The sequence below is a fragment of the Scleropages formosus genome, chromosome 11 (assembly GCF_900964775.1).
Source record: "Scleropages formosus chromosome 11, fSclFor1.1, whole genome shotgun sequence".
NCBI lineage: Eukaryota > Metazoa > Chordata > Actinopteri > Osteoglossiformes > Osteoglossidae > Scleropages > Scleropages formosus.
Genome location: NC_041816.1, coordinates 14,258,117 through 14,330,205, shown reverse-complemented (window position 1 = coordinate 14,330,205; position 72,089 = coordinate 14,258,117). Strand labels below are relative to the sequence as shown.

At 40.4% G+C, this 72,089-nt stretch overlaps 1 protein-coding gene across 4 annotated transcripts; it reads right to left on the bottom strand.

Annotated features, from left to right (window-relative positions):
* Window positions 1–28,744: 28,744 nt before the first annotated feature.
* LOC108941285 (multiple C2 and transmembrane domain-containing protein 2-like) lies at window positions 28,745–71,846 on the bottom strand. Of its 4 annotated transcripts, none has more exons than XM_018764010.1 (23): window positions 71,771–71,846; window positions 67,631–67,730; window positions 63,431–63,937; window positions 62,488–62,547; window positions 61,223–61,328; window positions 56,231–56,373; window positions 55,142–55,218; window positions 54,818–54,932; window positions 51,756–51,920; window positions 51,134–51,264; window positions 50,635–50,821; window positions 50,450–50,543; window positions 50,248–50,350; window positions 49,951–50,053; window positions 49,270–49,371; window positions 48,737–48,811; window positions 48,300–48,419; window positions 38,113–38,232; window positions 37,653–37,694; window positions 33,180–33,289; window positions 32,844–32,953; window positions 31,723–31,820; window positions 28,745–29,496 (listed from the first exon to the last, which is right to left on the bottom strand). In XM_018764010.1, exons 3-23 carry the CDS (start codon window positions 63,872–63,874, stop codon window positions 29,428–29,430), a joined length of 2,574 nt encoding a protein of 857 aa, XP_018619526.1. In that variant the 5' UTR covers window positions 63,875–63,937; window positions 67,631–67,730; window positions 71,771–71,846; the 3' UTR covers window positions 28,745–29,427. The 4 variants fall into 4 exon arrangements, with proteins under 4 accessions (XP_018619526.1, XP_018619528.1, XP_018619527.1 ...); XM_018764012.1 differs by lacking the exon at window positions 71,771–71,846 and adding an exon at window positions 71,659–71,720; XM_018764011.1 differs by lacking the exon at window positions 71,771–71,846 and adding an exon at window positions 70,338–70,420.
* Window positions 71,847–72,089: the final 243 nt, after the last annotated feature.

The following is a 72,089-nucleotide window of genomic DNA, read 5'->3' as shown; positions in this document are numbered from 1 at the left end:
CCATGGTAGGTGTTTTGAGAGGTGTGCTATAGGTTTCTCTTACTTGCACTCTCCGGTACTGTTGCTGCTATTCTAGGTCTCAAGCAGTACAGGCAGAGCTGGGACATGTCAGAAAACCCTTTTAAAATGAGACCTGAGGGCCATATATGTTGTCATTCCAGACAGCTATTTATCCAAAATGACAGTTTGCAAATATCTCAATCTAGAAGAAGGCAGTCAGGGTGACACTGAGAAGTGCCATGAAATTGGAGGAGTCAGCAGTCAGCATTTATTCCATCAGGGCCCTTTCCAATGAGACGCGGTCGCCTGTCAGGCGGAGATTGTGGCCCGATGCTGCATGCCGTCCTTTCAGACACTAATCCATAAATGCATAAATCAGAATTAGGTGATCTAATGGAAATGTAAAAGTGTCAATGGGAGGAAAATAAGAACAGAGGAGCTCTGCATATGCAGAGGCAGTTTAGTTTGAGACAGTTTTTGCTTTTGTTTTTATGAAGGCTCCAAATAACTTCTGTGGTTTGTTAAATAGAGAATATTGTTTTGTTGCTTAGCCAACACCTTTATGCAGATAGACTTACAATTTTACCTATTTGTAAAGCTATCAGTTTTTTCTGGAGTTATTTATGTTAACTCATTCAACAATTCTGGGTTTTGACCCAGAAACCCTCATGCTATTAGACACTGTCTTTACACACACACACACACACACACACACACACACACACACACACACACACATATATTTTCTGAACCGCTTGTCCCATACGAGGTCGCGGGGAACCGGAGCCTACCCGGGCGTGGGGCCGGGGGGCGGATGACGACACCGCAAGGCACCTCAAGCGGGAGTTTCTATACTTGGTATACCCGTTTAACCATTCTTATTAATGCAATGCCACCGCGCCCCCCCTACTGTCTTTACAAACAATGTCATTAAGTTGCGGCATGTTCAGAAGTTTGCTGAATCAAATACTGACAGGGTTAGTGAAAGTTATACAAAAGCATTTCAGTCTGCAACAGTGAGCTATCTCCAGGTTGGTGGTTTGCAACACTGTTGTATTGATAAGGTAGGTTTAAAAAAGTACTTTATTAATCACAAAAGAATATGGCAAGTGGCTACAACAGCATACCTACAACAAGGAGTGTCTCAAGACCCTAGAATAACACAGGAATAAACAAACAAGTGCTGTAATGGCTGTTGGCAGGAATGACCTCAGGTAGCATTCTTTGGAACAGCACAACCAGACCAGTCTGTTGCTGAAGGTACTTCTCTGTTTAGCCAGGATGGTATGCTGAGGGTGAGAGTCGTTGTCTACACATGAGCCAGTAGCCACAAAAACTGTTCTGCCAATTGGGGAGTGTAAAATCCAGGGCACAGGCACAATGTATGCGTCCACCTGCAATAACCAAATGTTCTCCTCAAGCAACCCTGGCTGCATGGTGTTGAATGTACTGGCAAAGTCAAAAACATTGTATTGTATCCATATATAAAATTGCATTAATAAGAATGGTTAAACGGGTATACCAAGTATAGAAACTCCCGGTTTACAGACGTGTGGTGTAATGGCCCTCAAAAAGTTGTGCCCATGTTCGGTTCAACTACAGACACCCCTCGACTTACGCAAATAGACCGTTCTATAAACCCTTATGTAAGTCGAAATTTGTGTATGTTAGATTCCCCCTCCGTTACAGAGCCAAACCTTCTCATTTCCTTCACAGTTGTTGCAAACAAGGGTATAGAAAATTGCACAATCCATCCATCCATCCATCCATCTTCCTCCGCTTTTATCCGGGGCCGGGTCGCGGGGAAACCTCCCCAGTGCACGCTGCAAGTCTTGACTTGATGAAGCCAACAGGACCACATCGTCCGCAAAAAGCAGAGACGAGATCTCGCGGCCACCAAAACAGACACCCTCCGTTCCCTGACTGCGCCTAGAAATTCTGTCCATAAAGATAATGAACAGAATCGGTGACAAAGGGCAGCCCTGGCGGAGTCCAACATGCACCGGGAACAGGTCTGACTTACTGCCGGCAATGCGAACCAAGCTCCTGCTCCGGTCATACAGGGAACGAACAGCCCGTAGCAACGAGCCCCGAACCCCATAATCCCGAAGTACCCCCCACAGGATGCCACGAGGGACACGGTCGAATGCCTTCTCCAGGTCCACAAAACACATATGGACTGGTTAGGCAAACTCCCACGAACCCTCCAGCACCCTAGTGAGGGTATAGAGCTGGTCCAGTGTTCCACGGCCAGGGCGAAAACCGCATTGCTCCTCCTGAATCCGAGGTTCGACTATCGGTCGGATTCTCCTTTCCAGTACCCTGGCATAGACTTTCCCAGGGAGGCTAAGGAGTGTGATCCCCCGGTAGTTGGAACACAATCTCCGGTCCCCCTTCTTAAAAAGAGGGACCACCACCCCGATCTGCCAGTCCAGAGGCACCATTCCCGAGCTCCACGCAATGCTGCAGAGGCGTGTCAGCCAAGACAGCCCCACAACATCCAGAGACTTGAGAAACTCGGGGCGGATCTCATCCACCCCCGAGCCTTGCCACCGAGGAGTTTTTTGACTACCTCAGCAACTTCAGCCAGGGTAATGGACGAGTCCCCCTCCAAGTCCCCAGCCTCAGCTTCCTCTACGGAAGGCATGTCGGAGGGATTGAGGAGATCCTCAAAGTACTCCTTCCACCGCTCGAGGACATCCTCAGCTGAGGTCAGCAGCGCACCACTTCCACTGTAAACAGTGTTTGTGGAACACCGCTTCCCCCTTCTGAGTCGCCGGACGGTTTGCCAGAATCTCTTTGAGGCCGACCGAAAGTCTTCCTCCACGGCCTCACCGAACTGCTCCCAAGCCTGAGTTTTTGCCGCAGCGACTGCCAGAGCCGCGCTCCGTTTGGCCCGTCGGTACCCGTCAGCTGCTTCAGGAGTCCCATGAGCCAGCCAGGCCCAATAGAACTCCTTCTTCAGCTTGACGGCATCCCTTTCCTCCGGTGTCCACCACCGTGTTCGGGGATTGCCGCCGCGACAGGCGCCGGAGACTTTATGGCCGCAGCTCCGAACCGCCGCCCCGACAATGGAGGCGTGGAACATAGCCCATTCAGACTTAATGTCCCCCGCCTCCCTCGGGACCTGGTTGAAGCTCTGTCGGAGGTGGGAGTTGAAGACCTCTCTGACAGGGGCCTCCGCCAAACGTTCCCAACAGACCCTCACTATGCATTTGGGCCTGCCAGGTCTGTCCAGCTTTTTCCTCCGCCATCGAATCCAACTCACCACCAGGTGGTGATCAGTTGACAGCTCAGCCCCTCTCTTCACCCGAGTGTCCAAGACATATGGCCGAAGGTCAGAAGAAACGACTACAAAGTCGATCATTGACCTCCGACCTAGGGTGTCCTGGTGCCAAGTGCACTGATGGACACCCTTATGCATGAACATGGTGTTCGTTATGGATAAACCGCGACTAGCACAGAAATCCAATAACAACTCACTGCTCGGGTTCAGATCAGGGAGGCCGTTCCTCCCAATCACGCCCCTCCAGGTATCACTGTCGCTGCCCATGTGGGCGTTAAAGTCCCCCAGTAGAACGACAGAGTCCCCAGTGGGAGCGCTTTCCAGCACGCCCCCCAGGGACTCTAAAAAAGCCGGGTACTCTACACTGCCGCTAGGCGCATAAGCACAAACGACAGTGAGAGACCGTTCCCTGACCCGAAGGCATAGGGAGACAACCCTCTCATTCACCGGGGTAGACTCCAACACATGGCAGCTGAACTGGGGGGCTATTAATAAGCCCACACCAGCCCGCCGCCTCTCACCCTGGGCAACGCCAGAATAGTGGAGAGTCCACCCTCGATCGAGAAGAGTGGTTCCAGAACCCAAACTGTGAGTGGAAGTGAGCCCGACTATATCTAGACGGTATCTCTCAACTTCCCGCACCAGCTCAGGCTCCTTCCCCGCCAGTGAGGTGACATTCCAAGTCCCAAAAACCAGAGTTGGCGCCCGAGGTTTGGGTCGGCCGGGCACTCGGCCCCGACCACCGCCCAAATCACAATGCACCGGCCCCTTATGGTTTCTCCGGCAGGTGGTGAGCCCACCGAAGAGCGGCTCCACGTCATGGCTTCGGGCTGAGCCCGGCCAGGCCCCGTGGGCGTAGACCTGGCCACCAGGCGCTCGCATGCGAGCCCCCCCCCCCAGGCCTGGCTCCAGGGTGAGGCCCCGGTGACCCCATACCGGGCGGGGTAAACGAAAGCCTTGATTTTTCCTTCATAAGGGGTTTTTGAACCGCGTTTTGTCTCGTCTGTCATCCAGGACTTGTCTGCCATGGGAGACCCTACCAGGGGCATATAGCCCCAGACAACATAGCTCCTGGACTCATTCAGGCACTCAAACCCCTCCACCACGGTAAGGTGGCGGTTCACGGAGGAGAAAATTGCACAATATCATTGTCTAATAAATTTCAGACATTAAATACTGTTATAAGACATAGGCCTAATCAATTAAATAAATTTTTACATTTCTATAAAGTACACATTTAATTTAAAAAAAAGAGTACTGCATACGGTACGGGTATGGCATTGTACTGTGCGTGCTTACTTGAATCTAGTAGTATGCTGGCACACAAGAGGGTGCTGCTGTTGGGTAATTTATCTTTGTTATTGCACCTTGGCATTTCTTCGTTATTGTTATTTTCAGGCTAGCTGTTCTTTTCACGTGCTGCTTTATACATGCTGCATCCTTTACTACCATATTCACAGTCAATACGGCTAAACTTTGTTCCCGTGCTATAGACGATAATCTTTTCAGCAGTGTATGATAACCTCTTCTTAATTTTACATTGTTTTTCAGTTTGTTTTATTACAGTTTTGAGAAATGTTTTCCTTTTATTTTTGGATTTTTTCTTCACATACCTCTCTACATTTAAGAGGGGTCTCAAAACTCACCTCTTTTTGACTTTCTTCTCCCGTGATCTCGTAAGTGCTTGATTTTAACAATTTGTTTAATGATGGTAAAGCCTATATGCAGGTACTCATGTACATTTACATTTACATTTATTCATTTAGCAGACGCTTTTGTCCAAAGCGACATACATCTCCGCAAAAGTACAGTTTATGCATTACATTAAGAGAAAGAAACCTGGCTGCAGGCATGTGACTCTCAAGTAAGCCTAGTTTGTTACCTTCCACTTGCAGCACCGACGTTCATCGTTCAGGTAGGTGCATAAAACATGATAGACAAATGATAGACATGATAGACAAATCGTGATACCCTCCTACCAATTTTTTTTTTTTTTGTAGTGTTATAACACAAACAATCACATACAATGCCAGAGTAGCAGCTGAATAAAGGCTTATCTGGGGATGCTCATGAACTTACAGTGCATGAGCTGGAGGCATCTTGGGCAAAATGGGTCCGGAAAAAGTGAGTTTTCAGAGCCTTCTTGAATGTAGACAGAGTTTCCGCAGTTCTGAGTAGGAGGGGAAAGTCATTTCACCACAACGGAGCCAGAACTGAGAACCTCCGTGCTTTACCTTTTGTGTGCGGGACCACCAAGCGAGCAGAAGTAGACGAGCGAAGGGGTCTGGCTGGGGTGTAGCGGTTGATCAAGTCCTGTAAATAGCTGGGAGCAGTTCTATTGATGCATTTGTAGACAATAACCAGGGTCTTGAATTTGATTCGGGCAGCTATAGGAAGCCAGTGCAGAGAAATGAAGTGGGAACACTTTGGCAAATCAAACACAACTCATGCAGCAGCATTCTGTAATAGCTTCAGAGGTTTGACGGCAGTAGTGGAAGGCCACACAGGAGAGAGTTGCAGTAGTCCAGACAGGAAGTCACCATGGCCTGGACAAGTAGTTGGGCAGAGTCAATTGTGAGATAGGGACGGATCCTATGAATATTATGCAGGATGTATCTGCAGGACCGAGTTGTGGCTTCGATGTGCTGAGAGAAAGACAGACTTGAGTCAAGTTGTTACTCCCAGACTCTTAGCCAAGGAGGTAGGTGAGATGAGTGAGTTGTCCAGTTTGATCGACAGATCGTGACATTAATGTGACTACATGTGGGCAACCTGTGTAATACTTGTATGGGACAAACTTCAGAGACTGAACGCAAAGCATCCCACAAGTGTCCTACCTGTCTTGGAAATGCTACAGAAGAGCTGGGAAGAAATATCAATGCATTTTGTGACCAGACGGTTAATCTAATGTTTCATGAATAAACTAGCTTCCAACAAGGGTACTCAAACTTTTGCCTAGTACTGTATCATAACATAAAGGAAAGATATGTTTATATAAAATTTTGTGAATTTCCCTACAGGGATTAGTGACATACCATGCTACTATCCTATGCTGTGTATGCGGTTTATTGAATAAGACTAGCTTTATTGTTAGATGATGAAAATGTGACTTGGTCTTCATCTAAGACCCATTCATGCTGAAATCCTAATAATTCTGAAAGGTTCACAAACTTTTTGTCACAACTCTGAGTGGTATTATAACAGATATTTATACTAGTAGAGAATATATACCTCTGGATGTAAAGGAGTTGTTTTGAATTAACTTGTAATCGATATGGTAATTGTTATTCAGTTATTATTCGATTTGGACGTCCTTTAGGGCTCTTTAAGTGAAGCCATAGATATGGGATACAGAACTGTCATGATGACAGTTTTTACGAGTTTTTCCAGGAATTCTTTTTTAAGATTAACCCCTGTAGTTTCATTTTCCTGCATTTTGTCAGATACCTTATTACTGAATCCATTGCCAAGGGAAAGGTTCATGAAAGGGTACAGCGCATAGTGTTTGTTGCAACTGTGGGGTAAAAATTCTATGAAAAGAAGCTTGGAAATGTAATTACGATGCATCATGATATTGCAGTGTGGAGATAACGAAGTTATTTTGAGCCCTTATTATGAAAGGCACTGTAATTGTAAGAGTGTAATGAGAGGAGCTGAGGGAGAGTACTGCTATAAAGCCCATGTTAGACTACTGAACCCATATGGCTGAAATCGCCTGAAAAGATATTTTCTTGCTATGCAAAGAGTAGAAAAAGTACTTACAATGATAAATACATAATGATAACTTTATTATACTTTTCCACAATTTCATGGTTATATTTATTTCCCATTTATATATAAAGAACAATCATTAATTCAGCTATACAGGTATGTCAAGTTATACATTTACTTAGGAAAAGTAATTTTTTATTGTTTTAAACATGCAAATATTTTAATATTACACTTTGGTAGCTAGGGTGTTACACCAATTTAAAAAACTGTATGTTTCTAGTGGGGTGGTTAGGTTAAGTATCATAATCAAGAGTACTACATTAACACTCCCCTGGGATTCCTGTACACTGTACAGAACACTACGTTGGTGATGGGGCAGACTTTAAAGTTATTCAGGTAATGCTCCATTCCTTGGTACCTTGGGTCAAAGATGGTGCACAAAAATGACTTATCAGTGACCAGAGTGAGCCAAGTAAATTTCACTTGAGTGAGGACTTTGAGTTTGAGTTCCTGTTTTCTCAAAATGTAAGAAGTGACAAGTTTAGGTAACATCTTTTTAATACAATAAGAAGCAGGTCACATGTAGTTAAATCCAGCTCTGACTAAAGGTGTGTAACATACAGGGACATGTTTAGTGGCTGACCAAGCATGAAAAAGCCAGTTGGTGGATTGGTGGGGAGTTTTATTTCTTTTTCTCACCATAATTGCAAAATACACAAACAAAAGCTCTCAAAGCCAAATAAACCAAGATGGGAAAGGAATCACTTTCAGTTTTTAGAAAGGCAAATTAACAGAAAATGTATCATATATCCACCAAACTCAAGGTCTAACCCAGAAGTGCTATTAAATTCATGATTTTCACATCTATACATCACAAAACCTCTTCACAACTATGCACACATCAAGTCTCTACTTTTCACAAAATGTGCCTCTGGCTTCAGTCTTCAAATTGTCTGTTGATTTCTTTGAGTTGGCTGCACCTGGTACTCATTTTCCTCCTAATGAGCCCACACCAGCTCTGGCTGACTGAGTTCAGATGGGTAGTGGGTATGCTCAGGCTCCTGTCCCTGTCCCTGTCTGCTAAAGGTGAGATGAGTAGCAAGAGCACAAGAAGTTATGTAAAAGAAAGTGAAGGAAGTGTTTGAGGGTGAATACTACTGATCAATGAACAAGTGTGTATTTTGTATTTAATTTTGTCATTTGAACCTTTTGGCATTTATGGGTTTATGTTACAATAAAATGTACTGCCAATGTGTAAAGCTAATAACCAGACGCTGTAGCAGTCAGCCATATAGCTTCAAGTACATCTGCTCTTATTACAGCATAATGTTTATGATCAGATGTCATAGTTTTTTTGGTGTTTTTTTTCTACTAGAGTTTAACAGTTTTTCAGTATTTTTAATTGCCCAATACTCATTTATTTTCAGATGAGCATCAAATTTAGACTGTTTAAATGTATCTCAGCAGATGATCACGTAGAAGGCATATCCTCAGGGAGCCATGCAGAGTGGTGGTAATGAGTGGAGGTAATGAAAGCCTTCACACTGACAGATGTAACCATTTAAAACAGTAATACCCACAGTTAAGATAGCAAGGAGCAAATTACACAGAACTTTCATTAAAGCACATGTTTATCTGCGGCCTTTCTGGGCTTGTCATTTTCCTGTTCCCAGGAAGATAAGGGGCTAACAGTGAGTATTATTGCCCTTGAAAAAAAGGTCAAAATTCACAAAGAAAATGGCACCAGAACTGTTATATTTTCTTAAAGACCTATTACTGTATGAATAGCGTTTTCAGTAAGTTCCTACAATCACCAATCATGGCCCATCAGTTCGAAGAATAATGTAGGTCTACTGCAGTTTTTTTTTTTTTTATTTTAAATATATTGCATAAAATCAGATTGAATCCAGAAACTAAACATGAGCCAACATTCATGCATGTTGTCAGCTTCGTTATGAGAAACTACTAGACCTTCATAATTGTGCTTTATGAGCAATTTCCTAGACATACTTTTATTGTATTATAGACAGTCTATTATGCTATGAAAAATTACCCTTGAGTATACAGAGAGTTGATTGAAAAATGCTGTTTATGCAAATTATTACTAAACTCTGGACCCAAGTGAACTATCTTTGAATGCTATGACAATTAAATCCTGAACATTACTTGTCTTTTAAACATGCTGTGAACACTTTTCAACACTCTATTTCCTAAAAAGCATGTGCAGTAAAAATTAACCAGCTTTAAACACAAAGTTATCTTGAATGCTACTATTTAAAAATAAACATTGTACTGTGTATAACAGTTTTCAAGACTGTTCCAGTTCCTTCAGCTTGGACTGTTCTCACAGAATGAGGAGTAATGAAGTGGTCGTAGTTAGAATATTTTCTATAATTTTCTTTCTTTGGGTTTGACCTTATAAAAGATATTTATAAAAACGGTTAGTGCAAATGTGTTTTATCTTCCGTGCACCACATTCCAGGTATTATTGCTTTTAATAAAGAAAAAATTCTCCCTAAGCTTCCTCAGTATTCTTAAAGTCAGAAATGCTGTCACAGTTGAGATTCATTCAACTGAATAGGAATATTTTAATTATTACATTTGTTAGCCATAGTGACCTATGAATTTATCAGAAGAGATTTACAGAAAGTTATCTAAAACATTTTCCCAAAAAGTTTGTGTGATCTCTTGAATCACTGAAGCAACTAATTGTGAATGGAAGTGTGTTGTTCTTCCAAGTTCATGTCCTCATGGGTAAGCCTTCTGCAAGACTCATCCACTGAATCAATAAAGGTCAATGCACTGCAAATGATCGACACACACACACAGAGCTAACATGTTTCATCCTACTCATACGCTCAAAATAGGTATCATGAAATGATGCTAAAATCAGGTTGGCACAATGGAAAGAGATGAGATAAAATGGTTCGTGTCCTTGCTGTAACAAAGGGAAGAATGAAGGGTTTAGATAATGAAGTGAAGATGTGTGGAAGAGCTCCATTGTGCTAAAGATGCTCTCAGCACACAGTAGTGCCCTTTAGCAAAGCGCTCTGCTCACACACCAAGCAACTCACCACTGAAGCGAGTGCCTGGCTCGTACCGGCTACGCACAGGATGTGTTAATTGAAAGTTAGGATCACTTTGTGACCATTACAGGAAACCCAAGATGTGTTACCGTGGCAGCGCCAGGCAGCATCTGCTGTCACTAGGTAATTGTGTTGGATTTGGCATGTCTGTCTCCTACAGGCGTACATCATGATCTGCCTCTAGTTACATCTGTAATATTACCACAGATGACATTACCACACAAGCCACATGGGATGCAGGCTATTCGTGCACTGGCTCCCACTTCTGAGATGATAACTTCAAAAACATGTTTGAAAATCATAGGAATTAGAAATAAATTCTAATCAGCTGTATTAGTGTGGCAAATTTTAAGACATTGCTTAGAAATTTATCTTAATATAATAATATGGTATTTTATTATGACAACATATTGAGGAAACACACATTGATCCCATTCACTAGGCCATGAGCAAGATACGGGTGACTGGTAATGAAGACCAGACGGTGCTTTTGAAGGCCATCTGAGGGCAGCTATGTACAGTATGATCTGATTTAGACTCAAGTCACCCTCCTTTTTATTTTAAATTGTCCCACTGCAGCCTTTTAGACCTATTGATCCTCCAGAAAAGCACTAGGAAAAAGAACCTCTATTACCCTTAATGTGTGCTGCTTGGAGAAGGCATATCAAAGGACATTTTAATGTCACAGGCTTTCTCAGGGAATTTGTGTCTTAGATTTCCACAAGCCAGCCTATGGGCGGAAAGGACATGCAATAGGCAAACTTAGAAATAAATCTTAACACACTTTTCTGCTAATTAAATTGTATCTGGGCATTGATTTTTCTTTTTTAGAAAGTTTTTCGTGTACGTGTGAATTGCGGAAAGCAATGGCATTTAAAAGTTAAATGTGGCTTTCCCACAATTAACTCTTGAAAAATGTAGAAATCTGTAGAGTGATCCATTATTATTCGTGACCTACAGATGTCACACGGTTGAAAAAAGCAACATTAGGCATCATGGAAAAGGCCACAGCCTTGGAGAGCTGGGGACTGAGTGTTACCTCTGGTCAAAATGTCACATGTCACACGAGCGCAACTCAATTTTAGACAGAAAGTGTATCTGTCCATGTGACAGACGTTATCACTGTCACTTTTTCCATTTGTACCAGGAGCATACATCTATGATCTTCATAGAGTTACAGCTCCCTGTAAAAAGGCAGCATAACCAAACTGTCAATATTAATCTACCTTTTACATTATTTATTTTTAGCTTTTCCTTTTTACATTCCGTAAGCATGGAGTACACTTTTCAGCACAAAAAAAAAACACAAAAAGTATCCACTTTTTCTGAGAAAGTTTGTGTAAACATGTGATTTCTGGGGCTCTGCAACTGTCCTTGAGCCCAAGCCTTCCTCTCCCCATGGTGCGGTCTTCAGAGTCACCAGCAGAGTTGTTAACATTTACTTTTTTCTTATCAGCTTCTACTGTCTCAAGAGTGGTTCTGCTGGTCACAAACATCTCTTCATGTCAGTGAGATTTTAAGCTTTCTTTGGTTTTAGAGTATCCCACACCTTTTAATCTCCCTCAAGCTTTTGTGCCCAATCGCCTTGCCTCCCTTTTATTGCAAAGCACTGCCTTTTCAAGCAAGACCTCCCCCTTCTTTTCCTAACACCCCAAGATGTTTTGATTAGCGCTGCTGTGCTGGTCAGATCCTGGGTTTAATGATGGATAATTTGCCTACGGATTGGCACAGCGCTCTCCTGCTCTGCCAGCCTTTGGACGCCATATGGGCCGAAGCAGCTGTTTTCATTACTCTCCCATGCCCAGATGTGTCAAACAGGACGCCGCCTTCAATCCACGGGCTTGCTGGCGCTCCGTGGGGGGTGCATTCTAGCAGCTTGGCAGCTAATTACTTTAATGTAGCTGAGGATGAAGGCCCTGCATGTTTTTAAAGGGCTTTTACAAACAGCCCGGTGCCAGCTGTCACTTCGGCACACAATGAGCAAAGATAGATGGGTCACACCAAAGTGCCAACAAGCACCACCACATGTGAATCACGTGGCACTGGTGCCTACAGACCTAGGCGGTGTGATAGAAGGTCATCACAAATATACATGAACCTTGAGGTTCTACTGAGTATTCGCACAGGGATTGATGAGGCTTTGCCTCCAAGGTGTCATGACTTTGCGTTCTGTTCCTCTCAGTTTGAGGATGGTAACGTGCAGAGCAATGTCACGTTTGTCACATGAAAGCTTCTGTTTTGCATTTCCATATTGATCACCAGCTTATTTTTCCACTCAATGGGAAAAGAATAATAGCTTGTTGAAAGTGTCATGCACTGCAAAACAAAATGAAACATTATACTAACATATATCATCTATAGTATATAAAAGCATTTGTTATCTTGCTGTGAATGCTTTGCTCCTGAGAGGATCCCTTTTATTGCAGGCTCCTGTCAAGCTCACTGTGGACTGAGTAGCATTTACCCTTTGGGCCAGTTATTGTCCCTTACGTATCCAAGCAGTCATTTGATTTTGCATCCTTCTCACACAGGATCATGGCTCTGTCTGTTGTGGTGACACATCTGTTATTGTGAGGATCCATCAAATCATTTGGCCTTTGGACCTAAAGAGATAACTAAAAACCTTTTTTAAAAGCTTAAAGAATTTTCTCAGTGTAATTATATATGAACTTGTCAAATGTAAAATCAATTCACCTGATCTGCCCTTCTGCTGTTAAAAGGTATTCAGAAAAATAAAGTAAGAACTATCTGGGTATGTTTTAAAAGCACAATCAGTAAAAAATATGTTCAATTTACTATTACATTTTCAGCAGTATGAAACATTGGTTACATATTACAGATACAAGAAATAAGGAGAAATGTGAGAAGCTGCTAATTTGGGACCAGTTGTTTCTGCCTGTCTGCATTTTCCTCATGCTGCTGAGACACTGTTGGTAGGGACATCTTAACGGTGTTTTGATAGCAGTAATAAAATTTTTAAAAGTAAGAAACATTTAGGACTCTTTCTGCAGCACCTTTCTGCCATTAAACTCAAAGACCGTACTTACTTTTGCGTACATACGTAAAGCGTCCTATTCATATGAACATGGGTAAGGCAAGGACTATCTCATCTTGCTTGCTGTGTGAGAGACCAGCATAACAACTGGGATGTGAGGAGAATGAAAGGTTTTGTTTTGGTGGTGCGCTTCTGGGAGAAAGGGTCCATTTGGGTCTTTCTTTTCCTTTTTTTGCTCTCTTTCCCTGCTTCTTCTCTGCTCCTCTCTGTTGTGCCAGCATTAGCCCTGAACCTCTCACAGAGAGGGGCTTTGATGTAGTCCCACGGTGCCCCCGCCCCCCTGCACCCTGATTGGTGGATCGCGCACAGGGCCGCGAGGGCCACGCTGGAGTGGATTGGGATGAAAGCGCACGGGGCAGCGAGAGGGCACCTGCACACAGAGCCCGGCCTCAGTCACCCTCGCGTCATCTGCGTCCTTCTCACTGTGCTGGGAGCTAACGCACATCACACAGTCCTCGCTCGCGTCCTTTATTCAGTTCCTCCTCGGTCAGGGGAAATTTAAAATTGAAAATAGGAGAAAAGAATTAGTCCCTCTTGCTGTGCTGTACTTTATCGGCATTTTTCTGGGATTATGCTATAGCCATAATGGTTGGAGCCAGTCTTGTCTGGTGGGCATGTTAATTGGACACAGCTTACAGCGAACCCCTTTTTAATTAACAGCCAAGGCTAATGCCTAATTTTATTGTATGTTCTTTTGAAATTCTTCCGAAGCTTTTTCCATTCAGTATTGCTAATGTCTTTTTTTTACCCTGTCGTGGACCAACATTTTGTCCAGAGTGTACCCTGCCTCATCCCCTGTGTTCCAGGATAGGCTCCAGACCACCATGAGAGTGCACTGAATGAATGAATGCATGAATGAATGAAAGAATGAATCATGTCTTTTTTGTTCTGACCATTGTAACCATTTAAGCTGTTGAAAAAATACTGCTATTTCCTGTTTTTTAGGTTCACAATTGCTCTACAACTGCTAACTTTTGGTAGTTTTTGTATTTATTAATGATAGAGGGGATTATCAAAAGTGTAATACCTAATTTTATCCCCGCAACAGATATTACAGTACATATTGGTGTAAGATCATAGCACTTCTCATTGAGCTGTTTCCACTATCACAGTTGTGTGTCAGTCCAGCTCCAAGGGCTACTGGCAGTGAATTTCTGTTGATTGTTTTCTGCCACTGTCATATATTACAACTTTCAACTCAAAACAGATTTCAGGTTTCAGCCTGAGGCTAAGTCTTCAAACTGAGGCCATTTCAACCCCACTTGGGACCAAGGTTGAAAAATCTCACCCTGGAGCAAAAAGTTCAGTGTGAAAACACCAGGGTTAAGCTTGTCCCTTGTGGAAAACACACATTAGAACTCATCTTCCAGGGCTTCTTTCATGTAACCAGCCTGTCCTCTGCAAAAACACTGAAGACAAATGCATGAGTGAACAGGACAGTATCACATACCATGTTTGATGGATCCATGTTGATTTCCACTTTCTTTATGTATATATAATAAAATCAATTAAAAATCAATAAGATACATTTATTTTTCCTAATCAGAAAGCAAATCAGATTATTGCATTATGAGCCGAAAAGTTTACTGCTCTATGTTTCTGCCATTAAACTTTGTGAACCATCTTTGTTTGCCAGTTGTGAACTTTAAACAATTGTGGCTTTGGCTGGAAAATGTACTTAAAACATTATTGTTACAGTTGAACTGATTTAGAGATCTAAATTTCAAGTCTTTGTAACTGCATTGTGGATGTTTGCCTGTATTTTCAAGATTTTTGTTATAACACTGTGATAACCTCAAGCATGATGTACAATGTTTAAGATATATGGAAACAGCATTAATATAGCACAGATTATATTAATCAGTTGCAAGATGAATTAGAGAAGTTTGTGTTGATTCTGTGCAGTTGCTAAGGTGACCGACTTGTAAATGAGTGTTGCAGATCATGTGATCACGAGAGGTCAATGTGTGTGTGAGTGAGAACGCTTTCTGCCCTGCTCGGTTTTATCCCTCAGCGCAGCACATGTCAGTTGGTGTTAGCACTGATATAGACCTCAGAAGTACCAAGTGGTTGCTTCGGGAAGTTTAGAGTTGTGTTAGATTATGCCAGGACTATACACTGTCTCAAGAGATGGTCCTATATGTAGAACCTTTTTTCTACTCTTCCACATGTAATACTTCCGGAATGGATTTGTTATTCTGCTTCTGTCCATATCTGCATTTTGAAGAGTGCAAAAAATGCTTTAACTGAAAAATAGAAAGGAAAATTAAATGTACAGTATATGAATATTTAAGTTCAGAATCAATGAAAAACCTTGCAAGTTAGTGTTGTATGTTGATTTAGAAAGTTTCTTTATAAAGGAGAAAGATGCAGGCTTTCAGAATGAAGAAATATAACACCCAAAATCCCAGATGACTCAGCCAAGAGATATACATTAAATATTTAACAGTTTGCCTACATCTGTGCCTCTCATGATACCACAAGAGGTACGGAAATGCAGTCATTATGTTTTTTCTAATACGTGAAAACACGGTACATACGGCCGTGTACAATATACAGCATCCCGATGAACCGTCATGCAGAAATGAACGAGCCAGCAGGGAACTCAAGGAGCTTGAGCAGCAAGGAAAAGCTGTGCTTTTGGGAAGGGAAAGCATTCATGGCCCCGCTTTGTTTACCTGATCCCTACACTGCGACCCCTATCTCATGCACTTTGTCCCTCACACATGTCACTCTGACCCCATAGTACGGCATCACCCAGTGACGGAGGACGCAGAAATTACCCTGAAGAGCAGGAGACGCATGGTGGAAAATGACCTTTAACTGCACTTTCTTAGCTGAATCTCATCCAATTAGGGCACTGTACACTTTCCTTAATAGCAGCTGATGAGGCAGGGCGTATGAGCGAGCACGCCCGATTGGCGTTGCTATGCAGCGAGACGGCTGCTTAGCACCAGCGGAGCGCAGGGGAATAAGTGAGCAGAGAGCTTTAATTTGATAGGGTTAGAATCCTGCAGGGTCTGGTGTCAAGGGTGACCAGAAGCACGTCTCACATTGAATATGAAGAAATCAGAAGTAAATTGCTTACATCTGCTGTTGGCGGTGGGCAGGCCTTTGATTGGCTCCTGGAGATGCATGCCATCCCACTCGGACTCTGGAAGGGCCACTGGTGCAAAAAAGGCTTGTAATTGGAGTAATTCAGCATTAATAGATGTTAAAAAAAATCTCCAAACAGCTGGGTTGAAAGCAGAGTCTCCATCACATGTGTGCGCATCATAGCGGGGCATTCTAATTGTAGACTCTCTGTTATTACCACTGGTCTCCTGGAAGTGGTAACGTACATCTTTCTTCAAAGCAGCTCCACAGAGCATCTCAAAGTACATGCATATTTTGTAATGGTGCAAAATAATATCTTACTAGTAATACAGTGTACACATTATTTTCTGTTTTGTTCATTTGCCATTTTGTACTGCACTCCTTTAGAATCATTTCCCTGGGAAAATTAGTCAAGCTTTACATTTTCGTGGATAGTTCGAGAAAATAACCCTTGATCACCAAAGACGTGCCTGTTAAAATTCACTCATTGAATGTGCCAGGAGCCTCTCTCTCAAGGGCTTAGCCATTGACAGGAAATTACTCATCGGATAGGAATGAACTGTAAAGAAACCGAAGCAGTCTTAATCATCATTAACTCAACTGCTGTACTGTCAACACTAATAATATTTTTTAAAGATAATGTTGGAGTAAACTGTAATTCAGTGGTAATCTGCTTATAAAAGTTTTGCATGATATAGTATGAACATAAATTATTACTGTACTGTAATTTCAGTTTACATATTTTATACTTATAACCAAACAAATAAGATCCTTGGAAGTTCTGCTTTTAAAACAGATCTGAAAGAGTCTGCCTGAGATGGCTCAACTGTGTCTGCATTTGCAATGTCCTTTTGCATATTTTTATGTTATTTGATCATTACTTTGGCACACATTCCCAGATTTACTGGTGAGTCTATGCATGCAAAATGTTATCTTTGAGTCTAACGGTGTGTTATGGAGTGTTAAGGTGTGTTAGGCTGTCTGTTAGTCTATCGGTGTGTTCAAGCACTTCCACTAGCAGTCCTGTTCCAGGTGGTGTGTTCACATGGAAAACGTGTGTCCTTGCTCTTAATCTGTTCCGCATGTTCACATGCCTTAGACAGTTAGAGAGTTAGGCAGACTGCTTGGAGATATCACAGATGAGCAAATATAGCCATCTCTTCTGCAGCATTTGAGTGCTTGTGCACACAATGCTAATTTGACCCCGTCATTCTGATCACAGCATCCTCATGGAAAATTGCAATTAAGTTTGGAGGGATGAAAAAAGCATGGCCACTGCTCTTCATCTCGGGCCTTGATTCAGCTGCCAGCTCCTCGGTTTTCCATCCGTGGTTTTCATCAGTGCTAATTGATCCTTCCTTTGATTAATTGGGAGGGAAGAATCTCATGTCTCTGTCCTGTTTGGCTGCCAGTTCTGCCTGTCATAAGAGTGGGAAAGTTCTTCCCACCCTTCCTGTCGCTCAGAGTTTAGCCTTTCTTTGACCTCCAGCCTAGTATGTTTTCTAGGGGCTTATATTCATCCACAAAACCATTTTTTCACATACAGTTCTATTGATGTCATTTTTTTGTTGTTGCTGTTTTATAACTTCTTTAAGTTCAGAAGTGTTTTTTGCCAGCTCCTATTACGAATATTGTAGCCCGGAAGTTGATAACCAGTAAAGAGTGAAGCCGGTGTACTTACTATCTCCGCTGCGCTTTCTCGCGCATGCTGTTACTATACTCTAATAACAGTGTTTTTCTACTGTAGCCCTCCTGCTTCCAGCACAATGATCATTTGCTTTCACTCAAATATGGCTCTAAGTGTAGATTAGTAAGGCTAGTTTGGTGTGATTCATTTTCCCATCTGTCTTCTGCCATGGAGATATTCAGCATAGTAGCAATATCATTATTTGTCATTTTGGCAGTAAAACACATTGACCAAAAATATTTAAATTTAAATAATAAATTTAAATCATTTATTTAATTCTTTGTTTTCTAGTAACTTTTTTTGGTTTCATTTCATAGTAGATTTTGTATATTTGTTTAAGAAGACATTGTGCTTGCAGAGAACATAGCTACCCTTTATGACTGGTGAAAAGAAACAGGGTGGGAGCTTAAGTACAAACAGGAGAATCTCTTTCTGTCCGCCAAATCGCCACTCAGTAGAATCCCTTCTTTTCATGGTAGTAGAGTGCCACCTATAGCTGTAAAATGAAATGTTAATAGATGAAGAAACCTTTGTCTTCTATGCCAATAAAGAACAAAGCTCTTATGGGTATATGTGTGTCATTTTCAGTTTGTGCAGAATATAATGTGTAAATATTATTCATTATAAGCGGTGTAGGACCAACAAGGAAATTGAACAAATGCATTCTGACCTTACATTCAGTCTGTTGAACATGCTCAAAGCAGTATGTTGCACCTGGGCAAGTAGATTTCTTCATGAAGCAGTTTTCTCCTCTTCACCTGCAACGGGTTTTGTTTGAGTAATCAGAAAGAAAGGGTTCTGGATATTTCCTCCCACAGTCTTTTCTGTAGCTGTGCAGAAATCCTGGCCATGCCACCTACACTCTTTATATCTCAGCTGGTGTGCCACTCTAGGGCTTTATTGAGATTTATTTATTATTTATCTGTTTTGAAGTAGAAAATAGGGTAAAAAATAAATAATGCACTGCTGGACCTACAAAACCTATGACCTGCATAAGTGTATTTGAGAGAACAAGGCAGTAACTTACTGAAAGAGTATTAAGGGTAACAGTGATGTTGCTGTTACTGCATGCACGTCTTCACTTTTGAAATTTGGAAACGGTAGACACTACTACATTACTATGGTGCAAAAGCGTTTCACAGGGAAAATCGGTAGATCGAAAGATCGGCTATCAGTTTCTTGATTATCGATCAGTTTGAAATTGTGAGAGGAGTTTTTCACATGAAGTTAAAACAGATTATCTACACTTTTCAGATCAAATTATCATAACACCCACAATTATCAGACAAATGATATCACCTGAAGTCTTTGTTTTTCCTTGGGATTTTATTCACTTCAATATTTTATTATTCATGGTGGACATCATCATGAAGAATTTATTTATTTATTTATTTATTTATTTATTTATTTATTTGTGCCAGGACTGTTTAAGTTGGAAAATGAACTTTTAACAATCAGTCATTTTAGAAATGTTACAATTCTACAAGTCAACATCAGCAAGAACTATAAACTTAATTATTTGTTTTGGAGATATAATAATAATAATTCTAATAATATTGACAAATTTATCTATCTCTGTATCATTTTTGTCTGTATGTATTAAAACTGATAAAATTATTGTTTCATAAGTATTCTAGCAAGACCTTCTCTGTGTACCTTGTGTGTGTTAGTACACTTTTATCATGCTATATAGCTGCCTAAATTAGCATTAAGAAAAAAATAGTAACATTGAGAGATAAATGCTTAGATTTAGTCTCACTCTTAACTGGTTAATTTCTCTATTTCACTAAGTATCAGTTAGCAAGTTGTTTGTACTCCAAAAACATTTAAAATTTAAAATGATTTCTTGTCTTGAATTGTTGCAGATGCACTTACCTCTACTCTAGTTTTTCTCATAACAGAGTGGATTATGCTACTACCAAACTTTGTTTAGAGTCAAATGGAAGAAAGGTTGAAAATTAGTGTGAGTCCTTAACGGATGCATTTAGTCAGATTTGATTCTTTCAGTCGGCAGTTCAATCGAAGGTAATTAATTACGAAATCTTTCTGTGACAGAAGGCCGCACACACCGGGGTTGCCAGAACAGAGGCTGGGAAACTCTTGTGTGAATCTCTCTAAAAACTATTAAACTATTATTTGTGCTTTGTGTAGTTAGTACCTGAATATTCCTTTTTACCCAGATCACTGGAAAGACAGATCACTTGCTGGGCTGCATTTGAGTTTGGAAATGGTACAAATTGAAAAGTTTCCTGCTTTATGTTTCTACCATTGATTACCAAGGTCAAATGAAATTTCATTATTACCTGGTATGCATGTCATGCCTTTTTGCACAAACAGTATTATGTTTTGTGGCATCAAGGCTGAGTTTTTAAAAGTGAAGCCACACCTTTCTGACATCTTGCAGCTGCCAGACTTTGGCATCTCGTGCACCTTTTTTTAGCAATTGCTATGTGGTTGTGTGCAAGGCCAGCCTAGCCAAAAACACATAATCGGTTATGGAGATTGTTTCAGATAGTTGTATTTTTTATAGAGCTATAGAGATTTTTTCTGACTGAAAGACTGCAGTCACACAGAAGAGTGCTGGGAGCTGGCGCAAAAATTTTCCTCACATTTTGGTCAGCCCATACCATTAAGATTAAGCTGGTGCTCTTAAAAATGAGTGTCTCCAGTGCAGTTTTTTTTTCTTTTTTTTTTTTTTTTATATCCTTGCCTGGTTTCACAGCCTTCACAGATGACATGTAAGAAGATGAAGTGTTTCGTTCTTTCGTTCTTCAAAGATCCACTGCGTTTTTTTTATGACTTATTGACACACTGATCAGTGTGCAGCTGCTCTTCACACTAAGGCAATAAGAATAACACTGAATGTTTACTAAATATTTGTTTTTTGTTATTGGTATTCCTATGATTGGTATCTACTCCATCAGGATGAATAAACTCAGAAATCTAAGTATTTCAGTCACATAATTTAAAAACAATCAGACTTATTAGGGTCAAAACAAAGGAAACTGCAATGCGGAACTGAGCAGCCTAAGATTTATTTCCTTTCAAAGATGACCCTCCTGTAAAGTCCACTTGGTTTCGTGAGAGATATTTTTGCCCCAGAAGTATTTCGGTTCCACCGTAAACCTCAGTGACCTGTGTGTGAATATGTCTGGTGAAGGCTTAGAGTAATGCCGATTTTAAAATCATGCAAAAGCAGAGAATCGGCCAATAGCATTATCACCCTGCTCCTTTAAAGAAGAGAGGCAAGGTAAATGGGAGAGCGACAGCTCTGACAGACTGCTGTTGTCTGCGCGGTTAATCCCAGGCTTTGCAAAATTGCATTTGGCGTAAACTGACAAAAGGGAATACAGCTACTTAAAGTTGAAGGAAATTGAGAGCTCTTTAGTTTTGATTGACGGCTCCAATCAGTAAGTTTTTCATGGTTAGAACCACCTGCTTCAGCTCTAGTGGGATGTGTAGTGGCTTTGTTTTAATTATCCTAGAAAAGGAAACACAATTAACGGTAAGCATTTAGTGGGGAGGTGGGGGGAGAGATAATTTACTGAGGCATGCTCAACAGAGACAGGGTCTTTCCCACCCAGTGAGATGTGGACCTCTATCAGCGTGAGGTCTCTAGTGTACCCAATTAAGTCTGGAATAGTTCAGGCAGCCTTGTCACTGGCATTCCGTACCAAACAATAGCATTGCAGCACTATAAGAAATCCCATGAAATGTTCAAAACAAAGACTTTTCATTGGCCATTTTCAAATGCGTTTCATAGGAGTGCTAGAGATCTTCTGGAGAGCTTTAATGGACTTATCAGGAGAATACTGGATGCAAGAATGGCTGCACTTTTGGGGAATACATGTGAAAACATTTTCATAGCAATACCAAAACAATACTGTGATACTATGATATATCGTATAATATTATATGTTACATAAATTCAAAGAGTGGGGGGGAATAAAAGTATTAACTCAGAGCCCATTCTAATCTCACTCAGTGCACTGCTGGAATTAAATACAAAAACTTTTGGCATTTTTCAGGAAGATATTACAGTTGTCACTCTCTCGGGTTTTGAGAAATCTCATCAGAGGTGGCACGTGAGGAGGTCATGGGAATTCTAAGAGTGACAGTGGCGCAATAAAGAAACCATAAACTTTAACAAATAAGACTAGAATGGTATGAAACATGTTAACCTTTAATTCCAAATGGAATTTATTAATCATATCACTTAGAGCTTCATCGACCTGGTAAATCTCTGCTAAAAAATGCGGCTCAGTGCAATAGGATTGCACACTGAGTAATTATAAATCTGTGACAGGATTATAAATGGTCAAGAGCTTAGTTTTTTGTAAAAGGCTGCTCAAATATTCTCCTTAGAGAAGCTCAAATTTTAAAGTCAAATTAAGGTATCAAATACTTGAAAATTTAACAATTTAATCATCTACTTTTAATCAAATAATAAATCTTCTAATAAACGTCATGGTTATAACTGTTGGTCATTAACTTGAAAGTCACTTGCATAAGGAAACTCTCCGCACAAGATTAAAAAGTAAACTGAGTGCGAGTGAGAAGAACCTCCAATGCTATTCTTGTGATTTGTCTTGCATAAGCTGATAGGTGATGTTCTTGTGCAATATGCAAAATTCAACACAGGAAAAAACAACCACTCATCGAAACGTATAAGCACTGTCACATTTTAGCCTTGCGTTCTCAAAATAGTTCTGAAGTTCTCTTGAAGTGCAGAACTTTGTGTTGCTGTGTATGTATGAGTGTATTATACATGTGGTAAATGTAATAAGCTTGCTTCTGGATAAAAGTACAAGGGGAAGACATTTTCATTTGTTTGCAAACTTTAAGTTGCTTAAGCATAAACTGCGCATTTCTGTTGTTAAGAATATTTATGACCAAGGAGCCATACTTTTTTTGAAAAAAAAATCCTTCAATCCTGGCTGTAATCATGCTGTAAGATTATGCTTTTGTATTCAAGATCCAGCAGCTGTAGGTGGTGGGGAAGGTAGCTTTTAATAACTGTGCATAAATAAAAAGAAGTGGACGAATGGTCTAGGCAATTAATTAGTCTTCAGTTTTCTAAGGAAACCGTGAGTCTCACCGTTCCTAAATGTATCTGTTTTTGTGAGTCGAGTTGGACGGATGCTGGATGCCCAGATGATGTGAGGGGTTAGGGAGCAGTCTGCCGCAGGCTGGGTGGTGGAGCTAGACGCTGAGTGGCCCGGGGCGAGCACCGAAGAGGAGCATCCCCGCTGCATACTGATGGCAAACCAGGCATGTCGTAATTGGAGACATGGAGGAGAGGCGAAAGGGGGCCAGGCTTCAGGAGCTCATTGCTTTCTCTTCTCTTCTCTTCTCTTCTCTTCTCTTCTCTTTTCCACCTTCCTCTGTTTTATTTAAGGAGAAAGAGTCTCTCTCTTTCTCCTTAAATAAAATGAGATGAAAATAGGACCACTCCTGCTCATTGCTTTCTTTCTACTAGCTTATAGATCTGTACATTTAGGTTTTTTAATTTTACAAAATTTTTTGATTAATATTAGTATTCAAAAACTGTCCTACTGTATATTCAGAGGTACAACAGGGTGTCAGTACCTGCAACATTTTTGTTTAATGCAGTGAAACATGAACCTGCTGTCTGATTAGAACATATTATGGTATATAGGTCTGATACAGAGTTTCTTGCTCACAATTTCCAAAATTATATTTTTCTATTCAATTTTAAATTAAATTACATTGCAAAAAAAAATTTGTCAGAAGCTGATGGATGTATTTAACCTTCTTTGAAAATAGTGATGATGCTTAATAATTTAGCATGTGAGTCTTACACACTGTGTTCTGTACAGCAGCTGCTATTTTGCAGATTGCAGAGGTAATTTTTTAGAGGAACTGGCTTATGTAATTTTTCCCTGTGATTTTTAAAATAGCAATTTATTGCTTGTCAATAAGAAATGTCAAGAACTAGAAGTTTGTATCTGACATCTGTAGAGAAGAACCATCTTTAAGATTTTTTTTTCCCTTAGTCCCTCAGGGTTCTGCTTTAGAACCACTTTTGTTTATGATATACGGTATATACTGTATGTATGTATATATACATATGTATATATCCTGAGTATGTTGAAAGAATGAAATGAATGACTGTTTCTAAGTATCATAACCATAAAAAAAGAATTCCTTTTAATTCAACGTTTGCATATCCTGCCAAGCTGTGTCTGCTGGTAGACTGTGACACTAGCTTGTTAGCATAGTACTGTATGTGTGTTTTATTTGTTTGTTTTCAGTTTTCAGAAGGAACTAGGATCATTATGAAGTGTATTATTTGCCAGCTAGTTTATTAACAAATAGGTATAATACTTCACATCCACATTCCCCAGTGGACTACCTGACTGTTATGAGACTGATTTTGTAAGGACTGTTAAAAATTCTTCATTTTCCTGGACTTCCATTACCAGGAAGGTACCCTTATGGTGCAAGTGAGTGAAATAAAGTCCGCTCTGAATGGGCTGAAACGGATGCCTTCAGGTCAGTACAAGGGAACGACAAGTGCGCTTTCATTCCTTGTCAAAGACTTGAGCAGAACCTCACAGTCATCATTCATAGGTTAATTAGGCCCCGTAGTTGACACTGCAGCGCTGTGATTAAAACAAACAAGATCCAGTATCCCTGCCGCTGTACTTTTTAAACCTTGATCACAGATCATTTGGTTGTGCTATAAAAGACCCAATTAGTCAGAAACGGATGACTTTTGTCTGAATTTAATTAATTGCTCTTTTAAAAGAATCATTTAATACGATAAATTAAAAGTAAATTGATGCGTGGTTTTGGGACCCTTAGAAGTGTCTAATTAGTATGTCTTTTTAATGGTTCCCTGTGTTACGGAGCAGTGCTTGTGACAGCAGCTATATGCTGTATAGGTTGATCCAAAATGCACCATCAGGTGAGAAAGTGGTCACTTTAGAAGAATTTCTCCCCCTCCCCCCAGTTAATTTTTCAGTTTTCATTTGTTTATTGTAATGTGCATTTACCTAGGTTTACACCAATCCACTATTAAATAAACCGAACTGAACAAGGTGTATGTAATAATTGTGTGCACTTAGAAGCATATGTTGAAAATAGTGAAGGCTTACATTACGTTTGAAATATTAAAAACAATATGTTTATTGCATTGCTCTTATCTATAGGTGTACAAGTTGCTCTGGGCCATGTTTAGGGAGAAACTGCCTAATCCAGCTTTAATTAGCCTGACCGATACCACCCCTCCCCACCCCCTCACCTCATCCCTTCATTCACTGCAGATCAAAATGCATCAGCACTTCAGATTGTCATTCTCTGCATTTCATTTTGCTCCTGGCTATCTTGTGATTTTACTTTGTAATTCTGTAACACCTCATTCTGAGACGATCTTTATACATATTCATCCCTGTGCTATAGAATGTGTCAAATAGAGGTGTCCTAATTGTGTCCTTGATGAAAAATTATTAATATGGATCACTTTTCAGTTACCCATGTGACTGCACTCTGGAGTTTTGTGTTTTTTCTTTCTTTCTTTCTTTCTTTCTCGTGTCTGTCTGTCTGTCTTGCTGCGAGAGAGAGAAAGGAGGACAGTGTCTTTCTTTAATGATGCAAGAGTCCCCAGGGGTGGACACTGTGGCTATCATTGCTTTAGCAAATTCATCACACCAAGCATCCCTCTACACAAAATAAGTGTTGAACAAAATGAAATTAATTTCTGTGTTGTGCTGTTCACCTGTGCCATGATAACAGCTGTGTATACTTTAACATCATGTGCTTTGCCTCCTTATCAGATTCTTTAGGATCGCATGTCTCTGTCATAAAGGTCGGGGACCTTGATAAAGTCTATAAAAGTGATAAATGAAGAAATGGAGAAAGGGAAGTTTGTTTAAATGTTTCTCTGTTTACAGCTTCTGAAAGGCAGTACGCCTGCGACAGGGAAAAACAATGTTCTCGGTATTAGCGCTTGGCGCTTTGACGCCCGCTTCGGGGCCCCACATCAGAGAGTGTGTGCTGAAAACAGGTTGCAGGGGTCCTTGCACACAGCCTGCCCGTGGTGCTGCCTGAAGGACTACCATGGAAACACGGCGCTGCAGAGGCTCTGGGGGATGTACCACAGCTGCGGGCGCTTCCTTTTGACAGCCTGATGAAGACATTTCCAGTCCAAACAAAAAAATAGGATGCAGTTCGTGATCAGTGCTTTCCAGCTGAAATGTACATTTCGCAGGCTCAAGAAACACCGAAGCACCATTACAGAATGTGGGTCGATACTGCTTGCTTTTTTCTTTTTTTGCAATTTTTTTTCTTTGCCCACAGGAAAAACAAATACACAAATTATTGTAATTATTTCAGATACTTAAAGCACACATATTTGTTTAATGTGTAGCACAATATAAGTTATGAGTTGATAGAGAGATGTTATTCTCTCCTGGTTGTAGTGCAGGCCATCTTCAATAACCTGTCACTGATGTCATGACATACAGTGTATATAACGTATGTTGCACAAAGTATATTATGCCGTTGAACAAGTGTTTGTTGTGTTCCTTCGGCTGCATTCCGCTGAATTTCTGTGAATCACAAATCAGTTCTGACATTTCGAAAAATTGTGTTCGGGTATTTACTTTGATTTCTTAAGCTGCTTCTAGTCCATCGTCCAACTGCCGTTCCCTAGTGATGGATTGTGAATTCTAAACACAATCACTCTGACCATGTGAAAGGCTTGCAGGTATGAAATATTAATTATGCTGGAAATTAACATGCTGGACATTGGAGAGTTTCCCCCCACTCTTACACCTGAACTGAAATAATTAGACAGATAATGAGATCCCCTGCCTCCCTTAGCCATGCTTCCTCCAATGCCAGGCCGAACTCTGCTAGGTTTGGAAAAGCCTGCATGATTAACAGTTTCCTAAGAAAGTGTGCTTAATTGGTCTAATCTCTGAGAGACACTTAATTTGATTTCCTGTGTGCAGAATCACAGGGGCTTCCAAAGCAGAGCCTGGAAAGCGTTAAGGTTTCAGCCTGTGTGTGGGATTTATCCCGTCAGAAGCATGGGGTCACATATCCTCCCCCTCACGGTGAAATCTCCCCCTCCGAGGCCTCGATGATGTCTCTATCAGCTTGTCAAAGAGACAGCCTGGGGCTGCCTGAGGTCCCCCAGAGACGATCAAACTTTTGCAGAGTTTTAGCTGCTACTCTTTCTCCAGAGTGCAGTGGTGTGGAGGTGGAGGAGGAGGAGGAGGAGGAGGAGGAGGGTTCGATGGAATATATACTTAAAGCCTAATCTGTGTCTGTCTGGCCCTCACATAAATTCATACACACACAAGTTCAGGTATTTAAATATATATATATATAATATATATATATATATCTGAACTTATGAGAGTATGAACTTATACATACAGAACATTTCAGATACAACAAGTTTACGCTGACCTTTCTTTTGAAGGTATGTTAAAAGCAACGTGAGAATGAGTATGTTCTCCGAATGGCCGGTGAGAGTGCCGGAGTATAAATAGCAGTGAAACAAAGTGGAGCAGCCCGAAAAGGTTAGTGATCCATCCATTTATGCTTTTGAGTTATGGCATATTTGCCTTTTTTCATGTCAGAGATATTCAGCACTTAAACACTCGCTGAAATAAAACAAGTACCTAAGAAAAATGAAATTTGAAATTGACCAGAAAAATGTCTTCTGGCATATATAAAATGGTGTATTCATGTATTACATGTAACAGGGTATTTTTCATTTCTCTCAAAATATATTAACAACAAAAGACTAATATTAACAATGACCTCAGAGATAGATACATTTTTTTTTTAACAACTGTGAAACTAGAAACATTTCACACTTCCTGGAAATTCCATTATATAGTAAATAAGAATGCTTGTTCATAAATGGATAAATGCATACTGACTCTATATTTAAGTGCTAGTTAACTGAATTCTCCAATTGAGTACACTAATGATAGGCCATAAATGTATTTTATTGTAAATTATGCTTGATACTACTCAATGTTTAACACAACAATGCTGTGAAAAGGGACTATTTCATGGTAACAGTGAATTAGCATCAGAGTGATCACTTCGTAGAGCCATTTAGACGTGCAGTACAGTCAATATTAATGGAGATTAAGAGGGCTAAGTGCTGCGCACGCAGAGTACTCTGTGAAATAGCTCTCTTCTAGGCCCCGCTGCTCAAACCTGGACTAAAAAGCGAACTTTGAGCGCTGATCCTGGAAGAGCTTTGACCTGTGTGCTACGACTTTTCCCTGCTTACCAAGGGCCCCCTGAAAAACCTGCCAAAGTATGGATCCTTTGTGTGTCTGTGTCTGTCTGTAGGTCCATCTGTGTGTTATGTAATCAGTGCTTTCTGAGCCACAAACAGGTGTATGTTTCATCTGACCATAATAAGGAACAGTAAACAAATACATTTATGAAAATAGAATACATTATAGGGAGGCACGGTGGCGGGTCTGGGGTTCGGCCCCTGATTGGGGTGCCCTGCGATGGCGTGGTGTCACATCCTGGGTGTGTGTCCCTTCCCCCTCCAGCCTTGCGCCGTGTTGCCGGGTGAGGCTCCGGCTCGCTGCCACCCTGCTCGGGACACGTGGTTTGTTGACTATGAATGAATGAATGGATGGATGGATGGATGAATAGATGAATACTGGTACTTCAAAAGATTCCTGGACAGTCACCTTATCTTTGTCTGTCTTAATTCTGAAACTTTACAAAATAATAAAGTAAGCCTGTAACATTTTAAGTAACAAAAGGTTTAATGAAGACTATTTATGTCACGAATGAAAAGTTAATATTTTTATTTCGAAAGTGACAGGTGATGGACAAGGATTACATTTGATTGCAGAAACAAAGACAATACAGCCATGACACTCTGCTAATGTAACAAATGTATACAGCACCATGGCAAAGATAAATTTCATTCTCTGCACTACCTTGAGATTCCTTTATCATCATACACTGGATGTAATGCACAAATAACATGAAGTCATTCACAGCTTATATTACAGTATTGCACTAGATTCCCAAACACCTTTAATAAAATAAAGTTTACAACGGCAACTACTGTATATGAAAGGATAAAAACAGTGCATTTCAGAATTTACAGCCCATTTATGTGAACATTTGTAATGTGCATAATTTTTCTTGTAACTCACAATATTTTTGGCTCAGGTAAAATGTACCTCTTAAAAACAAAGCATAAGAAGAAAACATTGTCTCACAAACCATATGAGGAACATGCTGTCAAAATACTTGGGCAATATAATCACAGTCGGGAACAGCGGAAGGGAGTAGGTTAAGGTTTCGGGTACGGGTCCAACTAGGAACAGGTTGAATGGTTCAGTTCTCACTCAGTCTGTGAATTTGGGTGTCGATGCGTGACTGACAGGTGAGCGCCACACCCACCCCTCTCTGTGTGCACACAGCACAATGGGGAGCAGACGTCTTCAAGCACCGGGGGTCGACCGGATGTGCAGCCCAGAGCCTAGAGGGCGCCCCGCTTCTTCTTATGGGGGCTCTGGATGATGAATGCTTTCAGCCTGCTGTGTTGCACCTGGACAAACAAGAGCACGTGTGGTCAGGAGCGGGGATGGTGCACGGTGCACAGTGCATAGTGTGGTCACTTGGCGGAGCACCAGGGAGACCCTACCCCACCACGTGTCATTACTTAAGCACCACTGAGGTAGGAAGAAAAGAAAAAATTCATCATTTCTCACATGCTAATTACTTGGAAAGGTGTTTGGCACTGAACTGCTAAAAATGTTCACTCTTCTGCCAGTTTCCCCTGATGCCATCCCACATTAAACTGATTCGGTGTCTTTGGATCAGGAATCAAACATATCTGAACAAAATTATGGATCCGTGTTTCAAATTCCTGTGTTCAGAGAGCCTTTGAAGGCAAAAATCCTTCTGATATCATCAGGCTCAGATTTTCACGTCCTTGTTTAAAATATGTTCGTCATATATGTTTTTAAGAAATAAAATTTATGCGATTTGTAATAATTATACATATATTTCTACTGTTAGAAGCACTGGCTTAGCAGACCACAGGTATAGCAGTTTCATAGCAGACACTTCAGTTATTTATAATGGTATCAATCCATCATTTGCAATTGTATTGGCTTTTCCACTGGAGTGCTTGGATAACATAACTAAATGTATTTCAGGGAGAAATTTGAAGGAGAAAGCATGCGCAGTTATCATTGAGTGTTTTAATTATAAATACTGTTGATAAAAGTACCACTGTCACATAGTATATGATATTTTAAAATATTACCACCATATAATTGAGGCTTTAGCTGTAAATTATGCAATCCAGGGTCTGCACCGGCAAAAAAACACGAAGGTTAACAAGACTTTAGACACATCAGATAGCTTTCATTCTGCAGAAAAGGACGTGATAGTGCTGCACGTACATAACACAGGACAAGTTAAAATAAGTTAATGTGCATACAGTACATTCTCTATGTGAGCCTTTGCACACATAGAGATACGCAAAGCCTTTAAGAAATGAAGCATTTTAACCTCATGTTAAATGCTGAGCGGAATGAATGTAGAAACACGCTGTTAATTACAGTAGTCTGATCAAAATTTAAGTACAGAAGAACAATGGGAGTGTGCCAGCTGTAGCTGAAAGTGAAACTGCTCTCACAAATGACACACGCTGCCCACTGTCACACTGAGGCGCATTTTCACTGCTGCTTCACAAATTTCACAAAGGCGCTAATTACCAAGTCAACTGTGCTGCAGGACAGGAGTCAGCATCAGCTATTGTTAAACATGAGTACTTGTACTCTTTTCTGCACTGAAACTAACAGGAACCATCACTGCTGAACTGCTGTGCATGCGCACGCGCGCGCACATACACACACATTAGTTGTTCTGAGAATTTTGGGGAAGTGATGTTGCTTTAGTTTCGAAATTACTTTTTTTAGCCACTTTAAATTTTATTTTTGAAACATCAATGATTTCGCTCCAGTGTCATCTTTAATTTGCTGTAAAGTAACAAATTTAAACATTCTTATCAGCACTTGTGAGTGGAGTGTTACACCCGTATAGCCCATGAATACAAACTTAGGTACCACAGTGGGTCGGGTTTGTAACTACAACACAGATGAAAATCTAAAAATCTGCTACACAGGAATTATGTTAATGGACACATTAAAGGCTGGTCTTCGATTCTGTTTCCCAACCAGGCTGTCTGAGACACTGCCCAAATTCTTTCTCTTGAGAGCTGTGGAGAACAAGCCCCTTGGTGCTGAGCCACATTCAGCCCTCGGCGAGCGCTCAGGCGGTGAGAGCAGAGCAGACAAGCCAAGATCCTGAGATAATAAGGAAATGCTTCCTCTCCAAGCAGAATGCAAGGGCATGTGGAGCAACTGCAAATCTCATAACAGCCACTGCTAATGTGCAATCACATATGGCTCACTGAGGGAAGACGAAAGCTCGCAGGCCCATTAACTGGCTTCTCTAAAGGAACAGGGTGGGACCATAAATGATGCCGTGAGATTATCCAAATAAATACAAACCCTGTGGAGAAAATTTACATGAAGCGGAAAAAGTACATTGTTCTATTACTTTTACAGTGGCTAAAGAAATTTTTAAAATTTTACAATCATTGACTCCTGCAGAGCAAACAAGACACTTATGATGTTTGAAAACTTCATAATAAAAAAAATTATGACTGATAAATGAATGAAAGAAAGAAAGTGTTTAGAAGTTCTGTTTGTAGTAAGAGAAAAGATCATTGTTTACTTGCTCCATCATATGTGAGTCCTACCTTCTGGATGTCGGTTGGAACCCTCTGCAAGAAATCCAGCAGCTCACTGTTGTCAACAGCATGTGGGTTGCGCAATTTCTTGGTAAACTTGTGAGTGCCTATAAATTAGACTGTGTTAATAAGGAAGCCAAGTCCAGTTGAAATAAATGCAAATACTGTATTTAGAAAGTAAAATCAAAACAACAAATGATTCAGTACTTTTTTGTTTTACTATAGACTAGTGGATGGTGGCAAGAGCGTGATTTTAATTCTCAAGACAGCTGTGCACATCACTGCCTACGGTCTCAAAGACACCACAGCTCACAGACTCAGGTTCCGCATAAATTTGACTCATTTGTGTCCAGAGGCATGCTGAGACCTGCTGCGTCCACAGGCTGGAGATGAGAACCTGCTCCAAGTGGCAGCTCCACAGAGCCTGAAGACACTCATAATATTCCGCACAATCGGTGCTTGGATTTCCCATTTTTATACATAATTTAATGCTCTCATCTTGTAGTTACCAAAAAGGGAGTGAGTGAGAGACATTATTATTGTGCATGTGTCACTACATGACGTGTTCATTAAACTTCTTACAGAGCCACATGTGCAAAGGTATCTACTGTATATATGATACTGACAGGGCAATTTGAAGAGACCTTTAGGATTTGAGAAACATCTTGCATGACAGACATGTCCTGCCACAAAAGGGTTAATAAGAATTAAAAAGCTGATTTAAAAAAAAACTTTCACTTCAAGTACCACTTCATACCATTTAGCTACTGACTGGGTTTCTGCTTTTCCTCTCTCTCTCTTTTGTTGTTGCTCACCTGTGAACTCATTCTAAACCTGTACTAAGTCCATCACATGCAACACTTGGATAAAGCTGGTGCAAATGTAAACTTTTTTAAATTAGTGGAATGTGAAAAAAATATTTAATGGTACCAACATGTTTCATCACAACTGATTTGAGTGACCTTTACAGAAAAATCTGCAACATTTGCACTTTTTGTAACCAAATCTATGAGCAGCTTCAGCAGTAATCATCATTAGGTAGCAGATAACAGAAGAATTACACCCCCTGTTCAGCACTGCAAACAAAAAGCAGAATGAAGATGATTAGCTTGTACATTAGTGGCACTTACCCCATATTAATATAATGTACCGCAGCGGGATGCTATAGGCAATGACGGAGGCTACGAAAAGAACAAGACAGGCGAGAGCAGACAGGAACGGCACTGACCAGTTGAAAGTGCTGTGAACAAAAAAAAAAAAAAAAAAACACAAATTAAGAGCAAATTAGAAACGTGGAAAACAGGCTGACAATACCACATAAATAAAATAGACACCATGCAACAGAGTTCCTAAACATAGTCATGCTGAGCTCCTGCAGATATGTACATGTAAACACACATAGAACAGTCTCCATATTTATCACTGTAACAAAGAATGTTTGCATTTAATAGGAGGAAAATTCTTACTTTTTAATTCTTTCTCCAAGACATGCAATTTCTTCTAAAGTATTCTGGACAGTGAGTAAAATTTCTTGAACCATGTGAATTTTTTCCATCAATCCCGTTTTCTCAGATTCCTAAAAAGATTGAATCAAAGCTGTAACACATTTACCCGTGAGGACAAGGGAATGTGGGCTCACTTTTCACAGTCAGATTTTAGTTTTTGCCCATGTAATCGTGTATTTGCAAAGCAAAATTAAATCAAAATGGAGGAAAAAACAACATGATAAAACTGTAGCAGACATGAGCAATCAAGCACCCAGTGAGGGAATTCAGTTTCCACAGGACAAGTCGGTTCTTGTTCTACCAATTGTAACCCATCTCAAAGCACATTCCTCTATCGACCGCCTGCCGTACACCTCTGGGACTAACATAACACAATATAACTTGTCCAATAGAGCAGTGCAGGAAAAAGAAATAAAGTAAAGTAAACCTCACGAATGCATGGTTGCTTTATCTGCAGCACAGAAAATAAATGATATGACTATTATCTTGGTGCTTTATTTAGTCGAAGCCTTTGTCTGAGGCAATTTACAATGTTAAATAGTTCGCTCGTACAATTGCTTACGCATTTATGCAGCTGGGTATTCTTTCAGCACCAAACCAGGGTAAGTACTATGACCTTTATTTGAAGGAAGCAAACAATTCCAACTATTTTTACATTCAAAATTAATAGCAATACCACCACTAAATTACAAGCCAAAGTTATCTGTACCAGTAAAATAATATCTGGCAAAAGCTGCACATAACATACTGTATCACTAATGCAAAGTATGGTGCAAGGAAATCAGGATTTTCAAGGAATATTCAACAACTTCCTTTATTAAAAATCTTGAACTTACATTTACAGGTGAGAGAAAATATTACTAGAAAATGTTCAACTGAAAATACCGTATGTAACCAATAAACACGTGCACTTATTAGCACAACGAATGAAATAAAAAAAACCCAACCAAGTCACCTGTAGAGGTCCACCTCAATTTAACACACACCTTCAGGCGGTACATTTAGATTTACAGTCTCAAGATTTGGGCACTTATGGGACTTTCTTAGTCCCATACTATGTTTTATGTCCCACAACATCTCTTTGAAAGTACTTGTTAATGTAACTGATGAACAGTGCAGTACAACGAGTAGCCTACTGTACGTATATCAAAGCGCATCATGTATCCTAGCAAGTAGGGGGTCATTAACCTTATTATCATTTATCTATTTGGCAGACACTCTTATTCAGAGATGTTACAGAATAAGACACAAATTCAAGCGCCTGTGACAGAAGAACCAAACAAGGAGTGGTTTGCCCTTTTCAAGAAGATTAATGGCCCCTTCGTATGAAAAAATTGGTTCTCAAGCTAATCCAAAATCCAAAGAGATGTGATTACATCAGGAGTGGACGGCATAAGGGTAAACAGTGGTGGAACTGCCCCGTGAGGCTCTCCAGAGGGAGAAGGGGAGCTGCAGATATCGCAAGTAATGCAGGCTAAAGAGTGCTGAGAATCCTCACATCAAAAGGGGAAATAATGAAAGGAATGATATGAGAGAGAGCAAGAGAGGGAGGGAGGAAGGGGGAGAGAGAGGGATGGACGAAAGCCATTTGATGGTTTTTGTCATCAGAAGCATGAAGATGTGTATACACGGCTGCTGAAAACAAGCCAGGCTCGTCTTGTGTGACGGGGTCCAGACGGAGTCCTTTATCAGGCAGCCCATGGGAACCGCGCGGGAGCGGCAGAGTCGGCCAACGCGCAGCTAGACTTCTCACATCAAGTCCTGTCTCTGACACGGCAGCTACACGAAGAGACCAATTCCCAGAAGAACGCGGGGCCTCCTCCCCTAGACCAGCACTCCAGTGTACACACATCAAAGTCTGAACAGGCCTCAAATGTGCACATTTCCCTTCAGAAGCACTTGCAGTTTTATTTCACAAATTACTAATTTGCAAAGAAAAATATGCTAACATGCAGAGAATAAAAACACGTGACCTCCAGCTTACCCTCATCACTAGCTGTCAAGTACTTCCTTCCTATTTGTTTATGCAACATTTAACTTCACATAGGACTAAATATAGTTTGTCTATTGCCATCAGGATTTATAAATACACCTTTAATTTGTCGCATGGATGTGTACCTAAAAACACACACACACACACACACACTGCTTAGATCTTTCACTTTTGAAAAATGAAAGGATGTTACTGAGCTACCTTTAAGTCCAGCGAAAGAAGAGGGGAAAGTCGTGGTAATTATAGCAAGGGACATTTGCTGAAAATGTACATGTAAGGCAATCTGTGTCAGATATTGGTTCAAAAAGATGAAAAACAACATAATGGAGTTTTTATGTTAATGTCTGCCACCTGTACCAAAAAAGCCATGGGATTATTTCAGTTATTCCACATGTTCACCACTGATGTTATCTTTTTCACTGGATTAGTCTGTAGTTCTCATCTGAACATCACAACTTTAGATTATTTGTTTTTGATTTTCATAGAAAATGGTTCATCACACCTAAAAGGCAAACTAGAGAACAGCCTCCTGGAGTAGAAAACTCAATACAAATACAAGTAAAAATACATGGATTGTCCACGTCACACACGCACTGTCTGAAACTGCTTGTCCCAAGCGGGGTCGTGGCGAACCGGAGCCTAACCTGGCAATACAAGGCGCAGGGACACACCCAGGACGGGACGCCAGCCCATCACAAGGCACTCCAAGCAGGATTCGAACCCCCAGACCCGCCACACAGCGGGCTCCGGCCAAACCTGCTGCGCCACCACGTCCCCCTTTATCCATGTTAGTGGAGTACAATAACCAAGAGCATCTATTAAATAATAATTGTATGAGATTTTTCTTCTGGATATAATATTATTAAACTGCAGCCTTTGAAAGGGGCATTCACACATAACAGATGATTTACTATCCACAATGAACCTAAACTGCACATCTTCGGACTGTGGAAGAAATCCGTGCAGATACCGGAGAACAAGCCAACTTCATACAGACTGAGCAGGGATCGAACCCATGTTCTTTTGCACTAGTTAGGTGCTATAAGGCAGTAGCGCTACTTGTTCTTTCACCAGAATAATAGTTTGAAGACAAATTCAGGATATAAGACGATATAAAATATTACGACATTGAGCGTGGAACCCCATAAACAATATGATAACCCAGCCACTTTCAATATGATAAAGCACATCTCTTTCCAAGAAAAGACAAAAATCTTACGCATTCAGGGGGAAAAAAAAAAAAAAAATCCTACGTATTATAACCTGCAGTATATTTTGAAGAACACAATTTAAAGTGGTACTGATCGTGAAACGAGTGTGTGCCAGCGTGCCATATTTCACTCCACTTGGTATCGCTCTGTTTGCTTTCTCAGTGGTCTCCAGGCCTCTTGAGATGAGCTTGTGTTTGAGAGGAGGAGTGAGAGAAATAGCTCTCCGCTCTCATGCTGGAGACCCCATGACCATCCAAGAAGAGCAACTGTCCCCTGCATTGAGCCATGACAAGCTGTTGCCCATGGGAACTAGAAAAAATCCTATGTTGTCACTACTGACAGACATCTAGAAAATCTCTGTGTATGTGTTGTGTCTACAAAGACAGATAGCCAAAAGGAAGTTTGACACATATAAACAGTGCTGAACATTTAGAATTATTATTATATAATTACTTCATTATGTTTATTCATAAAGTACCTTTTTTGGTAGCCTGTTCCACAGTAACTACCTCTGTGCTTCCTACATCTACATTTGTGATGAAAACAATAAATAAAAGCTGACTTAAAAGTAAAATTTAACACTAAATATTAATATTTTTCTGTTATTTAGACAAACAATCACTATGAACTAAAAACAGACTATGACAGTTTATGTTCTTGAATAACTTTATGAATAGCACTAAAAATAAATAACTGGCATGGCACATATTGCAAAATCAAGAAGGGACACTAAATGTCAGACCATTGCTTAGGGCTGGACAGATGTTTTTGTCTACAGAATTTGAATGATCATTCAACTGCAATGCTTTTAAGCTCACACATATGCACGTGCCCATATAGAAGAACTTTCTTGTGCAAGAACGAGCTAATGTTAGAGTTGACCCCTTTCCACCACTGTTTCACTGTTTGGGTCAACGTGAGCACTATTTTGACGTAGTAATGATAAAGGTGATTGAGTAGGCAGCTGGTGAAGCCCGTAACTAACCACTTCAGTCAATGGAATGTGCAGAGCCACAGCCAAACATGGCGAAAGGGGGCTGATAATGCAGCAGCCATACACAGATGTATCTGTTGGCGGTGGCAGGAGAAGAACATCGTCTGGTTGTTTTTACATGAAACTAATGCAGTACCGAGCAAGGTTAAATTGCTACTTTTTTGTCATGAACAATGAAAAAACCTTTAATATTTTTCAATTAAGGAGGTAACAAGATGAAACAGAATTAAAATTACCTTCTCATCTTCAACTTCGTCGTCTCCAATTTCCATATTATCCTACAAAATGAGTGATATTAGAAATTGTGTGTTTGTATTGAAATTGAGTTACAAAGGAAGCACAGTATTCCAAAAGGAAATGCATACTATACCTATAAAAAAACCACATAACACAGACATATTTAAATATCTAAATGTGTATTTATGTCAGACAATCCATATGTTAAATGTATAATAAATTAATGTACTTACTATCAATTAAATTCAATTCAATTTATTTTTTATAGAGCGCTCTTCGCACGCAGTGACACTGAGAACTTGAACACAGGCATAGGACAAAGAAACAAACACAACCTTATCTTAACCATAAACCTTCCGTTTCTGCAATAGAGTCACTGTAGCGTTTGTGGAGGTGCAGCAGTGAGAAAACTGTTTGTGGACAAATGGAAGGTTGACCAACCTGGTGGGAGTTACTCACCAGCTCACTATTGTAGCTGACCTTCCCAGAGGTGATCTGGAAGTAGTTCCAGATGATGAGCAGGAGGAAGAAGAGTGGAAACATGTAGACCTCCCAGGTCCAAACGGTGATGATAAAGATCTGAAAGAGAAGGCAATCGGAGTGTGAGAATGAGGACATGTGACAAAACGCTGGCTAGAACTGGGACAAACACAAGTGTAAACATCCAGTCTTGCATAACTCCCAAAGCCTAGGTCTTTCCTCTGGAAAACATCAGGACACTGCACTTTGAATGTATTAAATTTTACAGTGTTCATATTTTAAGGCATCATCTATCATGGTCAACATTAGGAAGACAGATAGTGAATGTGTGGGAAGATTACTCATTGGAAATGTGCATTTTGGGAGAGACAGAAGAGAGTTCCAGATAAGTACAAGCAACTCATCCTTTCTGATGAACTACATTTCAAATGTGCTTAGACAAGGATGCATTTCAGTTGTCTGACTGTAACTGGACACATATGGAAAGTAGAGGAACATCACTTCAATCACAGCTGCAATACTGAGAAAGCCAAGACCTCCAGGTGAAATGAGATGAATCATGTTGGATGAATAATTCTTTGTAATTACTGTGTGTAACAGACTGCCACAAAGCACAGCACACCGTTCTTTCTGCATTTTTAAGCCAAACATTGATTGGAGCACAACAATTTATACTTATTTGGAGACAACCTAAAAATTTGGGTCTGAAGACGACCATTCCAAAGACAGCTGAAGGAAAAGATTGCAGTTTATAACAACAGAAATGTGACAGAGGAATCACTGAAGGTCTATGACACTAAAATATCTACGCTTGAACTTTTCTTTACATCTGTTAATTACGCATTAAGTCATTCACGCATTATTGATAATCTTCTGCAAGTGCAGGTCTAGAGTTTGTCCTGGAAGCATAGGGCATAAAGTGGGGTAAGACCAGCCCATTTCAGGGCAAACACACACACTCAATCTCTCACATATTTACACACTGTGCAGTTTAAAGCCTGTCACCAATTACATTAACTCATCGTTAGATGCTTTTCTCCAAAGCGACTTCCAGTGAACTCTGTCGTATTTATCCGACACCTTTTCAATCCAAGTGACTTACAATGCTGGAGACACTTTAGTACCTTACCTACAGCGAATCACTCATTTATATACCAGGCAAACATGATACACACACGCAATGGGCACTTTCAGTCACTAGTTTACCTGAAACATCTTTGAACTGTATGGCCTCCCAGCAGAAACCCATACATGCAAACTCCACACAGAATACGTCAGCATGAAACCCACATCCAGTGGGGACTGACTGGGAATCAAACACACGTCCAGCGTTGAGTTGCTGTGAGACAGCAACGCTATTCCCTGCACCACCATGTCACCCAGATGTTCGGATTGTGGGAGGAAACCCAAACAAAAATGTGGAAAACACTCCACACACTATGAATGGTGATTGAACCCATGTCTAAACCAATAGACCTGGGTCCAGGAGCTGTGAGGCATCAACTTTTATCCACTGTGAAACTCTGTACCTGCATCTATTCATTCAATCAGCATCAATACTATCAATATTACACTGTTAATATAACACCTGCTGCAGTTTAAGACCACAAACACCTATACCATAGAACCTGCCAAAGTGTTCCCAGGTATTTCCTTTTCTCATCTCCCTCCATTCGCTTCTTGGAGCTCCTCATATCAAGTTAAAGACTCTGAATACAAGACCATCACTGGATCTGCTCTCCAGTACCTGCAGGACCTAATCACACACTAGGCCCCAGTCACATTGTTATGTTCCTCTATCTCTGGCTGCTTGGTGGTCCTGCACACACTAGGTCCAAAATCAAAAGCCAAAAAGTTCTTAGTTCTGGCTCCAGTGTGGTGAAATGAAAGCCTTCTCTCACTCAGAACTGCCGAATCCTTTTCAACATTCAAGAAGAGTCTCTAAACACATCTCTTTGGGACCCACTGCTCTGCTGATCTCCTATCTGCTCCATAAAGTTTCAGTACATTATTTGTTCAAATAAAAATTATTCCCTATCAATTCTACACATAGTTGTTTGTGTTACATATACTGGCAAAAACAGTGAGCTGTGACTCAATTTCAAGAAAACCTCTATCTCTCCGTCTGTTGGTGAAATGTGCTTTTGTTTACTCAGAGTTGTACGTCACTTTGGAGTGTGTATGTCTACTAAATGAATACATATAAATTTAGCCCACATTGTAGTATATCAGACCTGAGTCTGGATGTTCACTGATGCTTGTGTAGCTCTAATGAACAGTGTCTTCTGAGGAGCTTCCTGTCTGCTCTCTATGGTTCCAGTAGCTCTAAGGCTCTAAAAGAGTGTGCATCATATGTCTCACTAACAGCCGCAACACGTAAGGAGCAGCTCAAGCAAAGGTTGTTTTGCTACACGTATCATTTGTAAATGTCATGATTTGTAAAAAACCTACATTTTGGCTGCTGTGGTGGTTTTCCTCTGCAGTAGCTCCCTCCAGCCCAGCAAAATTCAGCCAGTTGGTGGGTTAGGGTTAGTCTCTGGAGTTTTTAAACTTGCCTGAAAAATGTTTTCAACGAGCCTGAAAAAAGACTTCCCCCCAGCTGGAAGGTGGACCCCCTGTCTCCTCTCCCAACAACTGCTACCTTAGTGTCTAATTAGCTGATCTCTCCATCTTCCAGTGTGAGTTAACATACGAGGCCATTCATTTCCACCCAGGCAGCAGGACAAATTGGCCATAATCATCCACCAACGCAAATTCTGCAAACTAAGCATGGTTTGGACAACAGATTCAAGCGTGTAACTGTGTAATTTGCTTGTTTCTATAAATTGTGTGTCTAAATGATGCTATAAAGTAAACATGTTCAAACCCCCTGTGATCCTAAAAGCAGCATGTTCATCTGTGCGAGGAGCAATTACATGCTTTATGTGCTCATAAAAATGCACTGTATCAGTGAAAGGGTACAAAAGTTACTGCATTTCTCCTTTAAGGCAAACACTGTCAAGTATGTCCAGTACCCTCATTAATATTCAGTGCATGGTATACTATGCTGCTTTGTCTTCGCACATTTCCTGTTTGTTGCTGTGAAATGAAAGTGCAACTAATTTCCTGCTAAATGGTAATGTGTATTTTTTTCTGTGTCCTTCAAGTTTGGCAAACTGTAGTCCTCTTTCGTTCTTTCTTAGACTGGGCTCACACAAGATTTCAGGTGTGAGTAAAAGTGTAAATAAGGTAATATGTGCACTTTCTTTAGTAGAAAACAAATAAATGAATAGCAAATAAAAGTTTGTGTTAACCCACACACTGAACTGTCTGCTGCCACACAATACAATAGGGAGTCACTAAACATATAATGCATCTGAACAATAACGCCTTGCAAGAAATATACAACTGTTTTAACAAAACTCTGCATAAAAACTACGAGACAGACCCTTATCCTTGACAAAATAAAGATAAGCACCAAAGGGGAGCAACAATTCCTTGTGGAAGAACATGGATGTGGGATATTGGCTGCTGGACCGGAGTACACTCTGTCAAAGGCAAATGTTTCCAGTGAAATAAACAGACAGTTTTAAAAAGGATTTTCGCAAAATGGAAAGAAAAATACAATTGGTAGGCAGTACACATATTGTTTGGGTGGTATTGTGTAGTTTAATCTCTGCGGAGTCATTTTCTCACATGCGCATCTCCCCCAGCACCCAGACAGGCCTCTCGTCCAAAAACAAAGGAGGAAAACACGCGAGCCGTGCGGTGGTCAGGGAAGGGAGCAGCGCGTGCTGTGCCAGCCACACTGAAGCAGACTGTGAACACAACTAATCCTGTTCCGTAAGGCTCACTTCAGGCTTTAAGGGAGGAATCAAAATCAAAATTAAAACATACCAAAGAAGAATGGAAACCCTGGATGATGTTCTACTTCCTACATCTACATTCACTTTCCTGCATGAAATCCTCTCCGTAACCATCACAATTAACTGTAAAGAAGGACACACCAGATGAATAATGAATGAAAGGTCCCAGTAGCAAATACGTTCACGCCTGCCTTTGTTTCACCTTCATCTGAGCTCCAACATGCCGTCTGTGTGAGGACTCGTGGAAATGATGGTGACGTGTCGCTGCCAGGAATACGTTTTGAAGCTCCCATAAAATAGAAAGCAGCGAGACGTGATCTGTGGTGAACTCACACCACATAAGGCTATTAGCAGGGCGTACTTTGTGAGGTGGCGGGCGAAGAGGGTTCTCCGCAGGGCAGCTAGTGCGTATGGGGCAAGGGGGGAGGGGGAGCATGGTGCTCGAAGCTCACGGTGAATAAATATTTCACTGACTGCACAACCTCATCAACTTGGGACTTTAATAAGAGTGAAGTGCATTTCTGTTTTGAAAACACATCAGATACGGACGAGCCCATCTTATTTATCTATCTATCGCCAGATATATAGGTACAGAAATAAGGGTTAAAAAAACCGATATAGTTTAATATATATATATATGCATAACTGATATACTATACAGCTAATTATAGAGAATAAAATTGGTAAAATTAGCACAAAACTTCCATTGAAGAATTATTTTCAAATTCTTTTAAAAATATTTGTAGTTCCAGCAATAACCTTTTTCTGATCGATCCAAAATTTCACTTTTTGTTTTTTAGTAACACTTTTTCAAAAACACAACCTGTTTCAACAGAAAGAACAAATAGCAGGCCCTTGTAATCTACGTATCGTGATGTTTTTAAACAGAAGAATTATGATTCCTGCATGTATTTCAGTGTTTCAACAAAGTACAGGTTTATTTTTTAGCCTGGCCTCTGGTAGCTCAGACGGCTGTGGGTTGCCGCCCCCCCCACTGCTGCTGAGGCCACTCTGCCCCGATGCAGAGCACCAGGGTAGGACAACTTCCCAGACCACAGATCAGACGACTGTCCTCACCCTGGGAGCTGAGGGCATCACGGCGCTTTTTCCGTCACTGTGGTTCTGTGCGCAGACACACCAGAGCACCAGGCTGTGACTCACTCACATGGGGGCGGTCATGGCTCAGACAGAGGGAGGAAAGGTGTCCCTGCGCAACCAGGGGACGACTTATATAAAATAGTGCTAGTTTGTCGGCAGAGCATATGAGCTGAGCGAGAGGAACGTACAGGACAGCTTTTGATTCAGACTGAAACCCAGTAACAAAACCTTTTCAGATGTTATTACTTTTCTTCCTTGTTTCTTTACACAGAAAAGCTAATAAAAGTAAACAAAGTAAGACCTTTATCTGAAGGTCTTTTTAACATGGGAATGATAACAACTGCAGCAATGGTGATCTATACTGTATATATGCCCCAAAATTTCAACTGGTATGTTTTCTGATGTGATACTGATCAAAATTCTGTGGAATGGCACAGAAGAATGTCAGGAAGCTCCGACAGCAAAATAAAAGCAAAACCTGAACACAACAGCGGTGATGAACACACAAAGAAGCCAACATGACGGATCACACTCTCATGTTTGAGTGAGAGGTTTTGCGAGCATGTGGCTTTTCTGCTTTCTTCACATTTCTGCAGCTCTTACAGCCAGAAGGAGCAGCTCTCAGAGAACTGTGATTACAGAAAGATAACAGCAATCCTCGCCATGACAACACCGATAACAATATTTATGACAAATGTTCCAATATATCAGTTATCTGGTGGCGCTGCAGATCTGAGCACCACGCCAACTCGCAGGTGGTCTCTGGGGACCTCCAGGACTGGTAATGACCTCGTCCGGCACTCGTCTGCAGAGACGTGATTCTATCTGCCCGAGAAGCGCTGCAGCTGCCAACCGTGTTCACAGCTGCACAGCATCAAACATCCATCAGATGCCATCTTTACAGGCTGTGATGTGAAGCAATCAGCATTTCACAGGCTGTCGGAGGGACATCTAAACTGGTTGCTACCTGGCAACATCAAAAAGGGACTAGTTTGAAATGTATACACAGGCTCTTTTCCAGTGAAAGCCCAGTTACTGTTACACTGAAACATTTATTCCACATAAATTCTTTAAAACACTTAATAAAGGTAAAACTGCATTTTTTTGTGAGTAAATTATGTTTTTTTTCCCCCTAAACTTTTCCCAAAGGATACAAAGTTGCTACGATGAACTGGGATTTGTTGCTGTGGTGCTAGAATTTTGCCTACTCAGAGAGAATTATTTAGTATATAATAGAACATGATTGCACTAAATGTTACTTTCTTCTACTGAATGGGAGATTTAACTTTCCCGATGTGCCCCTGGCATGCCCCCACCCTTAGGCACTTCTGACAACATTTGCCTCGTGAAATCTCGTGTACATAATAAGCAGTGCTTTACTGCCCCCTACAGGCCAGAGTCATTGATGCAGCAAAGAACTTAGTTTGACCCCTTCTCCAGAAACGCTGATGATGTATATGGTATTCTCAGAGCCCAGTCTTTGTAAGAAGAAAAAAGTTTTTTTAGACTTTAACGGTCACATTCTTTCCCTCTAGGAAAATAAGAAAGTTTTTAAGCATTAGACTTTCCATCCTATATACATTACTGTTGCGTACAACAATTGTAAAAACAGGCGATAATAGCTTTGGTTTATTTCCACTGCTCATACTGCTTTTTATGATTTCTTTATCTGTTTTTAAAGCATACAAACCATATAACTTGAAATTATATTATATCATGCCCTTTTTGACAGTGAAACTTCATAAACTTAATCATGCAATTTCAGTATGAATTCCTGCAAGACCATGTACTACAATGAGGAGTTGGGCCCATCTGTCACATCCAAGGTAATGCTTCATACAAACCTTTCTCTTAAATAGATCAGCAGCTATTCAGAACATATCGGACATTTCTATTGAAGCCTTATACAATGAGTCTTACACAAAATGAAAAGCAGTCCCTTGGATATTGAAAATAAAAAATGTGAATTGTATGTACAGTGAAGTCTGCTGCCTGTTATTCTATACTGAAGCATATGGGAATGGAAGCAGTTTGTAAAGGTACAGTATATCAAAAGCTGTGGAGTGTGAACAGCTTAGGTAAAAAGAAAATAATTACTCTCAACATCTCCAATGGCTTATCCATAATACAGTTATAGACTGAAAAAAGTAACATTTTCAATAACACGGAACAGTAGCGTATAGCTGCTGTTTATGATCTTTTGACACATTCATATTCATAATCCAGTAAGTCAGACGTGCCCCATTGGCCACAGACAAATGATATAAATATGTAGTTTAGACAGAGACTGCAGCGTACCGTTTCCTCCAGCCTGTTCTAAAGGTTTTTGCACTGCCCAACTCAAAGCCCGGTAGGGAACTCGTCACTCCTCCTCCAACACCCTCACCTCACAGTTCCTTCTGCTTCTTTCTTCCATGTGGTAATACTGAAACTATACACGTCAAAATACTGAAAATCCTTTTGTGAAACTGGTTTTCCAAAAGCTTTTTTCTCAAAGTTTTCCCAAAAGCTTTTTCTTAAAATGTTTCTGTCTTGTACTTAGTGTACCTATAAAAAACACTTTCCAGTGTAAACAAAGCAAAAGAGAGAGAATGTTCTGAATGAGGATAACAACAGTTTCCTCTCGGTGAGACACGTTACCTCTATTTTCTCATCTGCTGGCAGGTGAGACCCTCCAGTGAGCCACAGCCTGGCAGCAGAAGGAATGGACCTCTTGGTAACTGGAGCAAGCAGGGACTCCTGATTTGTTGGCTTGCAAACGTGTCTCTCTGGCTGATTCACAATTATAACCCCACCCACTAAAAAATGTCATGGCTGTTGTATAGCTTCTAGTTTAGGAGAAAAGTGACACCACGGTATTTTTAGAAATCTCCAAACTCTTCAAGAAAGACCTAAGACTACTAGACAAATTTTAAATAAAATGATGCATTATAAAATGAAACCGGAAGAGAAAAGACAGAATGAAATGTAACAGAATATACTCTCAATGTTAGATATGAGTACTTTTCTACTACTAAAAACTCCTTGGCCAAATTATCCACCAGACCAAAAACTGCTATACCTTTTTTCCAAGTCCAAAGGTCTGTCTATCGGAATAAATAAGCTGTGCTGCCAGTATGTCTGACAGGATCTAATTATAGGCCGGGTCCGGGAGGAGACGGCCCACCTGCCAGTTCCTTTGCCTGGGGGGTGAGCTCTAACACACAGAGTGATCTCACCACCTGAGTGGGGGTCCACATGGAATCAGTTGACAGCAAGAGTAAGAAAGCTGTTCCAAAATGTGCACTTCCTGAAAATGGAGTACAGCAAGATTCCTCTGTAAAGAGGTGAAGTTATATACCGTGAAACTAATCTTCACAACCGTATTATTGCTCTGACTTTACACATTTGCACCACCTCAATTTTACACCACCAAAGATTTTTCATTTAACCCACGGTCTGGCATGACATCCTAAATTACACAAAATTTCAACTTGCAAGGGACACCAAAGCTATTTGATTGCAGATACCTATGTCTCCAAGAAAACTTAAAACTGCAAATCAGTAAGACACTAAAAAGCTCAGACACAGCCAGCTGAAGCAGGAAACTGACGGAAGGGAGATGAGGTTATCACTCTTACATCATGCAATACAGGCATACAATCAAAAATGCTAATGTCATGAGATGGTGGAAATGAAACTGGCGGTGCTAACTCAGAATTAATTAGTTCAGATGTGATAAGCACAGAAAATCTCTGGTAACGGTGTGTGACAGACCTGGCCAATAACAATGACCACGTTTCCTTTTAAAATTCACATTCACAGTTACCATGACAATTTGCCAAAATGTCAAGTGACAAAGTGAAGGTGTTTGACAGCATCTGCCAAGAAACCATAACAAAGGAGGAAACATAATTTCAAAAGAGACTTAGCTCTATGTAAGAATGTAAATCTTTCACAACACCCCCGTTTTGTCACTTTGGGGTTATAATATACTCTTTACTTTTACAAAAATGGAATAATGGAACTAAGGCCCTCAGGGTTCCATTGGCTGGTTATTAAATTTACATGTCTACTGACAAATCAAAATCAGATGAATGTCACAAGCGGTAATAAGACTGGTTCCAGCCTCCTTTTTCTTAGTATTGATAGTAAAGGGAAACAAACACTCCATAAATCACTTTTTGATTACAAACACTATTAATGAAGACCCAAAGTAGCATCAATCACAATATCGAATGCCAAAAGCCCATTATCCATTAATAACCCGAATACAAAGTTTGTTCAACCTTGATACAGTTGTTTGTTTGTGCCATTTATCTGGCCACCCCTGATTTAGAGATGAGGGTTAGGTGTCATAATAGTATTTAAGTGGACTGACAGAGTAAAGGAGTTGCTGCACTGAAATCCAAACTCCACACAGAGACTGCACTTAGATCACATCTGAAACCAGAGCCCAAGAGCTGTGGGGCACCAGCACTACCCACTGCTCCATTGTGTCCCACTGTCTGCATTTTATTTGTTGCAAAACATTTATAGGTAGCTAGTATCTTACAGCCTAACCCATAATAAAGTACACTTAAACTATGCTGTACTACGTTTCATTTTTTCACTTTGACGTTGCACACTTTAAATTTATCCACATGCTTTTATATTCTATTGCTGTCAAACTAGCTGTCCAGAGAAAATTCCTCGCAAGCCTGGGTTGACATCCCATTAAGCAAAGGGCCTTAGCGGAATGTGACAGTGGCTCATGTACCTGGTATTCTGCTAGCTGCTGTATATCTATAAATCTCAAATCAGACACCATGACTGCTGTGGCAGTAGTGCATTATGAAGCTTGCTAACCTAGGAGCTTCGGGGATATTGCCCTAGGGCAAGGAAGAAACATCACACACTGCATGTGGTGTACAAGCCATTCCCACACACTGTTGTGCTGTGAAAGCAGTGCAATTGTACTAAGCAGTGCAGGAAGTTTGCACCTAAAAAACTCAAATTACATCTTATAGTAGTTTGGTCTGGGCTAAAATGCAAAAAATATTTGTATGTTTTTTTAAAGATTACACCAAGCATGAAATGAAACAAGGGACCACAGTAAAGCACATCAGACCAATATGCGCAGAGATCCTCGGAGTCTCCTGGCATATTTCAGGGATATTAGGTTTAAAAGTTCAGCAGTCTTATCACAACCCAGTAAACAACCTCAGTAACAATAAAACAAATGAATGTGGATAAACTGCTTACCATCAAGGCTAATATACTCCGTTGCTTGTTCTCCCACTGGAAACAGCTTTTAATGTACTGTAACATGTACAGCAGGGCTTGCGTGATTTTCCTCACACGGTACACATTTCGTGCCAGTATCTAATGGAAAACAGTTCGCAACATAACCGTTAAGTCTGTCATAGGAATTATTCTATGCACACAAAAGCTTAGTAAGGCTTAAGTAACCACACTTTGATTTATACTTGCCACTGCTGTGTATTCAGAACAGTATGTACAAAATCGTAATTCTTCTGATAACAACAATTATATGCATTATACACTGTAGTAAAAGACTTTATTTTATGTGTTCATACACAGTATATATAGATGAACTGAAATAATTAAGAACAAATAAGTATTCACTAAGAACATGAAACTGGTATGACAAAATGAGAAAAATCATTGAAAAGACAAACCTTTTTGTTGAACTTGGGATTGTCCTGCATTAGTTTTGCCTCTTTCGGTTTGAAGGTTCTGAAACCCGCTCTCACCTGTAGAACAATGTGGGCTCTCTCAATTAGTCCTGTTTCATCTTTTCATTTTTCATCACAGGTAATTGCAATACACTTAGAAACACATGTTTCATGAAAAACACAATTTTTATAAAAGGCTCACAGTGAACGTTTCAATACAAACAATACTGAAAAGCACGCTGAGCATCTTCATCGACACAGGCCTAACTGTAATGAAGCATAAAAATACAGCATGTCGAAATGCATCATTTTAGGTAAGTACTAAATCTGCAGAAAGACACAAACAGAGCAGCAGCTATTCAGCAACGTGACTGGCTTTCTCTGTGCCATCTGTTACATGTTGTGGGCTGTGTTCAAACTGTCTCCCTCATGTGCTCCTTTGAGTGCATCATGCACAGCTGCAACATAGAGAAAACATCACTTTGCAACTGCTGTCATTTATGCACTTTAGTTTTTTGAGGACCTGTCATACTTACTGGGTTATAACAAACGTGAAGCTCCAACAATATGGTTCCTTTAAAGGGTCCTCCTAAGTTCTCCTTTTTCAGTGCGTAAGCAATCTGTTGACCATTATGTGCCTACAATATTGGGAAAAACCATGTTACAACTAGAAAAGGATTTTATCATTCATTAAAGTGAATAAAATGTTATCCCATAAAAATGACTGCAACCTACATGCTTTTTAAAAATGCTGCTGCATACATAAGTCTGGTACGATAGTGTTAACATCATTAAATAATAGAGCATTGATGTATTGCAGTGATTTTGAGTGTCTATATGCAGCCTTGTCTTGAACTGTAATAATATTCAAAGAGGACTTGTAAAACTAAATTCATGTTGAAGTTTCATTCATGGGGGGGGCATGGTGACACAGCGGGTTTAACCAGGTCCTGCTCTCTGGGAGGTCTGGGGTTCAAGTCCCGCTTGGGGTGCCTTGTGACGGACTGGCGCCCCATCTTGGGTGTGTCCCCTCCCCCTCCAGCCCTACACTCTGTGTTTCCAGGTTAGGCTCTGGGTCACCGCGACCCTGCTTGGGACAAGCGGTTTCAGTCAACGTGTGTGTGTGTGTGTGTGTGTGTGTGTTAGTTTCATTCAGTAATGCAAATATAGTGATTGTGGAAAAAAATGACAAATCATCAGCAGAAAACGATACTTACAGAAAGCAATGGAATGGCCACCTTTCCAAGGAAATCTGGTGGCTTGTCACCATCGTCATCAAGAACTGTTATCTCCAGTACATCATGAATATCTTTGATTGGGCTACAAATCATGAAATATGGGTTTAGGGTTATGTGGTAAAACTGAGCTTATTGAATGGATTCTCAAAAGGCTTTCAGCAAAACCTTTTCAAAATGAAATTGAAAAACTAAAATAGTAAACTCTGTTTCAAAAAAAAAAAAAAAAAATCACATTTGTGTTAAAGTCTGCTACAGAAAATAAATTTTGACACTCACAAGGTAAAGACTTTGTTCCACTCTGGGTTAAGTTTTTTGTATATGGTGTGAGTTTGCAGCCTGTTGTTTCCCAGCTCCAACACGCAGAATGGATCACTCTTCCCTATAAAAGTTTTTTTAAAAGTTTAAAAATCACTGTTATTGTGATTATTAAAATGCTTACTGTTTTCATAGGAGGAAATAGGAATGACATATGCAATACCATTCAAATCAGCTGCCAGCAGGTCTGTGGCCCTGATAACCTTCACCTGAAGGAATCCTACGTCTCTCACATCGTACAAAGAGTTCTTTAAACTCTGCATGGAAAGGTTAGTAGACAGATTAATTGTTACAATAACCACACAATTACAATCACTGAAAATATTCCCAGTGCAAAGCGGTACTGACATATCTGTCCATTATCTGCTGCCTCTCAAGAGGATTCTCCAGTGGGGCAGAGGACAAGTCAACGATGGAGACCCCAGTGCAGGGATTCCGGATAATGAAGAACACCACCCTGCCTTTGCCTTGTTCCATGGGCCGTGTGCACAGCAGCTCCTGGCTGAATGGCACTTGAGACAGCTCAAATTTACACCTTTGCACAAAAAAACAAAAACACTGGACTCTGACAAATCTCCAGACAGACTTCGCTTGTGCCAAAAAGATGACACCAGGCACTTAAATGATACAATGTCATTCAGAAATATGTCATATGGCGTTGGCTCCGGTTCCCCGCGACCTCGTATGGGACAAGCGGTTCTGAAAATGTGTGTGTGTGTGTGAAATGCAATACATGTTAGATATGGAGACATAAAAATAAAAGTTCAATTCCATAAACAATAAGGACAAACTGAAAAATCCCATTATTGCTGTATTCATCGGAAAATAAATTATTGCAAAGACTCACGTTCCTAAACATTCTTCATTTTTCCTGCCATCCTTAACGCAAACCTCAATCTCCAACATATCTGGCCCATCTTGAAACTGGTTGAAATCAAATGTTTCCCCCCAGTATGGGTTGGCCTTCCTGCAGAGACTCTGGTGTTAAAAAAAAAAAAAAAAAAAGATTGATGAATGATTTTGTTGGAGCTCAGAGACACAAAGGAAGTGCACTGAGATACATTAGGTCTCAGTCAGTCAAAGGGTTTCCTCCACAATCTTTTTACATTCAGGGATGGTGAACCTGGACAGAACCAAGCTCAAATTAGCTCTGCTAAACACAGAAACAGGCACAAACAAAACTACTGTTTGGCAAACACACAACAGAGTTGAACATTAACCACGTGGCGGAACTGTTGAGAGAGTCGGACACTCTGAAGTAGTGGAGATGGGCACAATACTGCAAGAATGCAAATTATTCCAAGCACAGTGCCATCTCCCGACGTGAATATAAGCAGATGGCAGTTGTGATGCCCGGTCTAATGAGTGGCCTCTGCTATGCGCTGTCAGAAGCTGGCTGAGGCGAGCGACTGAACAGTGTCTGCGGGGGGACGATGAAAGGAGTGGCAGGTTGACAAGTGCTACAGTACCTTGCTCTTGAACTTCTGGTCACCCAGTCTGAAGCGTACAAAGACATCCCCCTGGCCGTCGTCTGGCAGGTCCTGCCCCTCCACCAGAGTGATGCCGACCACCGAGTTCCACAGCCGACTCTTTTTCAGAGCCTCCGACAGATGTTGGTTCTGTGGCCGGCTTGCCTGGAGAAAGCGGGAAGGAGGGAAACCGTGAGGCCACAGCACGCTGGTGTGCAATGGCTTTACCTCAATCTGTGGCACTGAGTGCTTCAGTTTGGAGCCAGCCTCGCAACACTATTTAACTGTGGCAAGGCATGACAGGCACATTATTTCCAAGCAAGAAATTCACAAAGTGCTAGATGCCTTTGACCTTCTTGACCCTACCTTTCTTCAGAGGCTCAGAAACTAAATATTGTTACACGGGTGGTAAAAGCAATGAGTGAGAACCTGTCTCTCTCTCAAAGTCAGACTACATGGGCGGCATGAATTTTCTCTTGAAGTCTCTGAGCAAAACTCCTTGGTAAAGAGATAAAGGAGTGCAACTAGCGAAGGCAAACCATACTCTGAAGATGTTCTTCAATAATAACACCGCTGTAATTCAAACAATAACAAAAGAGAAGGAAAAAATTTGCAATTAAGCTATGAGTCTGTGCTTCAGCCTCTTTGATTTGGAGTTACTCTGTGACAAAATTATAGCTTCAAAAAGCGAGCGATCACACCCTGTGTCACCGACCCATCTTCACTTCCCATTAGGTTACAGAAACATGGCAGTCGAGATCAAAGAACACCAGAAAGACTTGCATTAATGTGAAATAAATATCCACCCTTAAAAAAGATGAAAACATGCGAAATGGGGGAGACACAGCTCAGCCAAGCCATGTCATCTAAAGTGTTTATCTTGGATCTGCTTCTATCTTGCCGGCCAGTAAAACAGTTCCACTTAGCTGAAAGAGAGCCCTAAAGAGCCTATTCCAGGCTATAAAAAGCGGCTAGGATTGCTTCCATATGGCGGAACAGCATGGGACGAGCAGGATGAGCTCAAATGAGGGCCCATTTGGATGGCACATCAGCAATGTCCATTGACAACTGTGATTTTACATCCCAACATCTGGATTACTGCTTGTGATGCATGGGAATTATCACAACCACCCAAATGACAAAATGCTTGAAAAATGGAAACCCGCTCACTTCCACATTGCTTTATGCAGCACAAATACAGTAATAGGGTTTACAGAGACCCCAGTGACTGATCTGCACCAACATAATTATACCAACATTTTTTTTTTTTTAAATAAATATTTTTCGGCAGCCAGGCTAAGAAACAAGCGGTGCTCCACTGTGCCACTAAATGTATTTGCAGATATTCAAAATAAACTGCAGAGAGAATACTGGTACATTGTGACACTCTCACACCAGTACCCTTGCAATGTGATTAATGTGCTTGGAAGGACTGCAATAGTGGGATCATTAGCCTTGCAGCACACCCTGGAGCACAGCACACAGAATTAGTGTGCATCTGTCCATCAGCTCATCAAATCTGAACAGCAGATGAAAACCATCTCCTTTCCTCTTCAGTATAAATCTATCAGAGATTCACTGACCAGATTACCTAGAGGTTAAAAACAGGTAGATACATCAGCAGGCTGGATTTAGACTAGGAACCTCACAAGAAGGAGAATGAATAGAGCCTCAAAACAGAATGCTTCTTAGTTGCTTGGAAAAACTAAAACATGACATTTGACTTTGATTTCTGAAACAAAATGTAAAATAAGACCATGTGATATTCTTGTGTTACTGTAACAAAATGTTTGAACACTTTTCTGTACTATCTTCATACATTGGTTTACTGCAGTCAAATCATGAAGTTCCTGCAGGAAAGGAGACAAATGAGAAACAACTAACAATTGAGACCACAAAATTCTATGTAAACTGCAGAGAACTAGACCAAAGCCTCTTTAAGTACCCATCCCATCTTTCACTGAATATCCAGAGTGCTCGACAAAAACTGCACACGGATACCAACAAGTGAAGAACCTGTAGTGGGATGTCTTGCTCCCGGGGTGGAAGCCTCAGGAAGAAGTGTCCGTCCCAGTAGAAGGACTCGTGGGATCAGAGCAGTATTGCTGATCTAGTGCCAACTATTTGCACTTATGACAATTTTGGAGAGGTGACTCCAAACTGCAGTGTATTTCATTCTGTTGTGATCCACTCATGTTCTGATCACATGCTGCCCTCTGGTGTTGATCCATAATCTTAAACACAGGAATGATTTTTATAAAGAACATTTATATCAGTGCTTCCGTCATTTCTAAAAACCTTTTCATTAACATTTATATTACTTATATATTATTTATTATTCAGAAAATGAAGAATCCTTTACTTTCAGAGGCTGTTATCCATATACAGAAAACTGTGATTTTTGTCTGGCATCCTATCCAAGGTCTCGTCTGCCTTGTGCCTAACGAGTCCGTGATAGGGTCTGGATCACCATGATCCTTCAGACAAGTGGTTAATAAAAATGGGTGGATGGATGGATGGATATTTTTGTAAAGTGTGGTGAAAGGGATGAACAATGAGTTTAAAGTTTTGTGCCATAAAGATAAAATATAGTACTTATTGATAATGGTGCTGTATGCTGTAATATTCTGTATAAAAGTGTTTTAAATCTATAGCACATTATTGATTTTGCTCTGTTTTGACTATAATTTTAAGATACTGCATACATGTAGCAATAATTCCCTTAGGATCAAGACATTTTAGCAATTAAATGCAGAGATAACAGCCCAGTTCTAACTTCAGATTTTTTTAATATTTTTTTAAGAAATTCCACAAGTACCTTGCAGTACAACATGAATAATCTACTTGATGTCTGAATAAAAATTGCTGGTATAATTCTAAAAAACTGTTAGATATATCTGAATGCATAAGCGACAATTCTTTTAACACTTCTCCCTTTTTTGACATCTACTTGACAATAAAAAAAAAAAAAAGTGTCCGCATTTGGAAGTGAACAGCTAAAAATAATTGTTATTCTTAGGAAAATATCCATAAAACATTTCTTCATACAAAAGACTCCTTACCAAATATTTCTGACAGTCTTCATCTGTCTGTGATAGACGCATGTCTATCAATACCTCTCCCATGTCATCATCAATACTGTTGGGATCAATGAGAGGTAGGGTGTATCCACGAGTCCTGCAAAGAAAAGGATTCTCCCTCTTAAAATAAAATAATAATAATAATAATAATAATAATAAGCCACTGAAATTATATGAAGATGTGAAAAAATAAAAGTGCCAGTCCCTTTGGTAAAAATATGGCATCCCTGTGTAAAAAAAAATTACCACCTCATTAATTTTCCTGATTGAAGACATTTCTTTTCATTGTAAAACATTTCTATTTACCTGCCAACCTCAAGGTCACACAGTGATACGCTGCAGGAACCCATAAAATCATCGGAGGTAAAATTCCTGTCATATACCTGAAAAAGTAACATACTGATGTGAAAATGTAAATGTAAATGTAAAATAACACAATTCAGTTAAAATAATCTGTGTTTTGCTAAGTAATGAAAGTGTTACACACATGGTCGCAGCAGGATACAGAGGCCAAACAAAAAACAACATTCATGTGAAGCCTATGATTCATAGTATGAAGAGCACCATGCATCCGTGGCTGTGGAGTGCTGTCCAAGCAGTTCTTGCTTTCTGGGTACGTACAGCCAGGCTGCTCCTTAGCCATCATGGGTGCAATGTGAGACTATGATGACACAGAGTGTGCAATTGTTGGTGCATTTTGTCTGCCCCTTTGATGACAAGGGCTAGGAAAATGACTAATGTGTGGAAAGCGCAAGGACCTCTGTGAGACCAAGCGCTCACCTTCCAGCAGTGAAGACTGGATGTCTCCAAGAACAGCACTGCTTTCACTGCGGTAGAGACATAGAGCACATGTGCTGATACAGGATGACTGTTGTCGACAGTCCAGGCCTCTTCCAGTTGCAGTGATCAAAATAAAAACTGTTTACAAGACTGGAGTGGTGGCATGTGGCCCTGTCAAATGAGTCTGAATTCCTCATTGAATGACAATGCCAGATTCCAGCACAAGAGTAACTCATTCTTTTTGACGTGCCACATGGTACCAGACATCCAGACTGCACACAATGGTTCAACAGGTTTCTCACCATTTCAGTGTTGCATTACATTTTTCTGCATTACTTTAGCAGCCACATATATACAATGTATACACATTCACAAAACGGTCATTAGCTCAAATGCCTTAAAAAGAGCTTTGAACCAAGAACCATATTCATGTCATGTGCAAGACAGTCACAGTACAGTAGTGGAAAGAGTGGACAGTGTCGGTACAAACACGTTAGCCAAAACCAGCTTATTTCTCTTTTCTTCATTGGTTTGAAATGAACTCCTCAAGCTATATAAAAACTGTAATAAAACATATACTACTGAACACAATGGCCGACCTGTCCAGCAGCTTACCTTAATGAACAATTTTTGATCCAAATTCTGAACAGAGAAGCAGAAACTCTCATTCCACTTTGGGTTGAGGTTTTTGTAGACAACTTTGCTTTTGTAAATGGTCTTTCCATCTAATTTGAATTTGACATATGGATCACTTGTACCTACAAAGAGCATTAGAAAAGGGTAATCAACAATAATCTGAATTTGAATTTAAAAACACAATTTCAGTGGGATACAGTAGTAATAAAAATTTTTAGACCATGAACATAAAGTTGTAGAATAAGTCATTATATACATATCGGCAGAACTGGAAAAAAAAATGTAATCTTCCAACAGTGCTGAATAAAAGACTGCTTCTAAGACATTTGTGCTCAGCTAAGGAGAATCTAACTCCCCAAGGTCCAAAATATATGTTGTGAAATGCATATTTGCAAAGGGATGTATATTAGATGGGTACCACAGAAGAGGAAACTCTTGGCAGCCTGTAAAAGGAAGAAAACAAAGTCCTTGATACCAGCTGTAACCAGTGTTAATCTCCAAAGACTGTTCAATGGGCCTCCTTGCAGCTGAGACAGTCTGGTTTCTGCAGCTGTGGTGCAGGATGAAAAATAAAAAAACTGCTATTGCTTTCTTCAGATGAACAGATAAAATGAAATTTTGTCAAGATGCAGAGAAGCATAAAGCAGGTAACAAAGGCTCTACGGCAACCAGATGTCCGTCACACCACTCCAAATAAACACCTCAGAAAGACAGCCAGCGTCACATCGTTTTCCCAGGTATTTGCAGTAAAATACTCCTAAAACATATATAAGTGATGAAAAAACACACACACACACACACACACACACACACACACACACACACACACACACATACACATTTTCAGAACCGCTTGTCCCATACAGGGTCACGGGGAACCGGAGCCTACCCGGTAACACAGGGCGTAAGGCCGGAAGGGGAGGGGACACACCCAGGACGGGACGCCAGTCCGTCGCAAGGCACCCCAAGCGGATGAAAAAACACTGGGGTCATTTAATGTTAAGACTGTACGTGGGCTTGAAAAAGAAGGGAAATACGAGTATGGGCTGTTTTTCACAACACAGTAACAACTGCTGACAACAAATACATGACGTGGTATTTGAAGCCACTGAGCAACAAGTACCATTAAAGTAGTTAAGCGCGGGAAATAATAACCTGAAGAGTGCAGATTCAAGCTACACTTGCTACCTCTGCTGTAGGACCCTTAACTACGGTACTTTCCCTGCACTGTTCCAGTAAAAATGCACATCTACTTATGCTTTAAGTTACACTGCGTGAGCTAACCAATACATTTCTATATGCTGCTCTTTGTAGCACATACACTAGCGCTTTGGAACTAAATGTGTGTGTCTGTATCTCGCTCTCGCTCTCTCTGTCTGTCTGTCTCTTCCCCTCTCTCTCTCTCTCTCTCCATCTGTCTCTCTCTCTTTCTTTCTCTTTCTCTTTCTCTTTCTCTGTCTGTCTGTCTCTCTGTCTCTCTGTCTCTCTGTCTCTCTGTCTCTCTGTCTCTCTGTCTCTCTGTCTCAGTGCATTCAGAGTCCCCTGTCTGGGTATTTGTGACCCTTCCCTTTACAAACGTACAACAAAGAAAGCACAATAAAGGATACAGTCCAGAGCTGCCACAGACTCTGAGAAACTTAAGGCACCATCTGCTGTTCTCAATCGCTGTCACACATTTGGATGAAGCTTCAGCACGCTACTTAAATAGGAACAGGTTCCATCAGAGCTATTTCTGGGGGGGGGAGGGGAAGCTAAATACTTTTCAGAAAAGTTTGTAAAGGCGAAAAGTTCATTACTCGAAAGTTCATAAGATGCGAACCCTCTGTATATTGCTACGTTTCCGTTATTTTGTCCACTCCCTGGGGTTATCAATGGATTTTAAAATCAGTGCCAACAGAGGGCAGTATTACTCCATGATACAGTATTGAATACTGTGAAACGTGTCACAGTGCAGTCCCGCTCATTTTCCATTAGCACATCTAAGTCCAGGTCACGGTGACCCCCAAGGACGCCCTGCCACACTGCAGGGCTAAGCTGCCGCTCTATTGCAGGCCAGCAACAAGCAGACACAAACTATGGGCAATTTAGAGACAACAGTTACTGTGAGATGCATACCTTTGCACTGTGGGAGGAAACCAGAGCACCCAGAAGAAAGCCATGTAGATGCAGAGAAAATGTGAAATCTACACAGCTGTATTTCAGCCTACACCTGAACAGTCTAGGTGCTGTGAGGCAGCAGCACTACTGCTTCTCTCTCTCTCAAAGTAACAGTGCCTCAGAATGGTTCCAGACATCTAATTACAAGAGTGCATTTTAACTGAATTAAAAAAATAAATCCTTTTGCACCACAGTAATCTAAAAGTTAGGTACTATCACAAACAACCGCCATATAATCAGCATGAAAGTAGTCACAATAGACATGGCAAATGAGATACTTAATATAAATTTTATATCTAGCTTGGAGAATTAAAAGCAAAGTAATGAATCACATCTGTATTTATTTTACAATTGTAAAGAAGTAAAGTTAAGGAGTTGCCTAGTCAAATTCCTGACCTGAAGCTGATTGAGATGTTTTGGCAAGACCTGAGAAGAGCTGTTTATATCCAAAAACCTCCGAATGTTGCTTAGCAAAAGCAGGCCTGCATGGAGAAGTAGGATCTCCACAGTGACTCCACAGTGGTCAATGACTGCTGGAAACATTAAGTTGTAGTCATTGCAGTGTGAAAGGTGGCTCAAGCTGTTATTTACTTTATTACTTTTCACACCCACAACTGCACATTTCATTATTGTCTACACCAAGGAAATTAAATAAAAAAATACTGATGTAATTTTTCCTCTTTCTGGCTCAATTCATAAATTGCTGGAACTGGAATGATGTAAATTTTTGTCATATACTTGTATATGTTACTATGTACGTCTTTAAACAAACTGTCAACAATAAAAATAGCAATGATACAAACATTTGCAATAAAGCAATTAAAAATTTAATTCTCCTTCTGATGAATTAAGAGGAGAACCAGTCACCAAAACAAATCAGTGTATATCTACAAAATTACTCCGGCTCGCCTGTGTTATTTTCACAGCTTTTTTTTTTTCTCAAGAGCACTACAAGGAAAAATATATAAATTTTCAGTACCTTTTTAATATTGCAAAACATCCCATGCAAGATCTACAGCTGCATGCAATGCCATTTAATGTGCACATTATGTAATCAACAAATTAAGCAGGTTAAAACAGCAACTATATAATGTTTCACCCTGGTGCAAAAAATAAATACGATTGTAGATATATATATATATATATATGAAAAAAAAATTTAAAATATTTTGTTTTCCTCTTATTCATCAATTTTAAATGAAAAGAGCTCCAGTTCTGCACTCTGTATCCTGTTCATGGCATTATGCAATGAAAAAGTTTGAGGTGTTTCTTCTTGTCGTATGGAATGGTGTGTTGCTCTTTTTGCCAGGACATCTCAGGGTAAACCAAACAAACACAGCCTACAGGTAATTTACAGATTGCAGTTCACAGGAACAGCATGTCTTTGGAAAGTAGAAGGAAACCTATGCACACAAGGGGAGAACATGCAAGCTTCACTGAGAGTGAGCTGGATTTGAACCTACATCTGAACCGCTCAGGCACTGTGAGGTGTCATTACTACCTACAGCACCACCATTTCACCTCATTGTGACACTTTTTAGAATAAATATGAGCTCAATTACTATACTACGCCAGGACACCAGATTACTATACTACATTTATTTTATTCTGCTTTTGCCTGGTGCGTTGCCTGGTGTGTGAGCTTTATACAAAGTTTATAATTTAACGGAATTTCAGTTAATGTTTCAAAAGGAGGGGGGTGCGGTGGCACAGTGGGTTGAACCACAGTCCTGCTCTCCGGTGGGTCTGGGGTTCAAGTCCCCCTTGGGGTGCCTTGCGACGGACTGGCGTCCTGTCCTGGGTGTGTCCCCTCCCCCTCCGGCCTTACGCCCTGTGTTACCGGGTAGGCTCCGGTTCCCCGCAACCCCATATGGGACAAGCGGTTCTGAAAATGTGTGTGTGTGTGTGTGTGTGTGTTTCAAAAGGAGTTCTCAGTACAGACAATGTTGAGAAGTTCTCAATGTTTTTTTTTTCAACCGAGCAAACAGTATGTATAAGGGAGTCGAACTGCTGTGGTCAGCATTTGAACAAGTGCACCATTATTGTATTTGTTGTATGATACTGAACAGTTCACATTACAGCTATTCTGATTTATCAAAAAAAAAAAAAACACAATAAATCCAAAGTCTTTTGTCTTCGAAAAAACTGAATTTGCACAAGCAAAATAAGTCTATATTCCACTGCTTACTTAAACTATATTTACATTTATTCACTTAGCAGATGCTTTTCTCCAAAGCGACTTACAATGGATACTACGTAGTGTTACTACCCCACACACCTTATTCACTAAGGTGACTCACACTGCTAGATACACTACTTAAACTCGGTCACTCATCCATACATCAGTGGAACACACTCTCTCTGTCACTCACAAACTATGGGGGACCTGAACAGCATGTCTCTGGACTGTGGGGGGAAACCGGAACAGCCGGAGGAAACCCACACAGACAAAGGGAGAACATGCAAACTTCACACAGAGTGAGCAGGGATTGAACCCACATCCTCTCGCACCACCCAGGTGCTGTGAGACAGCAGCGCTACTCGCTCTGCCACCATGCCGCCCATATGTACTAAGTCAGTGGTTCTGTTTCATTTTCTCATATACCACATATAACAATTACTTTCCCTAAGGACACTATAGCTACATTTTCTCACATATGATCTATTGTGCTGGTGTAGAAGCTACTGTACATTTAAAGTCAGCTAGGTACAGCATTTCCCATACTGAGTTCCATTGATTAATGCAGTGATATCTTCTAGCGAACCCTGACTAAACCATTTGCTTGTGGTTATAGTGTGAAATAGCCTCCTTACCACATCGGTCCCTAATGACCAGGTTCTTGCCCTCCTTCAGAATGATTATGAGATAAGATGCCTTCTGTGGTGGAACAGATGGTGTTTCATTTTCAGTATCAAAGACCTGGTGAGAGGCAAGAAAAGAAGAACTGTGTGTTAGCAAGTGTAATGACTATATGCCCCTTCTGATATTCATTTTTTATTTGCTTGTTTCCTTTGTTTTGCCATATAACAATATGGACAGTTAAATCTAATTCATCTCAAGCAATCGTCCTTTCTCAAGGAATTTCAATTCCACCTGGAGCAGAAAAAAAAGTGGTTCCTTATTAACTTCAAGCTGTATACAGAAGTTAGTATGTGCTGCTCCCACTGCCAAATAAAAAATTTCAGTTAATGTTTTAAAGTTTATAGAACCACTAATGAGTTCATGTAAGACATTTAAGTGAATTTTAAATGTCCTCAACATGTAATATTGTGCAGAAATAAGTTTCTGTCTGAAAGATTAGTATCAGTACACACCAATTCAGCATATAACGAAAATTTAAAAAAATATTAAAGTACAAGCTCTAAATTTATATCTGTGTATATCATTTATGATTTAGAGTCAATCATGGAAGCCATTTAGTTCTAAAATAAATTTTAATGAAGATACTGTCAGAAATGCTAATACTGTTTGCCAGAACCAGACAATAACATAGCATACAGTGTTTTATAAATATTAAAATACTAGGTTCTGGCTTTGAAATATAAAAATGGTTTGGAGTTTAGAGCCTGTAAGTAAATTAAAGTTTCAAAATCTTAATTACACTGCATATCTGTAAAATAGGGGTGGTATTTTTGAGAGAATACAAAGTAAATGTAGGAAAGTTAGTTGATAAGCAAACCAGGACACGCCTCTTAGATGTGACATTTAAACTGTTAAGATAGTGGCATTTCCTTGTCAGGTTTGTTAAAAATGGTAAAGCCGGGCTAAAGGCTACTTTAATCTCTCCCTGCTCTTACTGTTCTCAGTGGTAATGCTGTGTACATTTTCAGCATAAAAAGACTTAGGGTCAATGAAAGGCCCGATATACTGAGAATCCCACATCCCAGAAGTCTCAAATGCTAACATGCAGTATTGAACACTAGCCAGTCGACACCGAAGCCAACTGATCTCTTTTCCGAGTCGCACAATTCTCCTCCTCCTGTTTAAACTGGTGTACACAATCAGAAATCAGTGCACTCAAAAAGCATGAACACCGTACATTCAGAAAACATGTACATGGGCAAAATGGACAACTCACACCGTCGTTCTCAAAGTCCTGTGTTGGGGTGGCACTGGGGTCTTTGGGTTCCCAAGGCTTCTGTGTGGATAACATATTGTGAAGTTGCATACAGCGCATACAGTGTATTTATTCACGTCATGCTAGAATGTAGGTGTTGACCCATCTATTGTTTCTACAACAGTATACTCAATATTTCTGGAAACAAAAATATGTAGACTAAATCTTTCCTGGTCTGTTTTACCACAGGATGAGTTAAATATGTTAGGATACATAGCTTTTGCCATGTAAGAATTAGAAAAACTAAGAAAAAAGAAATGAATTAACAAATAAAATGAGTGTTGTACCAAAGGTAAAAGCATACTGGAATTGCCAAGAAATGGCTGTCACTTGTGAAATGCACAATGTCATAACTAGTAGTTCCACCAATAGTCTTACACCTGAACGAAGAATGGCATCATTGCTCCCCTCCTCAAGTCTCATGTTCATAGAGCAGTGCAAAAAAAATGCCTGACAACAGCATATCATTTCAACAACGTACAGTGATTGAATTTCTTGCGAGACATATCTCTGCTACCATTTCTCTGATGGTTATGTATCCTTCCCCGCTGATGAGCTTGATGTTTTCTTTATTGCTCTCATTACAGGCAGTTCATGGATAACCACTCAGGGACTGATCAGCAATTTCTGTCTTCAAAGTGCTTTAGCTATCATATGGCACTGCAAGTGCCCATGAGGGCATCTCCATATGCACGCTGAAGTCATGTGAATGTCAGCCATAGGGATTACTAGTTCTTAGTAATTCCAATATGCCCAAAACTTTCAGTTCAACACTTGTACTTATGAATCACCTGATCTGTGAATCCTGACTGTGAATTGTTCTGTATGCAGGTTTATGTGCTTACAATGTAAACAAAGAAACATTGTCCTTGAAATTGATAAGACCAACAGAAGTCTTTCTGACCTCACTCTCAGTGTCAGATGTCTTCTCAGCTGGCAAATCTTTGATGTCATCATCCTTGTTCTGCTCCACTTCTTCTGCCTGCTGTGACCCAGAAGTGCTGAACAAGACCACCCTCTGCTCAGAGGTTCCATCCGTGTCATCATCAGTTATGCTAAAGCTGTCTTCAAACGCAGCACCTTCTTTGCCGAGCTTGGGAGCCCTGTACAATGGGCTGGGGAGGTCATGGAAGAACCGCAAATAAGCGTTTCGCCCTTGGGAGGGTGAACCCAGTGCAGAGTCGTCATCCTGAAGAAGTAGCAAGTCAGGTACTGAAATACTCTTGCGGCCCCGCATGAGCCTCCTTGGTGTTTTCTGCTGCTTCTTCTTGCCCTTCTTCATGTTGTCTAGCAGAGGTTTGGCTGTCTGCCGTATGTTTCTCCATGCATTCTGAATTTTTGACTCCATGTTACGAGGAGACAGGTCCAGCCTCGATGGTGAACTTTCACCAGACCACTTCCAAGGCAAAAACTAAAAATATGACAATTTAAGAATGTACTGAGTTAATAAAGCATTAAAATGTGCAACAGTCCAAAAGCAGAAATAGCGGAGTTCCACACTCCTTTCTCAGCACTGAACTCCTCATAGGAAAATATGACAGGCTAAAGCTACAATCCACAAGTACACTTGTAAAGTAGCACTGCAAATACTCTCTTCCTCCCTTAAATTAACAATAAACTGAAGTTCCGCCAAACTAAAAAAAATGCAAACAGAGGAAGAAACTATGAAATGCCCAGATGTTCTATATATATAAAAAAAGAATATTTACAGTTAACTAATCAGCGGTCGATAGAGCCCTCATTTTATAAAATTTATAAAAGAAATATTTAATTGTAAGGAAAGCATGAATAAATGAATTTCTAAACAATATGCATACATTTACATATTTAGCTGACACTTTTCTCTGAAGCAACTTACAATATTTACCCATTTACACATCTGGGTAATTTTTACTGGATCAATTGAAGATAAGTACTTTGCTCAGGGGTACCAGGTGGGATTGGAACCAGTGACCTTTGGGTTCAAAGGCAGCAGTTCTACCCACTAGAATAACAATTTCCCTATGCATACACATACTAATGTATGTGGTAACATACAGGTAATGCATGTGGTAACTGGAAGCACAAAATATTAGTTCCCTGAAGCAGCTCTCTATTGAATGTTTAATAAACAGACGCAAACTGTTTCTAATCACTCACTAGTCACTTACAAGTACTGCTACAGGCACTCATGTAAGATGTCAGACACAACACAAAAACAACAGCATGACTACAGATACCACACCATCTTCACTATCAAATAGTACTATGAGAAACTTTGCACAATTACTTTTAGCACTCAATTTAATGTGACAGGTATTACCTATTCAGCACTGGGGACAAAGAAGTTGGGTAGACCCGCAAAGGTTTATCATGCTACTTACAGATAAATCTTTAAAATTCATAGTCAGTACGACTATAAATACATACATAGAGTTATAGTAAAATACAAAAGGGGCAAAACTGGTACAGACAGATGACAACATAGAAATAAGGCAAGTGGACATATACAAGGTAGAACCCTTCACAACCCATTCATGTAGCTCCCCAAAACCTTTACCAAAAGAAGAGCAACCACACACCCACCCACCCACATTTTCTGAACCGCTTGTCCTATCCGGGGTCGCGGGGAGCCAGGGCCTAACCTGGCAACACAGGGCATAAAGCTGGAGGGGGAGGGGATACACCCAGGACAGGACGCCAGTCTGTCACAAGGCATCCCAAGCGGGACTCGAACCCTAGACCCACCAGAGAGTAGGACCCGGTCCAACCCACTGCGGCACCATGCCACCGTGCCCCCCGAAGAGCAACCAGGATTTGCAAAAATGTCTCACCACCTAACAGGTTTTTTTAAAATACTCTTTGTAACACAATTAACCAAAACCTAATCCAACACTGTCTTAGCTAACCTACTGAGCTGAACGGAGCTGAGAACGTGTATAAACATTAAGCCAGATTGTTGCAGTTCCTGTCTGTGTACTACGAAAAAGTGTCGTAATATAATGAAAACATTTTCTGTACATGATGACAGTAAACAACAAAATCTATTAACCAATATCCACCTAATTACGGGCTGTGCTTACTACCCATAGTATGAGACTCTGTTTCTTCACAAGGTTAGTATAATTAAAGTTTACAATAAAATCAAGTCAGTCAAAAACTTCTGAAGTATTGCCTTAGAGAGCAAAATGTTTTCAACAAACATTTTATGTAAATTCTTGAGTAAATTCTTGAAAATTTAGACAACACGTGTGAAAAGTTTAGACAGAAACATGCCCAATACACAGGAGTTAATGCTTTAAATAAATTCTTGTTGAACAACATGGCATAACTCAACTGAAATTCCTTTCAAGCTGGCAGAACTGGTACTGGCACTACATTTTTTAGATCTAGTTTCAGTTAATACTCCTGGGTGAGAGCTGTAAGTATGAGTACACAAATGAGACCTTTCTGTGCGTCTGTAGCTCAGTGGATTTTTTTCCCAAATTTATAATGGCAAACCAAAATTGATCTTGACATACACTATATAAATGAAATGTTTGAAGTTTTCACATCTTCACCTGAAGAAATGTACTACTTCAACTTCCAAATATCCCACAACCCTAGCATATCCATTGGCACATTGCAAGCCCACATTCCATACATAGCTTTTTCTGGTTTCTGAGTCATGTCAGTTGGTTCTTGTTTTACAATAAGTCTGTCATAAACTTATGACCTGCAATGGGTATTTAATTCATGACTCAAAGACATAATTACCATTGAGCCCCAAAACTGCCCACCCATTTATTCTTCAATATTACTAAACCCCATTATAATGGACACAATTACTTGTGGAGGTAACATCAGTTATCACAGCACAACAGAATAGGGCTGTTTGCAATCATTAATTATCCTGTTATACTGCATGTCTGCCTACCTGCATTCATTCAGTTCTTGTGTAGCTATTAAAAACCGTAACCCAGCAAGGGTTTTCTCTGGATGCTCTGGTTTCCTCTTACAGTCCAAAGATATGTGTTTCGGGTGGACTGGTGACACTACATGGACCGTGGTGCACGTATTTATGTTTTAAATGACTCTGTCGTTGACACTGGATGTAGTCACAGAAAGTGTCGAAACCTGTCACTCCATAAACTTATAGGATATGCTATAATAAACTTGTGCTTAGACATAAATGAATAAAAAATATAATATTTAATATTTTTATAAAAATACACTGAAATTACTTGTAAGCATAAAAAGAAACGATATTTACATCTACATTTATTCATTTAGCAGACACTTTTCTCCAAAGCAATGTACATCTCAGAGAAATACAATTTGTGCATTACCTTAGGAGAAAGAAAAACATAGTTGCAGACATGTGATTTTTAAGTAAACTTACTTTACTATAAAAGTATAAAGCTTACTATAAAGTGTACAATAAAACTACATAATTAACTATAAAAATACCAAGATAAATATATACAGTACTTCAAAATTCTTTCTACAAACAAACCCCCCCTCTCCATGTTCTGGTAGGATTCCAGTTGATCCAGTTTCCTTACATAGTCAGACATGTTTCAGGAGGCCTGTTGACTCTAAATTGCCCTTTGTATGTGGGTATGTTATGTTGCTCTGCTGTATAGATGAATAAATGATTAGAGCGAGTTTAGTGTAGTGTATCAATTACTGTAAGACACCATGAATGAAGATGTCAGCCAAATATTAGTCAATGTAGTCTCAATGGAGAAAAGCATCTGATAAATGAATAAATGCAAATGTAAGTGCTGCACCACTCAGCTGTGTAGAGGCACAAAGAAATCCAAATTTGATCCTCGTAAATGCAAAGAAATTGAGCATTAGATGAAACAACCTGTCAAGTCAAATTCTCATGACTCGAATGAACATATCTCAGGGTGTGATCATACTGGGGGGGGGGACTATCAATTTTTCTGATTTTTACTATTGAAATACACCTGCAATGAGAACAAGCATTTCCGTCAAAATTATTCAAAGATGTCCAGATTTGTTGAAAACTGTGGCTACTGCAAACACATTAGCAGTAACATGTTTCACCTACACAGAGGGTGGATCCTTTGCCCGGTGCCAAATCCAGTACTAAAGAGAGGATAAAACCAGTACATACCTATCACTGTACTAATTCCAAATGAATACGTGTGGAGGAACAGGATCCTCCAAGACGACTGCACAACTGGTCCTTTTACTGAAGATCCTTCACTGCTACCCTAAAGATATAAAATAATTATGTTATTTATAGAATTAGTTACAACAGTTAGCTACAAAATTAATTTGTTGATGAGCCATATATTTTCCAGTGGAGCGTTTCTTCTCATGTACATTTATTAAGACAATGGCAGCTCTCTGGTAAAGAAGCGTAAGTATTAATTAATAGAGCAATGTGAAACATCACAGAGCAACCCACAGAACACATCCATGCTCAAGAATTAACAGCATAACACAAATATCGACCTTATTCAAAGGTTTACTGAAGACTGCCTGGATAACTGTGATGAATTTAAGAAAAATATTCTGTGAAACAATGACTCTTAACACTGCGACAGCTGGTAGCGTAGCATAGTGGTTAGAGCCACTGCCAATTGGACCCAATTCCTACCTCCAGCCGTAGTACCCTGTAGCACCCTTGAGCAAGGTACTTACCATAAGTGCTCCAGTAAAATTATCCAGTTCTATAAATGGGTAAGTAATTGCAAGAAGCTTAATGTTGTAAGTAGCTTTGGAGAAAAGCATCAGAAAAATGAGTAAATGTAAAATTAATCAATTTGGCTGTGCCTGTTTTGAGTGATCCTGCCATTGCCCGGTACCCATATACTGTAACTGAATCTCGACTGCCAAGAATGGAGGTAGGAGATTCATGGTTTGGGGCTGCTTGCCTGCGATGGACCATAAATGCAATATCAAAAGAAACAGGAGGAGAACGTTAGGCTCTTCATTTGAGACTTGTGAGCACGGCTGTTTCATGTCAGCATTACATTTACATTTATTCATTTAGCAGACGCTTTTGTCCAAAGCGACGTACATCTCAGCAAAAGTACAATTTATGCATTACACTGAGAGAAGGAAACATAGCTGCAGACATGAAAGTCTCTAGCAACAGTCGTAAATGTTTCAGCAAACTCACTACAGAATGCATTAATGGAAGAAATGTCAGGTGGTGAATCAAATGAGTCAAAATTAAGACTTAAACCCAAACGAATGTTGTTGCAAGACCTCAAGAGTGCTGATATAAAAGACAGTGAACAACTGCAGAAATGATGAAACAAGTCTTTAACCAAGAGTTGTTTAAAAATCCCTGAACGACATGAGGCTCCTTAGCAAACAGAGGAAACAAACATTCCTGTCTGCAGGAATTAGTGCCAAAGGAAACATGAAATATAAATTATACAAATCTCATAAAAAGGATTTTGCAATTTAGATCTTGAAAATGTAAATTTGCATTTGAAATATTTATTTAATAAAATTGTGAATTTTAAAAGTAAACTTTATCACTATGGCTAAACACAAAAATATTGAGATAAATATTAAATACCAGCACGACGTGCACTGTAAAGGTAGAACAGTGCAGTGATCAATCGCATAAATGATCTAGAAATTGCCAGTTTAACTGCCACTCCCTGTTACTGCTGTAATATGCTTGAGAAAAGTACTTAACCTGAATTACTCCAATAGAAATGAACAGCTGTATAAATGGGTCAAATTCAGTAAATTCTTTTGGATTAAAGTATCAGTCAAGCACTGCCTTAATAACGATGATCAAGAGAGAAACACAAAGACCACTGTAAAGCAGAGGAGTGGTCGGAGCGAACTGTCGAGAGGCACGGCCTCAAAGTGAGCACCTGGAAGTATTCAAGGTCCCTCCAAATGCAGCTGCCCAGTAGGGCAGAACCAAAAGAACAATGTCCTGATACCTCAGTAAAATATAATTTCTAAATGCAAGAGGATCATAAGCCTCTTAATAAAACCTCTTTCAGTATGACAGTGATACAATCAGACCAATCATTCACTGACTGATTCGTTGAAAGAACATCTATGATAGAATCAGGCCTCAATCACCAACAATAAACAGAAATGACAAACTAAACAATTCAAATGTGGTTTTAACATACACACACACACACACACACACACACACACACACACACACACACACACAGTCTGAAGCCGCTTGTCCCGACGAGCCGGGGCCCAACCCGGCAACATAGGGCGCAAGGCTGGAGGGGGAGGAGACACACACAGGACAGGATGCCAGTCCATCGCAAGGCACCCCAAGCAGGACTCAAACCCCAGACCCACCAGAGAGCAGGCACAGGCAAAGCCTGCTGCACCACTACACCCCCCGTGTGGTTTTAAAATTTTCTTTATTTACTTCAATTACCTTTCTGCTAGAAGTGAAACTTATTTCAATTTACTGATATATTTCCTAAAAGAAAGACATCTCTAAGAGTGAGGTGTCCAGCGGATTGCAGCCACAGCTCTCCATGCAACAGGCTGGCCTCAGGGGTCATTGTGAGCAGCGAGCAGGACATGACCCAAGGCATGTCGACACTACACGTAAAAAAAAAATATTTAAATCCTACCAAAATAAGACTGAGTCTACAGAATTTTTTAATCACGAGGCTAACAGTTCACACAAAAAAGTGGGCGTGGGTTGAAAAGCCAATGTATTGTGAAAATATTTGCTACATGTGTTGGCTACATTGTTGCTGCACACAGTCACACACATCCTTGGTCTTAAAACTGTACAGTCATTGCACACACACTGCAACAGCACAAGCAGTCCCTCGTTGATACAGCGTTACAGGCTGAATACTCACGAGCCTCCGAGCTATGCCAGTAATGCGCGTAATGTTATTTCACAATGAGGGGGGCGCGGTGGCGCAGTGGGTTGGACCGGGTCCTGCTCTTCAGTGGGTCTGCGGTTCGAGTCCCGCTTGGGGTGCCTTGCGACGGACTGGCGTCCCGTCCTTGGTGTGTCCCCTCCCCCTCTGGCCTTACGCCCTGTGTTACCGGGTAGGCTCCGGTTCCCCGTGACCCCGTATGGGACAAGCGGTTCTGAAAATGTGTGTGTTATTTCACAACAACGGTCAATGGTACAGCATACACAGAACATGACTAGGAGCAGAGCGTGCTGTGTGTAAGAGAGTCCACACACACACTATCATACAGAGAATGACTACTACACACATTTAATAAATGTTATATTTGATTTGAAATTTGAATTTGATTTTTTGATTTGATAGATACATTTGAAATTTGAAATGAATATTTGAACTGATTTGAAAAATAAATGATTTATATTTATTCATTTAGCAGACAGTTTTCTCCAAAGTGATGTACATCTCAGAAAATAAATGTGTGCAATAAATCAGCAGAAAGAGAGACATTGATGCAGACGCGTGATTCTTAAGTACAGTCAGTTACACACACACATACTAGCCTGTAGGTACCAGTTACACACACACAGGTCTCTATTACTGTAGATGGCAAACCAAACAAGTTTGCCAACAGCATAAAACTTGATATATTCAATCAATGGTAGCCCATAGCTGTACAGCAAAATAACTAGTTCCGTCTTTATCAGCAGCCAACTGGTACGTACAAGATATTGTGTGTGTGTGTGTGTGTGTGTAAATCTATCCACACCCAGGTGCACACAGGAAATGTCTTTCTTATACAACCTGTCCCTTCAAGACAACTTCCATGAATCTACTGCTGCACATACAAACTCAGAGATTACTTTCAAAACTTACTCTATAGGAAAAAATGGGGGAAAATAGTATAGTTCAAGTACAAATATTATTTAAAATACATATTGTTTACTTACAAGTTAAATTAAAATTCATAAACTACCTTAAGGCTTAGTTATGCTTATCATGTGCTTGCAATGAATTATAATTTTTTAAAAGTTTTAGAGAACGATTTTTCTTCAAAATTCATTATCGTTGCTATCAAAATCACCTCAGCACTGCCGTAAAATAATAACCAATGTGTGTCATTTTAGCATAAAACTAAAGTTAAACAGTTAAGTATCACAAATTGAACGGGAGGAGCATCAGCCTGGTAGAGCAGTGCTGACGTCACGTTACTAACTAAAAACTGGAGGCTTCAAAAAGTCCACTTTTCTTCTCCACTTACTCTTTCTTTCCCCCTGACTAGCAGGCACGTCTCTTCTGCGTGTTTTCACTTCACCTGTACAGGTGAGACACTGTCCAGAAGTGGGAGGAGTGTGTGTGTGAAGGGGGGTTACCTCAGTGCAGTGGCCGGACCCATTTCCCTGTCCTCGTGGCCCCGTGTCCCCGAACGATGCGTCCGCGCGGCCGCTCATGCGCAAGTGCGTACACAGGAGGAGGGATGCAGCGACGGACACGGAGCGCCGCTGAAGCGCCACCCAACCTGCACCGTCCCATTAAAGGGGAGGGGCGCCGGCCGGCCACAGGTAGGCCGACGTAAAACAATTAAAAAAAAAAAAAAACAATCTAAGAAATGCACTACTGAACCCAGATGTAGTCATCATGATGAAGCAATCCAAAGAAATGAAAATGTTACTTAACATCTTATGACAAAGC

Bases quoted from the DNA above. Each gene is read 5' to 3' on its own strand.
- LOC108941285 (XM_018764010.1), bottom strand. From the start codon at position 63,874: ATGGAGTCAAAAATTCAGAATGCATGGAGAAACATACGGCAGACAGCC. The intron at 50,351-50,449 runs GTATTGCATATG...AAACTTTTATAG, and splicing joins GCTGGCAGCTGATTTGAATG to GGAAGAGTGATCCATTCTGC. The intron at 32,954-33,179 runs GTAAGAATTTTC...TTTTGTTCACAG, and splicing joins CTTGGAGAAAGAATTAAAAA to CACTTTCAACTGGTCAGTGC.